The sequence below is a fragment of the Arachis ipaensis genome, chromosome B4 (assembly GCF_059453495.1).
Source record: "Arachis ipaensis isolate K30076 ecotype BB chromosome B4, ASM5945349v1, whole genome shotgun sequence".
Classification (NCBI taxonomy): domain Eukaryota; kingdom Viridiplantae; phylum Streptophyta; class Magnoliopsida; order Fabales; family Fabaceae; genus Arachis; species Arachis ipaensis.
The window spans coordinates 136,455,998-136,528,086 of NC_142439.1; the positions used below are offsets into that span (position 1 = coordinate 136,455,998).

The 72,089-nt window shown below is 36.5% G+C and overlaps 1 long non-coding RNA gene across 3 annotated transcripts; it reads right to left on the reverse strand.

The window, feature by feature from the left end:
* Nucleotides 1–24,631: 24,631 nt before the first annotated feature.
* Nucleotides 24,632–38,228, reverse strand: LOC107635044 (uncharacterized). Of its 3 annotated transcripts, none has more exons than XR_015880899.1 (12): nucleotides 37,711–38,228; nucleotides 37,537–37,638; nucleotides 37,311–37,457; nucleotides 27,679–27,854; nucleotides 27,430–27,586; nucleotides 27,203–27,274; nucleotides 27,063–27,122; nucleotides 26,703–26,770; nucleotides 25,418–25,540; nucleotides 25,279–25,332; nucleotides 25,101–25,174; nucleotides 24,632–24,965 (listed from the first exon to the last, which is right to left on the reverse strand). It is a non-coding gene; the product is annotated as an uncharacterized LOC107635044 (long non-coding RNA). The 3 variants fall into 3 exon arrangements; XR_015880901.1 differs by lacking the exon at nucleotides 27,063–27,122 and adding an exon at nucleotides 35,036–35,151; XR_015880900.1 differs by lacking the exon at nucleotides 27,063–27,122.
* Nucleotides 38,229–72,089: the final 33,861 nt, after the last annotated feature.

Consider the following 72,089-nt stretch of genomic DNA (forward strand, 5'->3'; position numbering starts at 1 on the left):
GCCATCCAATCTCAACCCCCTATTGTGACCTCCCTCTCCAATTGCTCTCCCGCACGACGCTCTTACCTCTCTTTGCAGTTCTGCCCGAAAGTCTTCAAGGTCCATCACTGCTCGCGTGCTGCTGCATTTTCTTTCCAACTCTTCTCTCCGCGGTGCCGCACCCCTCCCCTCCAACCCTGATTGCTGTGATGCTGCGTCTCTCCATGCAACACCTCGTCTCGTGATGCGCACACCTTACCCTACAATTTCTCGTGTCATGATGTGCACCCCTGCAATTTCTCATGCCGCAACACCTTCCATTGCAATTTGCCATCCTACACATTCACTAATCAAGATTCATAAAAAAAAATATCGCTTTAATAATATCTCCATCCCAAATTTGGTTTCTATTTGTAAAAGCATGGCTTCGACGACAAAAAAGAGCGTCACGTTCTGTTCGTGGCATTTTTAGCGCACAACAACATCAACCCAATCCCAGGTTCACCAAAAGGCTCTTAGCAAGAGGCCTCGACATCACACTTGCTACCCGCAAACTTTCTTCTAAGTTTTGGATGATTCTTTTTACAAGTTTTAGATGTTTCTTTCTCCTAGGTTTCGGATGTGTTTTTATATCTATTTTGAATGTTTCTTTTACTTATATTTTAAATATTTTTTCTTTTTAGGTTTTGGATAATTTTTTTTAATAGTTTTAGATGTTTCTTTTCTTAGTTCTCGAATGCTCTTTTTTCAACAATTTTGGATGTCTTGCTTTGTTAGGCTTAGATTTTTTTTAAAATACTTTTGAATATATCTCTTGTTAGATTTTGGATGTTTCTGTATTCAAAACTATTGCGTTCTGTTTTACTATAATTGAAAAACTTTCCGATAATATTTTACAATGATTTTGGATGTTTTTTTTGTTACAGTTTCGGATGTTTTTTTTTGTGGTTGATTTTTTTTTATATTTTGAATGTATTTTTTCTTTTGTTTTAATTTTGATATTTTTCTAGGATTTGAATTTTTTTGAATAGTTTTAGATGTTTCTTTTCTTAGTTTTCAAATATTCTTTTTTCAACAATTTTAGATGTCTCATTTTATTAGGTTTTGGATTTTTTTTAATTATTTTGGATATCTCTTTTGTTAGGTTTTGGATGTTTCTATATCTGAAAAGGATGCGTTCTTCTTTACCATAAGTGAAGGAGTTTTGGATAATCTTTTACAATAATTTTAGATATTTTCTTGTTATGCTTCGGATGTTTATTTTTTTTTTGTGGTTGTTTATTTTATTGTGAATGGGATTGAAAGTGAAATTAAGGTGACTCTAGAATCGGGTTCTATTTTTTTTGTAAATGGACACCTTTTTTCACTAGTTAACTGCACTCCTAGTCAGTTATCTAGCAGAATTGTTTGTAAAATTATTATGATTCATATTGTCTCCTAATTTATGTATTTTTGACATAGTCCTATGAAAAATATTTAGAGATCCATAGCAAATGCAGAAAACAATTGTTTTTCACCATGATGAAAAATTCAAAAATGATGAAAGGAGATCAACAATTTATGGGGTTGAGAAGATACTCTTGATGTCATTGGTAATTGTTAACAGAGAATATTAATCCATTAACGAAAGGAGAAATGCAATTAATTTTAATTTTTTTATGGACTAATTTAATTGAAAAAATTTTGATAATAAATTCAACGAACAAACTATCTTTTTAGTGCTAATTTTACCATTAATTCTATGAATTAAATAGATAGTGTGTCAATTGTAAAAAGTTTGAAATTTATTCACAAAATACACTTGTTACAGACTTATTCGTTCTAGAAACATAGATGAATTACATTACATGTTAAGAGTATATCTTTTTGCCCTAATAATTTGAATTCCATTTTTATATTCAATTTTATTTTAATGTTCAAATCTTTATCCGATCTATATGTAATTTTTTAAATTTTGAAAAAAATAAAAAAATACATCCTTATCAATACAACGTTGTAACATACATTAGATCTCACTTTTCACCTGACTATAATAAAAAAATATGAAATATCATTGTACATACATCAATTAAATCTTATTTGTCAATGTTCAATTGACGAATTGGATCTGGAAGGTTTTCGTAATCAAGAAGCTTCGGTTCGAATCAATAAGATGTACCAAAATTAGATCTCATTTTTTTTCACCTGAGTTCACCATAATATTTAAAAACAACTTAAAATCCTAAAAGTTGTGGTGAAGCTTGCAAGGAAAAATCATCTTCTATAGTATCATCACCAATAATGCAAAGGTTTGTTTTCATTATTGCCACCATGAATTCCCAAATTCGGTTATGATTAAAAACATATAGAAGCAAGAAAAACAAAAATAATCTAATCCTTTGGTACTTTATTGATTAGATATGATGATTAATTTGAAGATCATTAAGGTTGAAGCTTGTATATGTTGGTAGGTCAGTGAATGAGGATAGAAAAAAAAAATTGATAGAAAATGAAAGTGCCGAATGAAAATGGAAAAATCAAATAATACGGAACAAATATTTAACATGGTGATCAATATTTTTTTATATGAACCCTTGATGATCCCCTGGAACGATTTACATTTAGATATGCATTTCGTATCAAACATATTTTGTTTTCATCTAAAACAATTGTGTAGAGATGCATGAATGTATATTGATGGTAAGATTTAAATATTAATGCATTCACATATTAAATTAATAAAATTAGATGTTTTGATATTTTATATATTCTCATAATTATTGAGAAGATTACTAATTTGGAAGCGCTTTAAATATTTGACCATATATATTGACTTTATTTTACATATTATCAATAAAATGGAATATTATTTGAGAAACAATAAAATATCAGTCTAAACGGTCTAAAATTATCTTATTATTTAATATTTTCTTAATTATTACTAGAATATGTAACACCCTAACTATCAAAATGTCATGCTTCCGGCTGCGCCACGCTGATAGTTTGGATATGTAACACCCTAATATTCAAATCCTTATGCTCGAGTCATAAGTCAATGATATTACGGTGGTACGACTCTCAGGTGGATTTTTAATAAATAAATATAGGTAATTTCGAAAGGAGTATTAATCGAGAAGCCTGAAAAGAGTAGAAATAAAATCGCGAAGACGTATCTCTCACGTTTCGACAACAAAAGATAAACCGTGAAGCCGAAAACGATATACGGACAAGGCGTAGAGGAGATTAAGAGATAGATAACAGATAGATATATATAACATAAGTAAATAGCTACTAGTCGCGACCCGCGAAGTTTAGGTCGGCTAGAGTACATTATGAAATTAGTTGACAACAGTATATCCTAATCTCTCCCGAAGGAAACATGAGAGCCTCTATAGGCAAATTCAAAGAGTTCAATACATAATATAAACTTTCCAAAACAAAGGTGGAGAGATTCTAATCAAAACACAAAGTAGAGGAAATAAAGATCTTCGCCGTCTCTCAGACGACCCACAACTCACTTCTGAGCATCTGGACTTGTATCTGAAAAATAAGAGATATATACGGAATGAGAACCCCGGGCCCATGGGTTCCCAGTACGGTAAAAGTGCCAAATAAATTCAATGTACTGCAACAAAAACTCACTAAGCATCCTAAACTTCTTCACCAATTATTCATCCTAGGTTCTCACTAATCCATGAATAGGCAACTGTCATAAGGGAGTGCTAAATTCAATTCATGTTTCACATGTTTCCCAACTCGCTGACTCTTCCACGAATCAGACTCAGAATCATAAGCAAAACCATCACCAGTTGTTCTGCCTCAGCAGTTCTATATCAATACATCATCATGCAATCGCATCATCAATTCATCCCATCAAGAACAGCCCTCACACCCACCGACACCAGCATGAGGGGCCTCTCAGTTGTACAAACACAAGCAATACAGGCAAGTAATACACAAACATGATACAAGTAGAACAAGTAGCATATAGTCAGGTAACATGGCATATATGATGTAGAAATCCAAGACAAATGGCAAACCCAAACAATTCAAACATATGCAAATGATGAATGTCTGCCCTATGGCTGATGATATCATCTGTCGGTTATATAGCCAACCCGACATGTCCTGGTAGCTAACCATTGGACAGAAACACCCCTTGCGGAGCAAGTAGGTTTGAGCTACAACCCCCTTGCTACTGCCCGCTCAACCCAGAGCCAGTGAAATAATCACTACTGCGGCTACTACCCAGGCGGGTGTCTAAAAGCTCAACCTGGAGCGAGTGGATTCACCACTACTGCCGCTACTACCCAGGCGTCGCAATCTCTGACCTGGAGCAAGTGGGACGAACCACAACCCTTGCTACTACCCAGGTATCTCAAGCATTGGCCCGGAGCAAGTGGGACGAACCACAACCCTTGCTACTGCCCAGGCATCTCAAACATATATTCATTCAATCTCAATTCATATTATCAACATTCATTGTTATCAAATCTCAAACATTAACTTGGAGCAAGTGGGACAAACCACAACCCTTGCTACTACCCAAGTATCACAAATAAACATTTATTCATAATCACCCTTCATTATTATCAATCCTCAGACAATGACCCGGAGCAAGCGGGACGAACCACGACCCTTGCTACTACCCAGGTATCACAAATACACATTTATTCAAAACCCCACGATTAAACTCGTTTATCATAATCCTCCTTTCCCGTCTCATACCCGGAGCAAGTGGACAACGCCACTGCCTACTACCCGGGGTCGCACATCACATTTCAATATTTTTTCATTATTATCCATTTAACATATTCATTCGTTAATCATATATGCATTTATACTCAGCCATAAACAATAATGGCTTTGCCGTAACCCGGCAATAACTCAGCCATCCGGATCATGGTCCAATCAAGAATGGGCCATTTATCAATAAATATAGCCCTCCGGCTCATGGCATACACGGTACTTCCACCGTCATCCTCCATATCTCATATAATCATCTTTGATCATCATTGATCATAACTTTTCCCCTTGCTTCACTCGCAAGTTACCACATCCCCTAGCTCATTGCTAGGCATATCAGAATGATTTAATACATAAGAGGTGAGATCGGAGGCTTAGAAGTATGAGATTTGGCTTTTAAAACTCAAAAATCAACTTTGGCATGAAAACAGGGCCACGCGTACGCCTACTCCACGCGCACGCGTGGATGGCCACAAAACTCATCGACGCGCAAGCGTCATACGCGCGGACGCGCGGGTTGAAAAATAGCCAAACGACGCGCAAGCGTCAGCCACGCGTACGCGTGGGTGCTCTTGCGCCCCAGGCACAAAACTGGCACAACTCTCGGGAAAATAGCTGGGCATTTGGTGCAGCGCATCAACGCGCCCACGCACACCACGCGCATGCGTGGATAGTGCCTTCTTGAAGAACGACGCGTACGCGCCAAGTGCGCCTATGCGTGGAGGGTCATTCTGCTAAAAATTTTCTAAGTTAAAAGCTGCAGAATTTACAGATTCAACCCCCAATCTTCCGACGGACATAACTTTCTCATTTTAAATCATTTTTCACCCGTTCTTCAAACGGCATGGACATCTCAGATCCAATTTCATTTCTAAACAGATTTGGCACAAAACAGAGATCCGTAGTCCAAGTTATGTCCCGTCAAAGTATGCCCAAAAACCATATTTTCATACAAAACCACTAGGTGCCATTTTCAAAACAAGCCATTTTCAACTCTTTTCAAAATCAACCAAAACATGCCAATTTCAACCCTTTTTGAAATCAATCAAAATGTACCAAAATCCACATCAAGCCATCCTCAACTCACACATTGACACTTTACCAAAAATTCCCAAAACCACATCTAACCATTTTAACACTTCTCAATCAAATGGCTAAAGGACAAACACAATATCATGTCATACATCCTTCCTCATCCCAATTTCCAATAATACCATTTCCAATCAACCATCATTATACGTAATCAATATCATACTATCACGTGATTTCACCCACAAATCAACCTTAATCATTCCCCAAGCATATATCACAACATACATATCTCTAATGCATCATCATACCATCAAGGCATCAATAATCATAATCACATATATGATCACATAATATATCTCAACCGAACCAAACATACCTCGTCTACATAATTTCACCCAAAATTACCAAATTCCACACTTCAACTTCTCAAACCTTATTCTTCAATAACCAACCTAATCATTCATATATTCATTATCTGAAATTCATCCAATCACTTGTGCCATCATACAATGCACACATCGACTTACCTTTCTTACCTCTTTCTGGCCTCCGGCCCAAAATTCACGGCCTCCGGCCCAATTTTCACAATTTAAATGCATAAACCACAAATCAATACTCATTACCCAGTACATCAAATTCTCAATACACCAAGCATACAAGGTCACACAATTCTCAACCCAATCATTAATTCACATTACATATCAACTATGCATATTAGCACTAACCATTTACACAATCCAAACTTAATCCTAGGGGCATCTAGCCTAGGAATTCTCATCACAATACACGGTACTTAAATGAAACTTAAACCGTACCTCTTGTAGCCAAACCAATTGAGCCTCTTCTTTGGAATTCTTCACCAACCTTAGCTCCAAGCCTTACCAAAGCTCCTCAAGCAATACCAATCTCCCAATTGTGCACCAACATCACCAAATACACTAACATAACCAATGTCACATACATACATCAACCTAGGGCTCATAAAAATGACAAATCACAAGGGTTTGAGCACTTCTTACCTTAGCCCATATGAAGTAGGGATAGAACCCACTTAGAATCCATGTTGGAGTATCCCTAAACACCCAAAATCACAAGATTTCAACACTAACTATCCAAAAACGTGTAACAGTGAGGAATTTCGAAAACTGGGCAGATATGAATGAAATACTCACCACCAAACTTAGATATAATTGTAGAGGATGAGAAGAGCAACGCGTGGCCGCAAACGGCTCGTCAATCGGAGCTTCGTAGCTCAAGTTATGGTGGTTTGAAGATCAAAGAGAGTTAGGTTTTCTCTCTTCTCTTCTCTCTTCTCAAATCAGCGCCCCAACCCTTCTTTTTAGGGTAAAATGAGCTGAAATGCTCACAACTAATGTTTATATATGTTGGGTCTTGGGCCCACTTAGGCCCGGTTCACTTATTTTTGCCCATTGGCCCAATTTTGGGCCAAAACCTTTAAGATTAGCGCTCTAAATCGCACTTTAAATATTTCTACCTTTCCTAATTATAATTCCTCATTTCTTAATCTTATTTACCCATTATCAATTTTCTCAGTTGTAGTACCAGACAGATCTCAGCAGGTACTGCCGATCAAAATTCCACTGCGCACTTTTACGCAGAAAACTATATTTTCCGACTCGGAAAAATTCACTGAATCCAAATATCGTATTTAAATTATCAAATTCCAATTGCCAAATATTCCAACCATATTCGCTCCTATTTAACTTATTATTTACTAAATTTCGGTTAGACCGGGTATTACATTCTACCCCCCTAACACAAATTTTCGCCCTCGAAAATTCTATCCATCACTATCCTCTCCCTCTGCCAAGCCAATTACCACTAATCACAGCTCAACTCCAAGCATAACCTCCAAACTTACTTTCTTATTCTCAAACCTTCGAATTTCTACATGACTTGCTGTTATAAAGTCTCTGACTCATCAATCAAAAACCCCTTTCATTTCTAGAAAGCAAATGAGTTTGAAATAACAATTTAACAAAAATCATGAGAATCCGCCTTCCTTTAATAATCTATAAAAGCATTCGAGACACATCTCTTTCGTTAAAGTTACTCATATAAAAAATTATCCTCAAAACTATAACCAGCACTCTTTCAAATTTTTTGGAGAAAAATTTTCAACAGTACCTCCCCAAAAATTGGAGTTTACCACCCGTCACGGGCTCCCTCAAACCAATCTCAGTACTGCATCTGTATTTCAATTTAGTGGCTTTCACATTCGTCTTTCAAAACCAATCATTATAAATCTCAATCTAATTCCAAGGTCACTATGACCAAACATCATGGTACTCATCTCTCAAACACGACAACTCGCACTCTCTCATCATCTAAATCTAATTATGCATCAATGATAATTTCCTCATCCGTTTCAGAACCATCAAGGCTCACAGCCGCAATTAATTCCAATTACCTAGAATCATTATCTGCATAAGCTCATTAAACTTTTAAGTACTCAAAGCATAAAGCATTTCCAATCATGCTCTACTTTTCCTTATTATTACCATACTATGCTAACGCTTTAGCAAGCTTCCGCTATGCCACCTTGATTTCTCGTCAAGTATTAGTTCCATCACTTATTTCCTCAAGTACTAAACCACCACTTAACTTGACCGACAATTCGAATTAACGTTTCCAAATCCATCATTTAGGACCATCCCTTATCTATTTAAATCAAAGGAACTAAAAGTCACGAGTTCAATCCATTTCACCAAAAATCCAGAAATCAACCAACTACATAACAAACACAACACATCATTCTCAACAGAAAGTCATTTACATCACAGGCATTTATCCATTTGTATTAAGGCAATTATCTCAATCTTACTGTCGCAATCGGCCCGCATCCTGACTCTCTCCTTGTTGGCAATTTCTCGATACATGCCCTGGTAACCCGCACTTGTAACATACACCTAACCCCAATCGGCACGGCCTATTTGGGTGATGAGTTCCACATCTCTGACAGCTTGAAACATCAGAAGCAGTCGCTGCCCGTTTTCCCTTACCATTCCTTTGGGACTCCTTACTCGTCGCAAAGTTATTCTGTCCTAGGGGAAAGTGTTGTACGTATCCTCTCTCCTTAAACTCTCGACCCCTTGGTGTGAATCCTTGGTCGTGCTCTCTATGACTTCCCTTCTCTGCAACCCTCCTTTTCACACACTCTTCAGCAATTCTGCTCTTATTCACTAACTCTGAAAAAGTTCGGATCTCCATTGGTCCCACTGAACTTAAGATGTCGCTCCGGAGCCCTCCTTCATACTTAATGCATTTCCATTCCTCGAAGTCTCCCGGAGCTCCTTGACACATGCGGAAAAACCTGAATAGCTCCTCAAATTTGTCTGTATACTCAGATATGGACATAGCACCTTGCTTTAGCTGCAGTAACTCCAATTCCTTGGCTGTCCTGGCGGAATTCGGAAAGTACTTCTTATAGAATTCCACCTGGAAAGCATCCCAAGTGATATGATCATTCCCCTGTTGCAGGAGACGTCGAGCCCCTTGCCACTAATGCGATGCTTCCCCCGTGAGTAGATAGGTAGCGAATTCAACACACTGCTCTTCAGGCACCAACTGCGCTTGCAGTGCTCGCTCCATGGCCTGAAACCAAGTATCAGCTTCAGTCAGATTGGTGGTTCCCTTGAACTTAGGTGGATTAACCTTTAAGAAGGTTGCCAGTGTCATCGAGCCCTGAGCTTCCCTTCCGCCATTGCCATTATTGTTCATCTGTTGCCCAAGAGCCTCTGTAGTGGCCTGCATAGCAGCAGCCATATTCTCCAATGCCGCCATAAGGTTTACCGGGTTATTCGGGTTGATTTCCGGTTCCTGCGTATTAGTACGATCTCTTTCACATCCCCGACCGGGTCCACGAGGTGCCATCTAGTTCCTATACACACCAAACAATCGATATCAAGTTGATCAGTCTCTATATCGGAAGTATAGTGCTTCAAAGTACCAAAGGTACACTCATGGACTTCATGCTAGATGGATCGATTAGATACCCTAACTAGCACAGGCACAGACTCAGAGTATGCATTGAAGCATAAGCAGTTCCATCCCTCAGGCTCACGAGGACGAACTGCTCTGATACCATAATGTAACACCCTAATATTCAAATCCTTATGCTCGAGTCATAAGTCAATGATATTACGGTGGTACGACTCTCAGGTGGATTTTTAATAAATAAATATAGGTAATTTCGAAAGGAGTATTAATCGAGAAGCCTGAAAAGAGTAGAAATAAAATCGCGAAGACGTATCTCTCACGTTTCGACAACAAAAGATAAACCGTGAAGCCGAAAACGATATACGGACAAGGCGTAGAGGAGATTAAGAGATAGATAACAGATAGATATATATAACATAAGTAAATAGCTACTAGTCGCGACCCGCGAAGTTTAGGTCGGCTAGAGTACATTATGAAATTAGTTGACAACAGTATATCCTAATCTCTCCCGAAGGAAACATGAGAGCCTCTATAGGCAAATTCAAAGAGTTCAATACATAATATAAACTTTCCAAAACAAAGGTGGAGAGATTCTAATCAAAACACAAAGTAGAGGAAATAAAGATCTTCGCCGTCTCTCAGACGACCCACAACTCACTTCTGAGCATCTGGACTTGTATCTGAAAAATAAGAGATATATACGGAATGAGAACCCCGGGCCCATGGGTTCCCAGTACGGTAAAAGTGCCAAATAAATTCAATGTACTACAACAAAAACTCACTAAGCATCCTAAACTTCTTCACCAATTATTCATCCTAGGTTCTCACTAATCCATGAATAGGCAACTGTCATAAGGGAGTGCTAAATTCAATTCATGTTTCACATGTTTCCCAACTCGCTGACTCTTCCACGAATCAGACTCAGAATCATAAGCAAAACCATCACCAGTTGTTCTGCCTCAGCAGTTCTATATCAATACATCATCATGCAATCGCATCATCAATTCATCCCATCAAGAACAGCCCTCACACCCACCGACACCAGCATGAGGGGCCTCTCAGTTGTACAAACACAAGCAATACAGGCAAGTAATACACAAACATGATACAAGTAGAACAAGTAGCATATAGTCAGGTAACATGGCATATATGATGTAGAAATCCAAGACAAATGGCAAACCCAAACAATTCAAACATATGCAAATGATGAATGTCTGCCCTATGGCTGATGATATCATCTGTCGGTTATATAGCCAACCCGACATGTCCTGGTAGCTAACCATTGGACAGAAACACCCCTTGCGGAGCAAGTAGGTTTGAGCTACAACCCCCTTGCTACTGCCCGCTCAACCCAGAGCCAGTGAAATAATCACTACTGCGGCTACTACCCAGGCGGGTGTCTAAAAGCTCAACCTGGAGCGAGTGGATTCACCACTACTGCCGCTACTACCCAGGCGTCGCAATCTCTGACCTGGAGCAAGTGGGACGAACCACAACCCTTGCTACTACCCAGGTATCTCAAGCATTGGCCCGGAGCAAGTGGGACGAACCACAACCCTTGCTACTGCCCAGGCATCTCAAACATATATTCATTCAATCTCAATTCATATTATCAACATTCATTGTTATCAAATCTCAAACATTAACTTGGAGCAAGTGGGACAAACCACAACCCTTGCTACTACCCAAGTATCACAAATAAACATTTATTCATAATCACCCTTCATTATTATCAATCCTCAGACAATGACCCGGAGCAAGCGGGACGAACCACGACCCTTGCTACTACCCAGGTATCACAAATACACATTTATTCAAAACCCCACGATTAAACTCGTTTATCATAATCCTCCTTTCCCGTCTCATACCCGGAGCAAGTGGACAACGCCACTGCCTACTACCCGGGGTCGCACATCACATTTCAATATTTTTTCATTATTATCCATTTAACATATTCATTCGTTAATCATATATGCATTTATACTCAGCCATAAACAATAATGGCTTTGCCGTAACCCGGCAATAACTCAGCCATCCGGATCATGGTCCAATCAAGAATGGGCCATTTATCAATAAATATAGCCCTCCGGCTCATGGCATACACGGTACTTCCACCGTCATCCTCCATATCTCATATAATCATCTTTGATCATCATTGATCATAACTTTTCCCCTTGCTTCACTCGCAAGTTACCACATCCCCTAGCTCATTGCTAGGCATATCAGAATGATTTAATACATAAGAGGTGAGATCGGAGGCTTAGAAGTATGAGATTTGGCTTTTAAAACTCAAAAATCAACTTTGGCATGAAAACAGGGCCACGCGTACGCGTACTCCACGCGCACGCGTGGATGGCCACAAAACTCATCGACGCGCAAGCGTCATACGCGCGGACGCGCGGGTTGAAAAATAGCCAAACGACGCGCAAGCGTCAGCCACGCGTACGCGTGGGTGCTCTTGCGCCCCAGGCACAAAACTGGCACAACTCTCGGGAAAATAGCTGGGCATTTGGTGCAGCGCATCAACGCGCCCACGCACACCACGCGCATGCGTGGATAGTGCCTTCTTGAAGAACGACGCGTACGCGCCAAGTGCGCCTATGCGTGGAGGGTCATTCTGCTAAAAATTTTCTAAGTTAAAAGCTGCAGAATTTACAGATTCAACCCCCAATCTTCCGACGGACATAACTTTCTCATTTTAAATCATTTTTCACCCGTTCTTCAAACGGCATGGACATCTCAGATCCAATTTCATTTCTAAACAGATTTGGCACAAAACAGAGATCCGTAGTCCAAGTTATGTCCCGTCAAAGTATGCCCAAAAACCATAATTTCATACAAAACCACTAGGTGCCATTTTCAAAACAAGCCATTTTCAACTCTTTTCAAAATCAACCAAAACATGCCAATTTCAACCCTTTTTGAAATCAATCAAAATGTACCAAAATCCACATCAAGCCATCCTCAACTCACACATTGACACTTTACCAAAAATTCCCAAAACCACATCTAACCATTTTAACACTTCTCAATCAAATGGCTAAAGGACAAACACAATATCATGTCATACATCCTTCCTCATCCCAATTTCCAATAATACCATTTCCAATCAACCATCATTATACGTAATCAATATCATACTATCACGTGATTTCACCCACAAATCAACCTTAATCATTCCCCAAGCATATATCACAACATACATATCTCTAATGCATCATCATACCATCAAGGCATCAATAATCATAATCACATATATGATCACATAATATATCTCAACCGAACCAAACATACCTCGTCTACATAATTTCACCCAAAATTACCAAATTCCACACTTCAACTTCTCAAACCTTATTCTTCAATAACCAACCTAATCATTCATATATTCATTATCTGAAATTCATCCAATCACTTGTGCCATCATACAATGCACACATCGACTTACCTTTCTTACCTCTTTCTGGCCTCCGGCCCAAAATTCACGGCCTCCGGCCCAATTTTCACAATTTAAATGCATAAACCACAAATCAATACTCATTACCCAGTACATCAAATTCTCAATACACCAAGCATACAAGGTCACACAATTCTCAACCCAATCATTAATTCACATTACATATCAACTATGCATATTAGCACTAACCATTTACACAATCCAAACTTAATCCTAGGGGCATCTAGCCTAGGAATTCTCATCACAATACACGGTACTTAAATGAAACTTAAACCGTACCTCTTGTAGCCAAACCAATTGAGCCTCTTCTTTGGAATTCTTCACCAACCTTAGCTCCAAGCCTTACCAAAGCTCCTCAAGCAATACCAATCTCCCAATTGTGCACCAACATCACCAAATACACTAACATAACCAATGTCACATACATACATCAACCTAGGGCTCATAAAAATGACAAATCACAAGGGTTTGAGCACTTCTTACCTTAGCCCATATGAAGTAGGGATAGAACCCACTTAGAATCCATGTTGGAGTATCCCTAAACACCCAAAATCACAAGATTTCAACACTAACTATCCAAAAACGTGTAACAGTGAGGAATTTCGAAAACTGGGCAGATATGAATGAAATACTCACCACCAAACTTAGATATAATTGTAGAGGATGAGAAGAGCAACGCGTGGCCGCAAACGGCTCGTCAATCGGAGCTTCGTAGCTCAAGTTATGGTGGTTTGAAGATCAAAGAGAGTTAGGTTTTCTCTCTTCTCTTCTCTCTTCTCAAATCAGCGCCCCAACCCTTCTTTTTAGGGTAAAATGAGCTGAAATGCTCACAACTAATGTTTATATATGTTGGGTCTTGGGCCCACTTAGGCCCGGTTCACTTATTTTTGCCCATTGGCCCAATTTTGGGCCAAAACCTTTAAGATTAGCGCTCTAAATCGCACTTTAAATATTTCTACCTTTCCTAATTATAATTCCTCATTTCTTAATCTTATTTACCCATTATCAATTTTCTCAGTTGTAGTACCAGACAGATCTCAGCAGGTACTGCCGATCAAAATTCCACTGCGCACTTTTACGCAGAAAACTATATTTTCCGACTCGGAAAAATTCACTGAATCCAAATATCGTATTTAAATTATCAAATTCCAATTGCCAAATATTCCAACCATATTCGCTCCTATTTAACTTATTATTTACTAAATTTCGGTTAGACCGGGTATTACAGGATATTACGACAACTCTTAAAATATTTAATACTAAAATATGAGCATGTTTAAAACCTAAACTGTATTTTTCAAAAGGCCGTTTAAAACAAAACATAAATCCATACTTACAACCATATACATACATATACATAGTATTAACTTACAAGCATTTCATAAAACAAATCATATCCCTCTTACAAATTGTGAAAGATAAACGCGAGGGAATAATAAATAATAACTTAAGCAATACAAAACATTGCCACAACAACAACTAAGTAAACTCTTCATGACTTCAGCGTCCATATCCTGAAAAGAAAAAATCTGTAAGGGAGTGAGAACATCATACTCGAAAGGGTTCTCAGTAGAGGGTTTTGAGAACTGTTACAAGAAGATATTTTTAACGAAAATTGTTTTAAAGCTCAGTAGTTATCGTTATCTTATGAATCTATTCAAACTTCAACATGTAATTAAATCCGAAATCCCGACACCCATATCTTAATTTCGTAAAAGTTCCATTCTTTATAAATATACATAATATTCAATGTAAATACCAAGGAATCAATCAACCCAAACTCACCCATCACGGCCTCCGCCCCAAAATACAATTAAATATCGGCCTCTGGCCCAACAAAACTCATCACCGCTATCATCAATCCACCACCAATACTTAAAACAGAAATTAGTCACAAGCACAAATAAATACAAGGCAAACACACTTAAAGAACAGTTACAGCAAATATCACAGTTACCAGTTAAGCAGAACTTATCAGATAGGCAAACCAAAACAATTTAAGCACACCCAAACAATGGCAAACAAATGCAATATGATGATGCATGCTTGTCCTACTGACCGTGAGCTCACGTGTCGGTTACTTTGTCAGAACCTGACACATCTGATAGCTAACCCGGATATCATCCTCTTGAAAACCGGTGGGTGGTACACCACCACGAACCCCACCACACCACCACGAACCTCGCAATATCTTCAATTGGAAAACAACACACACATGTAGGCGGTAAACTACCACGAACCCCACACAACATCCTCTTCTAGAAACATGTTGGCAGTACACAACCACGAACCCCACATACATCTCGACACTGGGCAAGCGGTAAACCACCACAAACCTTGCTAGGTCAAAACTCAAAACAATTTCATTTTTATTTGAAAACCAACATCACTCCTTATAATCTTTTCCAAAACCCCCAAAACCACCTTATAAAAAAAACAAGTTCTTCTTTCATACAAAACTCAATTCTTACTTAACCAAGATTTTTTTTTTCCAAACCAACTTCAAGACTATTTCAAATTAAAACCTCTTTCAAAATACTAAAAGAGTCATCTATTAATTAAACCTCACGGCAGGGTCTCAAGACTTTAGGGAGGATGATAACCAATCTCGTTCTTTAAAATTATTAAACTTTTTGAATCATAATTCCTTAAAATGTAGTTCTTTCATCAAACTCAAAATGTAAAAGTTTTCTTAATAAATCAAACTCAAAACATAAAGCCTTTCTTAATAAGTCAAAACTCAAAATATAATCCTTTCTTAATAAATCACATTCAAAACATAAAGTTGTTCTTAATAATTCAAACCCAAACATAAATCTTTTCTTACTAAATCAGATCTAAGGTATAACCCTTTTTATTAATAGTTCAAACTCAACATAAATCTTTTCTCAATAAAGCTCAAAACATCATTCTTTCATTAATAAATCAAACTTAAAGCATAGTTCTTTCTGTAATAAATCGAAATCAAATAATATGATTCTTAAATCAAATTTTCTTTTTAAGTAGTTCTTCATATAAAGTCTTAGAGTTTCATAAAATTTTGACAACACCTCCCCTAAAACTCGGACTTTGCCCACCCTTCAAGGGTCACAACCAAATCAAACCAAACGCCTGTCAATCAATCAAATCACTTTCAAATTCTCAGAATATTTTCCAATAGATCAACAAAACCCATTCCCAATATCTCAAATCATTTCAAACGGCAATTCTTTTTCAACATCAAATTAAACCCCAAACCAAGAAAAATCATTTTACATAGTATTTAATCAAACTAACTTTCTAACTCAATAATCAGAAACAGCCACAGCCCAATCATCATCATAATAACCTTAATCCAAGTATAAAACCCGACTAAACATCTTCAATTAATCAGTAAATCATTCAAACTCACGTTTACATTCATTCAAGGCAACTCAATTCAATTCATAAGACTTACGAAATCATAAAAACATATTTTTCATATTAATATCAACTTAAAACACTTCTCAATAGTAAATTAAGTTTAGAAAATCGCCCCTACCTCGACTCGTCAAAACCATAACCCAACTGCGTTAACGAAACTTTTTCTCTCAACCCGAAACCAACGACAACCGAAACCTTCAGCCTCTGATTACTTTCGCAACAATCACAGCAACTTAAAAGCGACATGCAACACTCAGAACATGAACCTACATTACCAAACCTCAGAGTTTATAACCAAACATAACAGAATACTAACGTAGGGGTTTTCAAAACATAAACACTTACTGTAGTAACAAAACAAAGAAACCGAAACCCCGAATCAACACGGCAGTAGCTCCGGCAATAACCTCAAGCGACAGCGGCGAGCAAGACCCCTGGTGGCGGCGACTATAACAATCACGCAGCGTTAGCAATCCTCCCGGAATCCAAAAGAACAGAAACCAAACTTAAAACCCTTACTGGCAGTGGTCATCGGCGACGGCAGCGGGGTTCTCCGGCGCAAGAGCTTGGCGGTGCACCCCCATTAGCGGCAACGAGGCTCGCGACAGCAGCTAGGCACAGCGGCAGGGACAGCTCCGCGATGGTTCTTCTCCTCCGACGTGGCTCTCTCTCCTTCTCGCGACAATGCAAGCGATGTTGGCGGCGTGCAGACCGGCGACGACTCCTCACGGACGGCGACTGGGTGGCGCAACTCCTTCCCCATCGCGGTTCTCTCTCTCACCTCAGATCTGTTCCACGATGACGATGCCTTCACTGACAACAGCGGTGATGACGGCACAATGGCGACGGCGCAGGGACGGCGGCGCGACTCCCTCTCCTCGTAGCTCTCTCCGCGAAAGCTCGCTCTCTCTCTTGCCTCCTCCTCTCTCCTTCCTTCCCGTTCCCATGGCTCCCCTTTTCTTCCATTTCTTTCTTTCTTTTCTGTTTCAGCTGCTACTGTGTGTGTTGTTGGTGTGCGTGTGTGTGGGGTAGCTAGGGTTAGGGTTAGATCAAATTAGGATTAGGTTTAGATGAAAAATAGGGTTTGATTTGGGGATTTTCAGGTTTAATTACAGTAGGAAAATTTGAATAAAATTGAGGCATAGGATATTAATTTAAACTCTAATAAATTTTTAAAAATTACTTAAAAATATTATTTATTGTACCAAAATACTAATTAATTAAAAATTATATACTTTAATTGAAATTATAAGATAATAAGATTAATTTCTTTTATTTTTAAAACTTAAAATATTGAACTATAAAAATATTAACTATTTAAATTAAATCATATAAAATTTTTATTATTTCATAACTACTAACGTTATAATTTAAATATAAAAAATAAATCAGTAATTATAAAATTGGATAAGAATCTTAATCTATTTCAAATTTAATTAATCAAAACTTGCTTTAAATATTTTTTAATAAAGTAATTTCTGAATTTAAAGTTACAAATAAATAATTGATATTGAAATTAGTTTATAATAAAGTTTTCAAAAATTTTGGGTCTTACAAAATAATTATATAATTTTAGATATAAGAAATTTGTAATTAGAGAATTATTTTTATAAAATTATGAAGGTTATGTTATATAAAATATTTATAATAAATTATAAAAAAATTCTAAACGGTCACTCACAATTATTCTGAAAGACAACGAGACTTCCAATAAAAAAAAAATTTCTTTCCGATTTTTTATCCTTAATTCCGTGAGACTCTTTAGCCCTTCCGTAAATGACCTCTCTTTGGGCTTAACAGAGCATGTCTATGTGACATGATAAACTATTGAACTATCTGTTAAGTACCAGCTTGGATTAATAAATTTTTGGGGGGGAGGGGGGATCTTATTGTCTTTTAGTATAATTATCAGTGACTGTTTAAGATTTTTTATTTTTCATATACATTGATTAAATTTATTGCATAAGAATTGAAAAATATTACTAATTTTTTTATTTTGTTTTTACTTATAAAAATTGAATAGATGTTTTAATCTTTTCACTCTGACTTAGAAAAATTATTAACATATTGTATTATTAGGATTATGTTAAGTCTGAGGTATATTCAATTTAAATTGAACATCATAATTCATATAAAACACATTTATTATTAACTATTGATTGAATTATTAGAACAAGTGCATATTCTATTTTATAACAAATAATAAAAAAATTGACATAAAATTTATCTAAAATTGATACAATAAATAAGAATATTTATATATCATTATTATAATTTAATCCCCAGAACAACTTACCATAAATTATTTATTCAATTTTCATTATTTTTTACAATTCTAATCTAAGCAGAATGATTAGTATTCTGTAACATCCTTACTATTAATTAGAATATCATATTTTTTGCTGCACCACTCTGATAGCAAGGAATATTATCTATACACTTAATAATAAAATATGATTCTTTAACTCCTCTAAAAATCGTATCACTATTTTCTTTGGGAAACCGTAAGATATTTTTCACCTTTTACAAACGCATATATAAACAAAACTTCTTATACAAGAAACATGCAAATATTATATACATACATCATTACAATCATGACTCCTATCCTTATAAGAACATAATGATAAAGCGAGGAAAAACTATAACTAATATATATACAAACAGAAACAGCACGACTAAGGACTCAGTAAAAACTTCATCTGTGAGAGAGAGCGCCAATGGTGACAATAGCTTCAATGCGATAGTGGCAGTCACTTTAAGGACAGAGAGAGCGCCGAAAAAATGGAGATTATGGTGCAATATGTTGCGGAGGCAGGCACAATGTGACTTGTTAGGGTGCGGTTAGGACATTGAAATGACGAGTACCAAGAGCTCTGCGGTGGCAGCTAGATGAAGGTTGTTGATGGAGGTGGTAGGTAGGTGGGGAGGGGAAAAGGGTTTGGGGGAAGGGTTATTTTCAGAAGTGAAGGAGAGAGGACGACAAATTCGATTTAAATAAGGTCATTATCGTTGGTGTTACCATCGAATTTATTCTACAGTAATATGGAACGTTGAAGCGTTTTTAAATTGGGATTTTTGTCGAATAAAAATTAAGACTTGGTGCCAACTTATTAAATTACGCCCATAATGTTTTTGTGGAATTTCCATCTAAATTACATGTCCGATAGTAACTTTTGGCGAAATTCCAAAATTCATCATTTGTGTCGTCTGTGGCGATTCTAAATCTAACAGAAATTTAATTTAGAATTTTTTCCAATAGTAAATCCATTGGTACTAGGTGTGTTTCTAGTAATTAAAGAGTTCTAAAGTACATTTAATTAAGTTTTTTCACAATTAGTTCAGTAAGCAATTAAATTGGTTCTTAAGAAATTTTAGAACAAAATTTATTACTTTAAAAAGTTTCGAGAATGACTACAAGACAAATTATTTGGTTTTTGAAGAGTGATTAATTTGTCTTATCAAGGCATATTTTTTAGAACTTAATTATCTTGTAATAAAATTTATTTAAGAATCTAATTATTCTACACATATTAAAAATTTTAATAAAAGCAAAAGAAAAACCGAAATCTATCTAAGCGAAATAATTCTCATTAACTTTTAAATAGAAATTGTTGGAGATCAAATTATTTAATATAAAATTTACTAAGGATCCATTTAAATTATTATTCTTTAAATAAATTGTTTGATTTTCAATAAGAGAAATAAAAACATACATCATTTGTACACACCAAAGCAAAATAATAAATACAATTATATTATGACTTATATATACACTTGGATAAATCACATAGAACAATCAACCAATTAGCATATATTTTAAATATGTGATTGTTAGATTTTAAATATGTAATATTAAATTCTTGAATAAATAAATTCTTTTTTTGATTAATTATTGACAGAGATTTCTGTTGTCACTCTAACAAAATAATCTAATTACATAGCAAACTCAAGAAGACATTTCCAGATTTACATTCTCAATAAAAAAGAAAATGATAATAGTAAAACCTTGAATGACAACCCAAACCTCATAATAATGAACATTCTCTTGTTCTCATTCTTTTGTGCACTCCCACCAACATATGTATCTGCATGCGCCTTAGATGAATGTGTTCCGATGAAACATTCAAATTATGCACAATTTGATGTCCCTTTCAATGGAGCAATGTAGGTAGTGGCGTTGCCAAAACACTCACAAAAAGTAAATTTAACAAATATTATAATATAATTTTTTAGTATTTTATTAAGTTGATATGTAGATCTACAATGATCTTTTTTAAAGACATAGTACATATATAAAACAAGAAAAATGTATAACGAAGAGAAGGAGGGTCATATGAGTCATGAGACCTTAAACAATATACCAATATGGAATAAATATATCTAGCATGAGTAGTAAAGAATCATGGCCAACACTATCATGATGAAAGAGATATTTTTCTTTAGCTGCTGAAGAAACGTGGAGAAATAAGCTACTAAACACGTGTTATCTTTTTTTCCAAAGGACGACATGTCCTAACTGGAAGAAGCAACTGCAGACTGGGACGCATGAGGGGAAATTATCTTTTTTCATGGGTCACAGCAGCTTCTTCTTCCAGTCAGGACGTGTCGTCCTTCAGAAAACAAGATAACACGTGTTCAGCAGCCTGTGTCTTTACGTCTCTTCAACAGTTAAAAAAAATATTTCTTTCATCACCAGAGCACTACCCAAGAATCATATGGATTTTGCACTGCATAGAAGGATATTTATATATCCAGTGCATCTCAAACAAATTGCATTATACCTAATAAAATTGTAACTAGATACATGAACACATTAATTATAAAGTCAAAAGGGATTCAGATTTTCATTATTATGGAAAAAAAATAAAGGCTAGAATTATAGAAAAAAATATTATTTAAAATTAAGAGTATTTAAGGAAAAAAAATAAAGTCTAGAATGTTGTTCGGAAGAATTATGAAAAAAATTATTGTTGAAAATTGAATTATTTAATTTATTATTCTAATAATATTAATTTAGTTTATAAAAAAATTAGCCATCAAATTAAGTACCAGAATAAATATATTTGTTGTTTAAAAATAACTTTTTTATCGGATTTCGATGTAGGTTATAAAAAGATAGATTCAAACTCAACTAAATTTAATCAAAAAATTTCTTGTCAAACATTTTTTTATGGCACAAATATTTTTTAAACAAAATAGTAACGAGTTTAAGACAAAAATTAGAATTCGTTTGTATTTCATTTGAACGTGCATAATAACTTCACACTTATTTGAGACTTGTTTTGAAAAATGTTAATTCTATTATAAATTTGTGTATAATCAGCCTCAAATTTTTTTGCTATATTAGTTTTAACTACCCTCTAAAATAATCCAAAATATTTCACCCAGATTTATTTGGGACGAAAATAATAATCTATGTAAATTTTGTCTAAATGTGCATCAGTGATTCATACGGATTTTATGTTAAAAATTTTTAACATTTAATGTAGAAAGATGTTTTTCTTTGGTAAAAGAAAAATTATAAGTAACCAAATCTATGTATAACCAACATGAACAACTTTTCAAAAACTTTTAAAAAATTGTATTTTGAAATTCCCAAAAATTTAGGATTAGGTTCAGAAACACGCGCCATCCAATCTCAACCCTCCAATTGCTTTTCCCCTCGACGCTGTTACCTCTCTTTTCAATTCCTTCCGAGAGCTTTCAAGGTCCATTGCTGCTCCCCTCCCCTCTGACCTTGATCGCCGTGACGCTGCGCCTCTCCATGCAACACCTCGTCTCGTGATCCGCACACCTTACCCTACAATTTCACGTGTCGTGATGTGCACCCCCTGCAATTTCTCGTCCTGCTGTAATGCGCTCCCTTGTAATTTGTCATCCTGCATATTCACTAATCAAAATTCATAAAAAAAAACAACGCTCTAATAATATCTCCATCCCTATGTTAGTTTTTGTTTGTGAAACCATGGCTTCGATGACAAAAAAGAGCTTCACGTTCTGTTGGTGGCGTTTTTAGCGCACAACAACATCAACCCAATCCCAGGTTCACCAAAAGACTCTTAGCAAGAGGCCTTGACATCACACTTGCTACCTGCGAACTTTTTTCTAAATTTTGGATGATTCTTTTTACAAGTTTTAGATGTTTCTTTCTCCTAGATTTCGGATGTGTTTATATTATATATTTTTTATGTTTCTTTTTCTTATATTTTGGATGTTTCTTCATTTTAGGTTTTGGATAATTCTTTTTTAATAGTTTTATATGTTTCTTTTCTTAGTTCTCGGATGCTCTTTTTTCAATAATTTTGGATGTCTTGTTTTATTAGGTTTAGAATTTTTTTTAAATACTTTTGGATATCTCACTTTTTTACTGTAGTTGAAAAAGTTTTTGATAATTTTTTACAATGATTTTGGATGTTTCTTTTTTTTTGTGCTTATTTTTTTTGTTATATGTTTTGAATGTAATTTTTCTTTTGTTTTGATTTTGATGTTTTTTTAGGATTTGAATGATTTTTTGAATAGTTTTAGATATTTTTTTCTTAGTTTTCAAATGTTCTTTTTATAATAATTTAAGATGTCTCATTTTATTAGGTTTTGGATTTTTAAAATTATTTTGGATATCTCTTTTGTTAGTTTTTGAATTTTTTAAAATTATTTTGGATATCTCTTTTGTTAGGTTTTGGATGTTTCTATATCCGAAAATGATGCTTCTTCTTTACCATAAGTAAAAGAGTTTTGGATAATCTTTTACAATAATTTTAGGTATTTTTTTTGGTTATATTTCGGATGTTTATTTTTGTTTTTTGTGGTTGCCTATTTTATTGTGAATGGAATTGAAAGTGAAATTAAGGTTGACTCTGGAATTGGGGTACTATTTTTTTCATAAATAGACACCTTTTTTCACTAGTTAACTGCACTTTTAGTTAATTATCTAGCAGAATTGTTTGTAAAATTATTATGATTCATAATGTCTCCTGATTTATGTATTTTTGACATAGTACTATGAAAAATATTTAGAGATCCATAGCAAATACAGAAAACAATTGTTTTTCACTATGATGAAAAATTTAAAAATGATGAAAGGAGATCAACAATTTATGGGGTTGGAGAAGATACTCTTGATGTCATTGGTAATTGTTAACGGAAAATATTAATCCTTTAATGAAAGGAGAAATACGATTAATTTTAAATTTTTATGGATTAATTTAATTGAAAAAATTTTGAGAATAAATTCAACGGACATTATTTTTTAGTGACTAATTTTACTATTAAATCTATGAATTAAATAGATAGCGTGTCAATTGTAACAAGTTTAAATTTATTCACAAAATACACTAGTTACAAACTTATTCGTTCTAGAAACATAGATGATTTACGTTACATGTTAAGAGTATATCTTTTTGCCCTTATCATTTGAATTCCATTTTTATATTCAAATTTCTTTTAATGTTCAAATCTTTGTCCGATCCATGTGTAATCTTTTAAACTTTGAAAGAAAGAAAAAAAATACATCCTTATTAATACTTTGGAATTTTGTACAGTTTAAAGTTTGTTTTGAATAAATCTATTTATTTGTCTAACTTTGGAATAAATACTTGATAGATATACACTACAAGGTTTTTGTTTATTTGTGGCAGTTTTTTTTCTTATTTGTGGAGGTTTTCAAAACCTCCAGAATTTGAGGTGCCACAAAGTCTTTCGTGGGAGTTTTTAAAAACCTCCACAATCTATTTAGTGGGGGGTTTTGTGTATGTTTAGTGGGGGTTTTATATTGAATTTTGTGACAATTTTAAATCACTTTTGTGGCAGTTTAAAACCCGCACAAATTAATTTTTCAATTTAACAAAAATTAATTATTTTGTGAGATTTTCAAACCTCCACAAACCTATAATTATGCATTTATTTTTAATTTCAAATCATTCATTAACCCCATCTCATTTACGTACTCTCATCTCATTAATTAGCTACTTATCAATCACAGGATTTTCTATCAAAATTCAACTCTCATCTCATTAATTAGCTACTTATCAATCACAGGGTTTTCTATCAAAATTCAACACCAACAGTGTGTTTTTCATGTGGGTCAAAATACACATGGATCAATTCCATGGAGCTTCCATTCATAATTTTTTACCCCAATACAACCAAGAGGTATATATTACAAGAACAAACATGAATCTAAAATTAAATTGCACTACATGAGAGTTACAACTTTATCCAGATTGTGAGTGTTCTTCAAAAATTGAGCAAATGAAGCAGGCTTGTTTTCCATTAACTTATAATAATATCCAAAAAAAAAAAGCAGTTTTATACCCAATATGGAAGTTCAATGAAACTACAGAGAATTTTAAAGTAACTAAACCTCAAATGAACTACTTGCATCTGTGGATCCTTACATACTTTTTCCAGCATCCTACAAACCAACACCAAATCAAATTAATCATACAAAAAAAAAAGAATGGCAAAACAACATATCATTTAAGGTCTTTAAACCATATTACAAGAAATTTTAATCAACAGGAAGAATATCATATTGAAGAACACTAACTTTTTGGTTGATGGGAAACTCTAAACTGTCCAGTGGTCTAAGCACTATCAGCGGAAAGAAGATGCCTATTTCACCTTGAAAACAAAAAGAGTGGTGCAGAAACAAATTAGACACATTAAATCAATAGTGGTCTCTGCTAAAAACTTCTATGAGATTTGCAAAAAGATATTACACATACTTTGAGACTCTCTCTGAATCGTAACAACAGCACCAAGAATATTCCAGTTGCATACTGCCAACAAAGAAGAACAAAATAACAAGATTTACAAGTAGATCCTTAAGAATATGCTAAAAAAATGTAACTTAGTTCAACCAACCTGAAATATGACAGGAAATTATGAAACTGAAGCTGAAAATAATGCATATGAAAGATATCCCTTCGCCGAATCAATTAAATGAAAATTCTTTGTAAATGAGTGGCTAACTCCCTCCAACAAACCCTGAGAAAATAAAATAAAAAATAAAAAATTCAATTGTCGTCAATTAAGAACAAAAAAGAATAATTTGAAATATTGAGAAACCAATTCATAGCAATGTGAATGAGTTTTAAAGAATAATAAAAAGACAATAATGTACCGTCCTTCCATAAGGTTTTATTTAAGAAAGAAACCATTAAATACAAATATCAACATCAAAACAAAAGGAAATGTAAGTTTTCTTTACATCATCTTGACATTAATTGTATTTGTAGATCTAATGGACCAAGTATATCACGGAAAATCAAATAGACCTGAAACTTGGTCCAGAGTAAAGCAAAAAAAATGCTTATGCATCATTACAAGGAACACAAGTTTTTATGAATTTTGCTACAACCTATATACTAGCAATTAATAGATGCCAGAATCACTTTATAACCTGCAGAAGTTCAAGAGATAATATCCTTGTCTTGGTTGTAACTTTATCATTATCTTCTTTTATGAAACAAATTAAACACTTTTTATGAAATGCAGAAATTTGCACTTCAAAACAGATTACTTATGTAAGAAATGGTTTCCATTTTTTTTTCCTGAAACAACTATGTAATATACCACCAAATTAAGTTCATGACCAAACATCCTTAACAAACATCATTAAGGCTCATGTTCAAAGGCATAGTACAGCCAAATTTAAAGATAACTTCACTCAAAAGGCAGGTTAACTGTAAAATTATTAATTTTTACCCCATTATTCCTGTGAACAAAATTGATCAAATTGCTAAAATGTACTAATAAATCTTAAGAGATACAACTTCAGCAATACATGATTAGATAAGATGAATAACATATTAGCATCATTTATCACTAAATGCATTTCTAACTTGTTACTTCATGCACAATGCTTTTATCAAGAGTTTACCGAGGATAGCATTTCTAACTGGTAGCTGCATCCATTATCCAGTTCAACATCAAGTGCACCAAAAAAGGCAAACAGAAAAATTGGTAATTCAGAATTCCAAGCACATATACAACCCAAAACATCGGAATAAGTCTGTGTGTACACCATACAGTGATGCAATTTGTCAAATAAAAGAGGGATCATATTGTTGTTGGAGCAGATCATGATAACAAAATGTGTTTTTAGCTATTTTAAAAGTGGACAATTCTATATGTACTTAATACTTACATAACTTTTGGTGATGTACATAGATGAAGCATTTGCCAAAACGTATATTTGATATCCATTTGTTGCCACTACAATGCATGATCAAATCATAGAGAGAAAATAAAGAGTTAACAAAGTAGAAATTAGAACTAAAACATAGTGAACAAAAATTATAAAGATATATAAATTTCCCAGTGTGCTGTTTGGATTTCCTTATTAGAATCATAACACAAAATCCACAACAGCGAAGGGCATACACCTGCTTCATCGGACACAAATGAGCAGTGAATTATGACTATTCAATTCAGAAATTCAAAATCAAATCTACTTAATCGAACTATTTTAGAAATCACAAAAAAAGCAAGAGTATTAGAGCTGAACCTATTCGGTTTCCCTCCTTATATATTATTTGCCTCCTTATATTAGCGAAGTCACTCTTCTCTGATCTCAAAAGTTATTGCAAAATTTATTGTTAACAAAGAATAAATATCATCAAATTAATAGGGAAGAAAAAGAGGTACCAGCGGCAGTTCAAAGGAAAAATTGGAGTGAGAGAAAGCGGCGTGGACGAAGAAGCTTGGGAGTGAACAGATCTAAAAATGGTCCAAATCCACATTAATCAAATTTAATTGTATCCTTGAATACAATATAAGTGAATCTTGTAACAGACATTGGGTTTAAAAAAATAAATAAAAACAATTTATAAAATTAATGCAGTATTTTGCATTCAAATAAAATGGTAAGATACCTTAAGCACTCGATCATGTGTTGTCAACCAACAACGAAACACAAATTGCTGTATAGCAGTATGAATCTCTAACAAATGACCGCCCAAATTTGGACCATCATTTAACAAATATATATTAATACACTCAATAAGCTTGCGTGATATCTTTCCCTCTTCCCTAAAGAAAGAAACCAAGATAGGACATTTTGTATCTGAGCAGAAAATAATAGTAGAGACAGTTAAAATAAAATGGAAGCAACATAAGAGTACCTGATCAACAAATAGATCCTAACAAACCCCTTAACAAGGTCTTCTCTTATACTATTAGGATAGTCCCTAGTAAGAATGAAGTGCCAATATATAGCGGAAGACCTCCTCCTTGGAAGTATAAATATTTTTCACATTGAAGCTTGCTTCAACTTTCTCAATGTACAGAAACACCAACTCTTGCCAAAAAAAAGAAAGAAAACAAAAATCAATGAATATATAAGATTAAAATGATCATGTTTGACGAGATGTAAAGATAATGCATGCCTCAAACAATCTATGATATGATCAGATTTAATTTACAGTGAACAAATAAGATACAGTATCGGTTCATCGAACAAGAATTAATACAACGATTAAGAGAACAAACAATTCATCAAACACTTAGAGTGCTTGCAAATTTGAAACAATGATCATCAATTAAGAGATAATAAAACTCATTGAATGTTATATCATATAGCAAAGCATTCAAAATCTGAAAATGAAAAACAAAGAAAATGAATAAAAAGGAAAAAGAGAAAGAGAACCGAAAATTGAGAAGGAGTGGAACGAAGAAGAGCATGCAGAAGCGAGAGAATGCCGATGGAGAACACAAGAATCATTTGCGGAGGAGAGTTGACAGAAGAGGTGCTTTCTCTTGGTCTCAGAGGCTTTCTGGCAACAGCATAAAGGAGATGAACTTTAGTAGTAACGACGGCAGCAATGGCGGAGGAGGCGGCGACGGCGGCAGAGGCGGCGACGGCGATGGAGATGGCTATCGCAATGCTAGGGTTTCAGTGAGCTCTCATCCTCTGTTCTTTCTCTTCAAGTATTTTCTTCGATTTTGAAAAGAGTTTTAATTATATGGTAATTTAAGTGGTAACAATGAGTTTTATTCTTAGTTATCTTGTGGGAGTTTATCAAAATGCCACAGATAAAATATGTTATGGAGGTTTTTAAAAACTCTCACTAAAAAAGACCCACAAATATATATAAATTTTGTAGTGATAGTTGGATCCGAATATCCGATTATTATCCCCTTTGACATATCCCTATTGGTCCATGTGCTATATTTTAATTATTTTAATGTATTTCTTTAATTGATACCCATCATAAGATGTATGTCTAATTATTCTCCTAGACATTAGATCTTTTTCTTTTTAATAGATTAGACAAGTATGCACATCTTTCCATTTTAGATATTATAACATGCTAAATTTATTCGTATTACACATTTACTTACACAACATTTAAGGATTCTCATTATTCACTATTTGATATTTATAAAAAATAGGGTTGCTACACATTCAAGTATTTTTTTCATCTAAGTTTATTTAAGTAGGTCCAACACCAACAAAAATCAGCAATTCTATATCATTACCTCATATCCTCACCCGAAACAAGTGAAATCACTTCACTGCATCTACCCAAGGAGCTCAAATAATCTCTTTCAATAATCATCAGATTAAAATTAATCATATTATTACTCCATCTCAACAAGAACAGCCCTCAGCATCAACTGACACCAGCATGAGGGACCTCTCAGTTGTACAAACACAAGCAATACATACAAGTTGTAAGACCCATAATTTAAAAAAAATTTGTTACGAGTTAATTATAATTTATTTATTCATTAAAGATTTTATTTTTAGAAATTATTTTATTAAAAGTAATTAAATTAAATTTTGACAATTAAATTAGAAATTTTACTTAATTTTATAATTATTGAATAATTTTCTATATTTAAATTATAGAGCTTAACAGTTGTAAAAGAATAAGAATTTTATACAATTTATTTAAATAATAGAGATTCTAGAATTTAATACTTTAATTTTATAAACAAAGAAAATTAATTATATTATCTTCAATTTTAAATTAAAATATTTGATTAAAAGTCAATTAGTAAACTAATAATCAAATAACATTTTAAAAATAATTTTAATAGATTAAATTAGGTTTTTGATTATTATTATTATTATTGTTGTTGTTGTTGTTGTTGTTGTTGTTGTAGATCATTATTATTATTATTAGTAGATCATCATCATCATCATCATCATCATTATTATTATTATTATTATTATTATTATTATTATTATTATTAGTAATATTAGTATTAGTAGTGCAGGAGTAGAGTACTCCATTCAGTCGCACCCACACGCACCAAATTGAGTTGGGTGTTGCTGTTAGTGCTTGCGATGAAGACGAAGAAAACTTTTATTGTGGAAGGGCTTAGTAGTTGCCTTTGATTATATATTATGAGATCTGAGAGAAAGAGAGCTGAAGAGGGAAGAGAGGGCTTGAGAAAGAGAAAGGGAGAAGAGGAAGGAACAGTGGCGCCGGAGGAAAGGGAGACCGCCACTGCAGCTGCGCGCCGTCACCGCGTCCTGCTGCTCGAGCCACCACCGTCCAGCTCGAGCCACCACCGCACCGTTCATCACCATCGCAAGGAAGCCCAAAACCGAGGGAGAGAGCTGCATGGGGAGAAGGCGGCATCGCCGTCTGTAGAACCCTCGTTGTCACCGTGCAGAGTCGCCGCCATCGTCATCATCGCGGGCTACTGCCGCTGCGCGTGTGATCGTCGCCGCCTCTGAGTCCGTCACCATCGAGGCTGGTCGCGGGTAGAAGAAGAAGAGATCTCCGTCACCGCCGAACCAAACGCATGAGAGAGAAGGAGCCCGCGGGAGAGGAGCTTGTTGCCGCCGCTGCCATGGCTTCCTTGCCATCGCCGTGGTAGGGTAGTCACCAGAGGGAGCCGCCGTTGTCGGCGCCACCGTCGGGGTTACCGCCGCTGCTGCCGCCGGTAAGGTTTTAAGTCGGTTTTCGTTTCCTTTGAATTTCCGGGAGCTTAATCATCGCTGTATGTTTGTTTCAGTCGCCGTTGCCTGAGTTCTGGTCGCCGCTGCCGTTCGAGGTGGCTGCCGGAGCTGCCGCCAAACCGGTTCATCAACCGCCGCTGTTTCATTTTCTTAGTTCGGTAAGTATTTATGTTTCGAAAATCCGTGTTAATATTCTGTTATGTTTGGTTATAAACTCTGAAGCTCTGGTAACGCAGGGTCGTGTTTTGAGCATTACATGTCGCTTTTAAGTTGCTGTGAGTGCTGCGAAAGTGACCAGGGACTGAGTTTGCGGTTGCTGTTGGTTTTGGGTTAAGAGAAATAGTTCCGTTGACGCGTTGAGTTATAATTTCGACGAGACGAGGTAGGGGTTTTCCTTAAAATATATTTACATTACAGAGTTGTGATAAATAGATATTGATGCAAAAAGATATACTTCTGTGATTATATTTGTCTTGTGGATGTGATGGTTTGTTGAACTGGATTATTGGTTGTTTGATTGCTTGAGTAATGTACGATTGTTGATAAGAAAATGGGTTTGAGAAGTTATTTACTTGATTATTATGAGAAGTGGTTTTCTTTGGTTTGAAGTTAGAGCGGTTTGATTTTGAGTCGTTCTGATTTTATAAATGATTTAATACTTGAACTGGTTTGATTTTAAAAAGAGTTTTATTATTGGAATTGGTCTGGTTTGAAAATATTTGATACTAGAATTGGTTGAATTTCGGAAAGTGACTGAGTTTTGGAAATGGTTTGAGAAATGTTTGGATGGGACCCGAAAATGGTGGCAGTATTCGAGTTTTAGAGGAGATGCTGCCGAAATTTTATAAAATTAGAAGTTTCATTGAAAGTAGTTATTTTAAAAAGGTTTTAAGTATTATACGATTTAAAACTATCTCATTTATCAAAGGAAGAGTTATGTTTTGGATTGGGAATTGTTAGTGAACGGAATGGAAAGAAGGATGATTGAGAATTTTCTCTGAAATATGGTTTTTGAATGAATTTGGAAATGAGATTTGGATTAATGAATGATTATGAATGTTGAGAATGTTGAGATATGATCTTTGAATTATTCATATGGCTTATGAATTTGAAATATCTGAGATACGAGGTTCCCTTGATTAAGTGCCGTGGCTTGCCACCACGTGTACCAGGTTGAAAACTCGATACTATGTTGACCCTACGATGTAAGTGTGACCGGGCACTATATAAATTCCTAGGAATGTTTACCCCCATTGAGCAATATTGATTATTTGAGAAAAACTATGCATAGACTCTTGGGGATGCACGTCGGGGGACAGTCTAAGGACAATTCAGACTTGTCGGGTTGGCTGGATAACCGACAGATGAGCCTCATCAGCCATAGGACAGGCATGCATCATATGCATTTGTATGCTTTGCTTGAGTTTGAACTTGTTTTGGTTTGCCTAATTGCTAAACTGTTCTTAACTGCTACTTGAACTATTTGCTGTAACTGCTACCTACTTGTGTTTTCCTTGTCTGTCTTGCCTGTGTTTGTCCTGGCGTGCTACATTTGAGAATTAATCTTGGTGCTGAATTAATGATTGTGTTGTTTGATTGTGTGGTTGGTTTCTGATTGAGATTTTCTTTTAAGAAAGGAAAAGTTTCAGATTTCTGAAAGAATAAACATTGTTTCTTTGAAAAGGTTTTGAACGATTACCTATTGGTTTTTAAAAGATTCATAAGGCAATGATAATCATTGAGCTTGAAAATAGTTTTCTTATAAAATATCTTCTTATGACAACTTTGAAACTCCGTGGTGAGACCGTGTGGTTAGGTTCTCACCCCCTACAGCTTTACCTTTTCAGGAACCGGATGAAGAAACATTAAGAAGAGTTAAAATCCGTTCGGTTTTATATGTTGTTGAATTAATTAGATTATTTTCTTCCCTCGTCTTTGTTATTATAATTTTTGTAAGAGGGATAGGAGTTGTATGATTTATATATATATTATATTATAAGATATTATGAGAAGTCTTGTATATGAATTTATGCCTGCTTGTTTTTTTTTTAAAGATAAAGTATTTATTTCCGGTTTTCAAAGAAATCAGCGATACGGTATTGAGTCACAGGCTCCTATTTTAATATTTAGTACGTAAAGTAGTCGTAATACTTCTTGCTATCAGAGTGGCGCAGCCGGAAGCATGACATTCTGGTAGTGAGGGTGTTACACAAGTAATACATGATAAAGTACAAGTAGAACAAGTAGCACATAATCAGGTAACATATCATATATGATATAGCAATTCAAAACAAATAGGCAAACCCAAACAATTCAAACTTATGCAAATGATGTATGCCTGCCCTATGGCTGATGATATCATCTGTCGGTTATATAGCCAACCTGACACGTCCTAGTAGCTAACCATGGACAGAAACACCCATGCGGAGCAAGTGGGCTTGAGCTACAACCCCTTTGCTACTACCTGATTAACCCAGAGCCAGTGGAACAACCACTACTGCGGCTACTACCCAGGCAGGTGTTTAAAAGCTCAACCTGGAGCGAGTGGAATCACCACTACTGTTGCTACTACCCAGGCGTCACAATCTCTGACCTGGAGTAAGTGGGACGAACCACCACCCTTACTACTGTCCAGGATCTCAAAACATACACTGACCTGGAGCAAGTGGGACAAACCACAACCATTGCTACTGCCCAGGATCTCAAAACATACATTCATTCAGTTTAAAATCAATCATCATTGTTATCAAATCTCAAATATTAACCTGGAGCAAGCGGGATGAACCACAACCCTTGCTACTACTCGGGTTTCACAAATACACAATCATTCATAATCACTCTTCATTATTATCAATTCTCAAATAATGACCTGAAGCAAGCGGGACGAACTACGACCCTTGCTACTACCTAGGTATCACAGACATACATTCATTCAAAACTCCATAATTAAACTCATTTATCATAATTCTACTTTTCCATCTCATACCAGAGCAAGCGGACAATGCCACTGCCATCATTATTCATTTACCACATTCGACATTAATCATATACATATACATATTCAGCCATAATTCAATTCTTATCACAGCCATCCGGCTCATACTATACACAGCACTTCCACCATCATCCTCAGCAACTCATACAATCATCATTACTCATCATTCATCATTGATTCTCACTTTACTTCACTCACAAGTTACCACATGTCCTAGCTTCTTTTCATTACTAGGCATATTATAAAAATTTAGGACTTAAAGGATGAAAATGGAGGCTTAAAAGTCTGAAATTCGGCTTTAAAAACTCAAAAATCACTTTTTGCTGAAAATGGGGTCACGCGTGCACGTTGCCCACGCACATGCGTGGAAGGCGGAAAAATAAAGTGACGCATGAGCGTCGCCTATGCGCATGCATGGGAAGTAGAGAGGTAGGGTGACGCGTGCCCGTCAGCCACGCCTACGCGTGGAGGCGTTTTGTGCTCCTCGCAAAAACCCAACACACTACCATCACAACTCTCTGGAATTTGTACCACGCACCTGCATCAATACAGCGTCGCGTACGCGTCGGCCAGCGCACGCGTGAGAGAGTAAAAATCGTGAGTGATACGTGTGCGTTGGCCATGTGTGCGCATCGGAGTACGTTTTACCAAAAATTTTACTAAGTTTAAAAAGCGGCAGGATTACATTTTCAAACTCCAAACTTCCGACGGGCATAACTTTTTGGTTTCGTATCATTTTCCACCCATTCTTCGAACGGCATAAACATCTCGGATCCAATGTTATTTCTAAACAAGTTTGATACAAATCGGGGATCCGGGGACCAAGTTATACTCCGTCAAAGTAGGCTAAAATCACAATTTTCATAAAAACTAACAAAACCAAATTTTCAACACAAACCAATTTCAAACCTTTTCAAAACCAACCAAAACTTACCAAATCAACCTCAAGCCTCCTCAACTCATATTTTCAACATTCTCATTAAATTCACAATCCACCAATCCACCATTTTGGCCAATCTCAATTAAATAACTCAATTTCAAACAAAATACCATATCATATATTTCATTCCACATCTCAAGTTCCAACAATACCAATTCCATCAACCCCCAATACATATAAATCCATGTTATCATATACAACTCACGTGCATTATCAACAAAGACATCAATTCTTCCTTCAACACCAATAACCACATAATCCATACAATCCCTTGTAACCAAATAACAACAATCACAATTCCCTTCAATCTCATATGACATCACACAATACACACATCACTTACCTTCCTTACCTCTTTCTGGCCTCCGGCCCAAAATTCACGACCTTCGGCCCAAATTCACAATTTAAATGCATATTCTACAAACTAATATTCATTATCCAATTTATCGATTTCTCAACACACCAAACATACAAATTCACACAATTCTCAACCCAATCATTAATTTACATTGCATATCAACTATACATTTTAGTACCAACCATTTACACAATCCAAACTTAATCATAGGGGCATCTAGCCTAGGAATTCTCATTACACCACACGGTACTTAAATGAAACTTAAACCGTACCTCTTGGAGCCAAGCCAATTGAGCCTCTTCTTTGGAAGTCTCCACCAACCCTTAGCTCCAAGCCTCACCAAAGCCCCACAAGCAATATCAATCTTCCAATTGTGCACCAAAATCACCTAATACTCTAACATAATCAATTTTCACACTTAAAATCAACCTAAGGTTCATGAAATTGATAAATCACAAGGGTTAGAGGGTTTTTTAGCTTAACTCACTGTACTTTATGAGGAATATCACTAATGGCTCATACTAGAGAATCCCTAAATAACCAAAATCACAAGATTTCCTCAAAACCCAAACCAAATTCGAATTTAAAGAGAAAAACAAAAACTGGGCAGAGGACAGTAGAATACTCATCACAAAACTTAGATAGAATTGTAGAGGATGAGAAGAGTGACACGTGGTCGCAAACGGCTCATCAATCGGAGTTCCGGATCAAAAGTTATGGTGATTTGAAGTTTGGAAAGCTAGGTTTTCTTTCTCTCTTCTCTCTATCCGCGCCACACCCTTTCTTTAGGGTAAATGAGCTGAAATGCTCATAACTAATGTTTATATGTTGGGTCTTGGGCCCACTTAGTTCGGTTCACTTGGTTTAGTCCGTTGGCCCAATTTTGGGCCAAAACCTTTAAGATTAGAGTTTTAAATCGTATTTTAAATATTTCTAGCTTCCCAAATTATAAATTCTTATTTCATAAAATTATTCACTTCTAATTAATTTTCTCAACCACAGTACTGGACAGATCGCAGCTGGTACTGCCGGTCAAATTTCCAGTGCGCATTTTTATTCAGAAAACTATGTTTTCCGACTCAAAAAAATTCACTGAGTCCAAATATCATATTTAAATTATCACATTACGATTGCTAAATTTTATAACCATATTCGCTCTTATTTTAATTTATTATTTTATTAATTACGGTTTGACGGGTTTTACAAACCTCGCAAGATCTTCAATTGGAAAACAACACACACATGTAGGCGGTAAACTATCATGAACCCCACACAACATCCTCTTTTAGAAATATGTAGGTGGTACACCACCACGAACCCCATATACATCTCGACACTGAGCAAGTGGTAAACCACCACGAACCTTGCCAGGTCAAAGCTCAAAACAATTTCATTTTTATTTGAAAACCAACATCACTCCTTATAATCTTTTCCAAAACCCCCAAAACCACCTTATAAAAAAACCAAGTTCTTCTTTCATACAAAACGCAATTCTTACTTAACCAAGATTTTTTTTCCAAACCAACTTCAAGACTATTTCAGATTAAAACGTCTTTCAAAATGCTAAAAGAATCATCTATTAGTTAAACCTCACGGCAAGGTCTCGAGACTTTAGGGAGGATGATAACCAATCTCGTTCTTTAAAATTATTAAACTCCTTGAATCATAATTCCTTAAAATGTAGTTCTTTCATCAAACTCAAAACGTAAAACTTTTCTTAATAAATCAAACTCAAAACATAAAGCCTTTCTTAATAAGTCAAAACTCAAAATATAATCCTTTCTTAATAAATCACATTCAAAACATAAAGTTGTTCTTAATAATTCAAACCCAAACATAAATCTTTTCTTACTAGATCAAATCTAAGGTATAACCCTTTCTATTAATAGTTCAAACTCAAAACATAAATATTTTCTCAATAAAGCTCAAAACATCATTCTTTCATTAATAAATCAAACTTAAAGCATAGTTCTTTTTGTAATAAATGGAAATCAAATAATATAATTCCAAAATCAAATTTTATTTTTAAGTAGTTCTTTAAACAAAGTCTCTGAGTTTCATAAAATTTTGGCAGCACCTCCCCTAAAACTCAGACTTTCGCCACCCTTCAAGGGTCCTAACCAAACCAAACCAAATGCCTGTCAATCATTCAAATCACTTTTGAATTCTCAGAATCATTTCCAACAGATCAACAAAACCCATTCCCAATATCTCAAATCATTTCAAACGTCAATTCATTTTCACCATCAAATTAAACCCCAAACCAAGAAAAATCATTTTACATAGTATTTAATCAAACCAACTTTCTAATTTAATAATCAGAAATAGCCACAGCCCAATCATCATCATAATAACCTTAATCCAAGTATAAAACCCGACTAAACATCTTCAATTAATCAGTAAATCATTCAAACTCACGTTTACATTCATTCAAGGCAATTCAATTCAATTCATAAGACTTACGAAATCATAAAAACATCATTTTCATATTAATATCAACTTAAAACACTTCTCGATAGTAAATTAAGTTTATAAAATCGCCCCTACCTCGACTCGTCGAAACCATAACCCAACCGCATCAACGGAACTTTTTCTCTCAACCCGAAACCAACGACAACCGAAACCTCAGCCTCTGATTACTTTCGCAACAATCATAGCAACTTAAAAGCGACGTGCAACGCTCAGAACATGAACCTACGTTATCAAACCTCAGAGTTTATAACCAAACATAACAGAATACAAACGCAGGGGTTTTCGAAACATAAACACTTACTGTAGTAACAAAACAACGAAACCGAAACCCCGAATCAACCCGGTAGCAGCTCCGGAAATAACCTCAAGCGATTGCGGTGAGCAAGAACCCTGGTGGCGGCGACTATAACAATCACGCAGCGTCAGCAATCCTCTCGGAATCCAAAAGAACAGAAACCAAACTTAAAACCCTTACCGGCAGTGGTCATTGGCAACGGTAGCAGGGTTCTCCGGCGCAGAAGCTTGGCGGCGCACCCCATCAGTGGCGACGAGGCTCGCAACAGCAGCTAGGCATAGTGGCAGGGACAGCTCCGCGACGGTTCTTTTCCTCCGACGTGGCTCTCTCTCCTTCTCGCGACAACGCCGGCGACGTTGGTAGCGTGCAGACTGGCGATGACTCCTTACGGACGGCAACTGGGTGGCGCGACTCCTTCCTGATCGCGGTTCTCTCTCTCACCTCAGATCTATTCCACGATGACGATGGCTTCACTGACAGCAGCGGCGATGACGGCACAATGGCGACGGCGCAGGGACGGCGGCGTGACTCCCTCTCCTCGTAGCTCTCTTTGCGAACGCTCTCTCTCTTCCCTCCTCCTCTCTCCTTCCTTCCCGTTCCCGCGGCTCCCCTTTTCTTTCTTCTATTTCTTTCTTTCTTTTCTGTTTCAGCTGCTACTGTGTGTGTGTGTTGTTGGTGTGTGTGTGTGTGTGAGCCGTGGGTGAGAAGGGTAGGGTAGCTAGGTTAAGGTTAGATCAAATTAGGATTAGGTTTAGATGAAAAATAGGGTTTGATTTGGGGATTTTCGGGTTTAATTACAGTAGGAAAATTTGAATAAAATTGAGGTATAGGATATTAATTTAAACTCTAATTAATTTTTTAAAAATTACTTAAAAATATTATTTCCTGTACCAAAATACTAATTAATTAAAAATCAAATATTTTAATTGAAATTATAAGATAATAAGATTAATTTCCTTTATTTTAAACTTAAAGTATTGAACTATAAAAATATGAACTATTTAAATTAAATCATATAAAATTCTTATTATTTCATAACTACTAACATTATAATTTAAATATAAAAAAATAAATCAATAATTATAAAATTGGATAAGAATCTTAATCTATTTCAAATTCAATTAATCAAAACTTGCTTTAAATATTCTTTAATAAAGTAATTTCTGAAATTAAAGCTAGAAATAAATAATTGATATTGAAATTAGTTTATAATAAACCTTTTCAAAAGTTTTGGGTCTTACAAAGTAATTATATAATTTTAGATATAATAAATTTGTAATTAGAGAACTATTTTTATAAAATTATGAAGGTTATGTTATATAAAATATTTATAATAAATTATAAAAAAATTCTAAACGGTCTCTCACAGTTATTCTAAAAGACAATGAGACTCCCAACAAAAAAAATTCTTTCCAATTTTTTATCTTTAATTCCGTGAGACTCTTTAGCCTTTCCCTAAACAACCTCTCTTTGGGCTTAACAGAGCATGTCTATGTGACATGATAAACTACTGATCTATCTGTTAAATACCAGCTTGGATTAATAGATCTTTTGAGGGGATCTTATTGTCTTTTAGGATAATTATCAATGATTGTTTAAGATTTTTTATTTTTCAAATACATTGATTAAATTTGTTGCATAAAAATTGAAAAATATTACTAATTTTTTTTATTTTGATTTTACTTATAAAAATTGAATAGAGGATATATCATTTTAATCTTTTCACTCTGACTTAGAAAAATTATTAACATATTGTATTATTAAGATTATGTTAAGTCTTAGGTATATTCAATTTAAATTGAACATCATAATTCATATAAAACTCATTTATTATTAACTATTGATTGAATTATTAGAACAAGTGCATATTCTATTTTATAACAAATAATAAAAAAATTGACATAAAATTATCTAAAATTGATACAATAAATAAGAATATTTATATATTATTATTATAATTTAATCCCCAGAACGACTTACTGTAAATTATTTATTCAATTTTTATTATTTTTTATAATTCTAATGTAAGCAGAATGATTAGTATTCTGTAACATTCTTACTATTAATTAGAATATCACATTTTTGGCTGCACCACTCTGATAGCAAGGAATATTATCTATATACTGAATAATAAAATATGATTCTTTAACTCTCAAAACTGTATCGCTGTTTTCTTTGGGAAACCGTAAGATATTTTTCACCTTTTACAAACATGCATATATAAACAAAACTTCTTATACAAGAAACATACAAATATTATATACATATATCATTACAATCACGACTCCTATCCTTCTTATAAGAACATAATGATAAGGCGAGGAAAAACTATAACTAATATATATACAAACAGAAACAGCACAGCTAAGGACTCAGTAAAAACTTCATTCGTGAGAGAGAGCGCCATTGGTGACAATAGCTTCAATGCGGTAGTGGCAGTCACTTTAAGGACAGAGAAAACGCCGAAAAAATGGAGATTAGGGTGCAGTATGTTGTGGAGGCAGGCACAATGTGACTTGTTAGGGTGCGGTTAGGACATTGAAATGACGAGTACCAAGAGCTCTGCGGTGGCGACTGGATGAAGGTTGTTGATGGAGGTGGTAGCTAGGTGGGGAGGGGAGAAGGTTTTGGGGGAAGGGTTATTTTCAGAAGTGAAGGAGAGAGGACGACAAATTCGATTTAAATAAGGTCATTATAGTTGGTATTACCATCGAATTTATTCTACAGTAATATGGAACGTTGAAGCGTTTTTAAATTGGGATTTTTGTCGAATAAAAATTAAGACTTGGTGCTAACTTATTTAATTACGCCCATAATTTTTTTTGTGGAATTTCCATCCGAATTACTTGTCCGATAGTAACTTTTGGCGAAATACCAAGATTCATCATTTGTGTTGTCTGTGGCAATTTTAAATCTGACAGCAATTTCATTCAGAATTTTTTTCAATAGTAAATCCATCGGTACTAGGTGTGTTTCTAGTAATGAAAGAGTTCTAAACTACATTTAATTAAGTTTTTTCACAATTAGTTCAGTAAGCAATTAAATTGGTTCTCAAGAAATTTTAGAACAAAATTTATTACTTTAAAAAGTTTCGAGAATTACTACAAGACAAAATATTTGGTTTTTGAAGAGTGATTAATTTGTCTTATCATGGCATATTTTTTAGAACTTAATTATCTTGTAATAAAATTTATTTAAGAATCTAATTATTCTACACATATTAAAATTTTTAATAAAAGCCAAAGAAAAACCGAAATCTATCTAAGCGAAATAATTCTCATTAACTTTTAAATAGAAATTGTTGGAGATCAAATTATTTAATATAAAATTTACTAAGGATCCATTTAAATTATTATTCTTTAGATAAAGCGTTTGATTCTCAATAAGAGAAATAAAAACATACATCATTTGTACACACCAAAGCAAAATAATAAATACAATTATATTATGACTTATATATTATACACTTGGATAAATCACAGAGAACAATCAACCAATTATCTTGTATTTTAAATATGTGATTGTTAGATTTTAAATATGTAATATTAAATTCTTGAATTAAGAAATTATTTTTCCGATTAATTATTGACATAGATTTTTGTTGTTCCTCTAATAAATTCTTTTTTTTTTGATTAATTACTGACAGAGATTTCCGTTGTCACTCTAACAAAATAATCTAATTACATAGCAAACTCAAGAAGACATTTCCAGATTTACATTCCCAATAAGAAAAAAAAAATGATAATAGTAAAACCTTGAATGGCAGCCCAAACCTCATAATAATGAACATTCTCTTGTTCTCATTCTTTTGAGCACTCCCACCAACATATGTATGTGCATGCGCCTTAGATGAATGTGTTCCGATGAAACATTCAAATTATGCACAATTTGATGTCCCTTTCAATGAAGCAATGCAGGTAGTCGTGTTGCCCAAAACATTCACAAAAAGTATGTTTAACAAATATTATAATAAAATTTTTTGGTACTTTATTGAGTTGATGTAGATCTACAATGATCTTTTTTAAAGACATATTACATATATAAAACAGGAAAAATGTATAACGAAGAGAAGGAGCACCATATGAGTCATGAGACCTTAAACAATATGGAATAAATATATCTAGCATGAGTATTAAAGAATCATGGCCAATACTATCATGATAAAAGAGATATTTTTCTTCAGCTACTGAAGAAACGTGGAAAAACAAGCTACTAAACACGTGTTATCTTTTTTTCCGAAGGACGACACGTCCTGACTGGAAGAAGCAACTGCAGACTGTGGCGAATGAGGCGAAATATCTTTTTCATGGGTCACAGTCTGCAACTTCTTCTTCCTGTCAGGACGCGCCGTCCTTCAGAAAACAAGATAACACGTATTCATCAGCCTGTGTCTTTACGTCTCTTTAGCAACTAAAGAAAAATATCTCTTTCATCATGATAGTATTGGCCATGATTCTTTACTACTCATGCTAGATATAAAAAAAATATTTCTTTCATCATCGTAGCACTACCCAAGAATCATATGGATTTTGCACCGCATAGAAGGATATTTATACATCCATTGCATCTCAAACAAATTGCATTATACCTAAATAAATTGTAACTAGATACATGAACACATTAATTATAAAGTCAAAAGGGATTCAGATTTTCATTATTATGAAAAAAAATAAAGGCCAGAATTATAGAAAAAAAGTTATTATTTAAAATTAAGAGTATTTAAGGAAAAAAATAAAGTCTAGAATGTTGTTCGGAAGAATCATGAAAAAAATTATTGTTGAAAATTGAATTATTTAATTTATTATTATCTAATCATATTAATTTAGTTTATTAAAAATTAGCCATTAAATTAAGTACCAATTAAATATATTTGTTGTTTAAAAATAACTTTTTTATCGGATTTCGGTGTAGGTTATAAAAAAATAGATTCAAACCCAGCTAAATTTAATCCAAAAATTTCTTGTCAAACATTTTTTTATGGCATAAAATTTTTTTAAACAAAATAGTAATGAGTTTAAGACAAAAATTAGAATTCGTTTGTATTTCATTTGAATGTGCATAATAACTTCACACTTATTTGAGACTCATTTTGAAAAATGTTAATTCTATTATAAATTTGTGTATAATCAGCCTCAAATTTTTTGCTATATTAGTTTTAACTACCCTCTAAAATAATCCAAAATATTTCACCCAGATTTATTTAGGACGAAAATAATAATCTATGTAAATTTCGTCTAAATGCGCGTCAGTGATTCGTAAGGATTTTAGGTTAAAAATTTTTAATATTTAATGTAGAAAGATGTTTTTCTTTGGTAAAAGAAAAATTATAAGTAACCAACTCTATGTATAACCAACATGAACAACTTTTCAAAAATTTTTAAAAAATTGTATTTTGAAATTCCCAAAAATTTAGGATTAGGTTCAGAAACACGCGCCATCCAATCTCAACCCCTATTGTGACCTCCCCCTCCAATTGCTTTTCCCCGCGATGCTATTACCTCTCTTTTCAATTCCTTCCGAGAGCCTTCAAGGTCCATTGCTACTCGTGCACTGCTGCATTCTCTTCTCGACTCTTCTCTCTGTGACACCGCGCCCTTCCCCTCTGACCTTGATCGATGTGACGCTGTGCCTTTCCATGCAACACCTCGTCTCGGGATGCGCACATCTTACCCTACAATTTCTCGTGACGTGATGTGCACCCCTTGCAATTTCTCGTCCTGCTACAACGCCCTCCCTTATAATTTGTCATCTTGCATATTCACTAATCAAAATTCATAAAAAAAAAAAACAATAACGCTCTAATAATATCTCCAACCCTATGTTACTTTCTCTTTGTGAAACCATGGCTTCTGATGGTTATCAGTGGCTAAGAGAAGGGGGGTTGAATCTTAGCCCCCTTTTTTTCCTTATTAACACTTGCTGGCTTTTGAAATAACTTCTGGAGATTTTTTGCTTTTTGTCTCGTACCTAGCCACGAGACCTTTTCTTTTTATCTCGTAACCAGGCAAGAGATATTTTTCAGTTTTATCTCCTATGCAGCAGAAACAGAAATGGAGTAGAAGAGAGAGAGAGAATCACACCACGAAGTATCCTGGTTCAGCTGCCAAGTGCAATGCAGCCTACATCCAGTCTCCATCACAACAATGATGGAATTTCACTATAATCATCATGATTACATACACCAATTCTCCCTAGGAACTACCCTTCCTATTCGGGACAAGTCCAGAATCTAACCCCAATCCTGAACTTGACTTGGTTACCTACCAAGCTTTCAACTGCTAAGTGCTAACCCAACTTGCAAGGGGATTCCCACAGAATCATAAAACACAACACAGATGTACAAAGGACCTCTAGGACATTTATGGCTTTTTCTTTTAATTTTGTATACTCTGCCTTTTTTCTCTCTATGACTTTTTCTTACAAACCTCACTGTTTGCCTTTTTCCATGAGATTCAAGACAGACAAAACTAAACAGAAAAATTAAAAAATAAAAACATTGAAGGAGAAGAACTTCTGTTAGCTTGGGTAGCTATGAGAACTCTGTGCTTTCACTCTTTTCTCCTTGCTTCAAACCCTAGCTATTCTCCCTTATTTATAGAAGGGGAAGCCTCCAAGGTTGAAACTGTTGAACCGAGCCAACTTCTTCTTCTTCACATAAAAACCGGTTCGGCCAAAGAGTAGAGAGAGGAAACCGAATGCTATAACCAATATGCAATTACCTCTGTGTCATCCCTTCTCACCAAGATCCATCAATCCAGGCCTTCCATCTTGACTTGCTCCCCAAGAAGGATTCCTAGCCCTTGATGAGTCCTTGATTGCTTGACAGCTCCTCTTGTTCTTATCTTCTGCCTCATCCTCCACGTAGCTACAGTAGCTACCTCTTGTAGTGGTTGAGCAAAAGTAGAAACGAGCCATGCTTCCAAGGGATCTTCTTCCTTTGGCCGAGATGGATTTCTTCCATTTTTGGGTATGGAAGGCTTGAGACTTCCTCACCACTTCTTACCATAAGTGGTAAAGATCTCAGCCACACCATTCTATAGATTTTCTTTTACTTACCGCCATCATCACAATGGCTTCATGCTTGAGCCTAGCTTCTTCTACCTGCTTCTGATAGCTTGTGCTTTCTTCCATTTTTCTTGTGACGTGACCAAAACTGATGAGAGAAGAAAGAGAAGAGAGAGAATGCTTTCAAGGAAAATAAAGAAGGAAATAAAATCAATTATACTTAATTAAAACCCACTTCCCTCTTTCATAGTAACGTGTTAAGCAATAATAGCAATCACATTAATTTCAAACTTTCTCTCTCATGTTATCAATGTCTGCATTAACTTCATTTAATCAAATTTTGAATTCCATCAAATGAAGGGTGTGGTAACCGTGGAAGCATACAACATTTGCTTTCTCTCTTCAAATTTTCGGACCAAAAATTAATTTGGGCTTTGTTCAACAACATCTGGCCCAATTATGCATAACAATGATTTAGCCAATGTATTAAGCATTTTTGTATAGGACTGAATTTTAACTTTCCATTGGGCTTGTTATTTTTCGGTCCAAAGCACAATCTGCATAACAAAATTATTAATTAACACATGTTAATTAAAATTCAAATTAATAATTTTATAATTAATTATTTTAATAATGTTTGATCATCATCAAATTAAATTAGAGTTTTCCAAACTCATCAATCTCCCCCTTGATAACAAACATTATTAAATTAAAATGAAAAGAGTAAGGATTAAGAGTACTCCCTTTGAAGATTTGGAATCCTCCCCCTTTCCAATTGTTACATAGCTCCCCCTTAATACATGCCATTTTATCAAGGGAAGCAATACCTGTAACATTTAAAATCAAGCTAATAGCCACCATGTATTCAACATATGGAATTTTAAAATGTTGAACAGCTTGATTTATGAGCAGAAGTGAAGTGATAAGCAAAACTGATTTGTTATCATATAAATGATTTTCTGCTCAATAACAAACAAAATGCTTGAGTACAGAGTACATAGCTATCAAAAACACATTTGATAATTCCAAAATTTTTTTGCCAAATCATTTGATCAAATTGACAAAATTTTCAGCAATCATATCAGAGAAAAAATATTAGATTTCAGCAACATTCAACATAGCAAAAATTGTCAATCAAACTAAATTATCCAGCATTTATTCAACATATCAGAGCTCAAGGGAATTATCAAAACATAAATAAGTTCCAATGCAGCAATCAGTTCAACATATTAGATCATAGATCATAAAGCATGACCATTGGAACATAGAACATGGATCTTATGTACATAGGGGTGATCATGAATCAAAATAATTTTAGCCCCTATTTTTTTCAATTTTTTCTTTTCCTCCCCGTTTTGTCATCAATGGGAGAACATGCAAAACAGACAAAAATATACCAAAATGCATTATATTTTAATCTAAACATAAGGTTAAAAGTATCCAAGAACATACAAAATACCAAAATATCAGAACAGAAATAGAGTTCAAAAACAAATGACAACTAGATCAATCATCAGAGAGGTTAAACTCAGAGCCATATTCATCCTTTTCCTCTGCATCCCTTTCTTTTTCAAAACTCTGCAGCAGCAGGTTAACTCTTTCCTGGCACTTAATCCAAGCTTTCTCATTTTCATATGCTTGCTTGCGAGCTGTTTTATAGGATTACACCATCAGATTGGACATATTTGAGAACTTGGTGAATACATCCTTAATTGAATCCTCAATCTTTGTTAGCTCATGTGGGCGGCTCTCAAGATCACTTTCAGAGAGTTCAGAGGGCATGGAGCGTTTACCTTTGGTGCCTTTCATAGAACCCGAGACTCCTCCTCCCTTGATTGTGGAAACTTTATTTTCTACATCTTCATTAGTTAAATCAACATTAAAATATTCAAAGATGGATGTAAGGAAGATTCCATAAGGAAGATTAGCCTTTTGTCACTTCTAACACACTCCCACATGTGTCTCACCATTAGATATGCAAAAGAGATAGGAGAGGAAGTAATAATTGCAAAGAGTACTAAAGTATTAGAAACAGTTACTCCGTGATATGAACCACTCTGAGGCATTAGAATGTGATTTATGATTCTATGCAGAAGTGCTCTTTCAGGACCAAGAGCCTTGTGGGTCAGAATCGTGCCATCCAAACCAGAGAAATTTACGCAATTCTGATTCAAAGCAATCTGGTATGAGATCCCAACCTGCGAATCCCATTTTCCCGTCATATAAGCAGCGGCTCCTTCATCAACATATCCCAAAGCAACACTGATTGTTTCTCTTTTTAGGGACATATGAACCCACTTGACATATGAATGGATTGCACTATCAATAAACCTCATGTTCGCATAGAACTTGCAAACCAAGGCTGGATACACAGGTTTCTGAATATTGAACACAGGAGTCCATTTCAGATTTTCAAAGAGAGAGACAAAGTTGATGCCTTTAGCAGTAAGAGATTCCAAGTGCACTATGTGGGATGCACATAAGTGACGCTTCTTCAGAATTTCATTCTGAAACTCATATGAAGCACATGAGTTAAATTTGGCTGGATCAAAGTGTGAGTGACCTTTTTTGTACTTATTTTTGAAATCAAGTGATTCCAAATTCGGTGGTTCTCTGGTGTTACGAAGCATGTAACTTTTTGTGCGCTGTGAACTGCGGCCAGAAGCATGTGGAGTTGATTTCTTTGGAGGTGAGTGAGGTAGAGAAGATTGAGACTCCTCTTCTTCTTCTTCCACAACCGATTCTTTATCCTTCCCAATATTCTTTCTGGATGAAGTTTTCTAAGCAATGACCTTTCTTCTCATAGTTTCGGTTTGCTTGGAGGAAGGTGAAGGGGATGAGGAAGATGTAGAGTGTATGTGAATGTGAGTATGTGTTTGAGGAGTTAAAGAAAATGGAGGATTTTTGGGCAGAGGGGTTCGGCTACTTCTCTTGGGTGATACCTTCTTTTTCATGTTATGAAGATGAAGCGAGGAGAGGGAAGATGAGAGAGTGACCAAAGAGGTTGGAGAGAGGAGGGAGGTTATGGGAGCATTAAATGCTGAGTGGAGAGAGAGGGTTATGTGGTTAATGACCATTAAGTGGTGCGGTTATCAACACGGAAGGAAGTTTAAAAATAAAAAGAGAAGTTAGCTCCTAGAATCAAGGGAATATGTGGGAGAAAAAATTATGATTTGACAACCTCCCAAAAAAATATGATTAACAATTGGGGAACTCAAAACGGGCCAGGGTTATGAATGAAGTCAAAGAAGATTAGGTGGGGCCCATGATCATTAATATCCGAATCAGTCTCCCCCTGTATCATGGCCAGTTCATCACGTCCTCAAATTTGTCTCCTGTTTACGTACGAGACAAAATCAACAGATTCATCAAAATTCACAAATTATCAACAGAATTCAAATTCAACATACCCAAGCTATTCCTTAACGAACAGAATCTATCCTCACACAAAGGTTTAGTGAATATATCAGCAAGTTGTTCTTCAGATTTCACAAATTGAATATCAATAGTACCTTTTTGCACATGTTCTCTAATAAAATGATATCTAATTTCAATGTGCTTAGTTCTAGAGTGCAACACAGGATTTTTAGAGATGTTTATAGCACTCATATTATCATAAAACAAAGGAATACTATTGATTTTCAATTTATAATCCTCCAACTGAGTTTTTAACCAAATTAATTATGAACAACAAGCAGAGGCAGATATATATTCAACTTCGGCTGTGGATAGAGCTACTGTGGCTTGTTTCTTGCTTGACCACATATTTAGTGAGCTTCCAAGGAAGCAACACATTCTGGAGGTGCTCCTTCTATCCACCCGATCTCCCACATAATCTGCATCACAAAACCCTACTGCACAAAAGTCATCAGATTTTGGATACCATAAGCCATAATCGCACGTTTCCTTAATGTATCTAATGATTCTTTTGATGGCTGAAAGGTGGGATTCTTTTGGGTGAGATTGAAATCTTGAACATACACCTACACTTTGAACAATGTCCGGTCTAGAGGAAGTAAGATACATGAGTGAACCTATTATTCCTCTATACCGTGTTTGATCCACATCTTTGCCATCATCATCCTTTTCAAGCTTAGTCTAGATTTGTTTTCATTATTGCAGTTATGAATTCCCGGAATCGGTTATTATTAAAAACATATAATAGCAAAAAAACAAAAATAATATAATCCTTTGATACTTTATTGACTTGATATGGTGATCAATTTGAAGATCATTATAGTTGAAAGTTGTATATGTAGGTAGGGCAGTGAATGACGATAGGAACAAACATCTAACATAGTGATCAATATTTTTTCATATAAAACCCTTGATGATGACCCCCCTAAAACGGTTTGTATTTATATATGCATTTCGTATTAAATATATTGTATTTTGTAAGACCCAGGATTTTCAAATAAATCTTATTATGAGTTAATTTTAATTTATTTATTCATGAGAAATTTTATTTTCAGAAATTATTTTTATTAAAGCTAATTAAATCAGATTTCGATAATTAATTAGAATTTTACCTAATTTTATAATTATTAAATTATTTTCTATATTTAAATTACAAAATTAGCAGTTATGGAATGACAAGAATTTTTATGTGATTTAATTCAAATAATTGATATTTCTATGATTTAATACTTCAAGTTTTAGGAATAAAGAAAATTAATCTTATTATCTTATAAATTCAATTAAAGAATTTGATTTCAAACAAATTAGTATTTTAAATAGAACAAATGATATATTTTAAAATAATTTTCAAGATTAAATTAGATTTCAAATTAACACTTTATACCCTAATTTGATTAAAATTAACCAAATCCAAAGTAAACCCAAAACCCCCAATTTTATACATAAACCCTAATTTACTACCCTAACCCACCCTCACTCTTCTCTCAGCACAGCAGCCCTTTCCCCAAAACATTAACCCTAACCTTTTCCCTAAAACATTTACCCTAACCTTTACCAGCTTCAGACAAAAAGAAAGGAAAGAAAGAAAAAAAAAGAAGAAAAGAAAGGGAAGAGAGAAGGGCCGAGGGGGAACTTGTAATACCCGGTCTAACCGAAATTTAGTAAATAATAAGTTAAATAGGAGCGAATATGGTTGGAAGATTTGGCAATTGGAATTTGATAATTTAAATATGATATTTGGATTCAGTGAATTTTTCCGAGTCAGAAAATATAGTTTTCTGCGTAAAAGTGCACAGTGGAATTTTGACCGGCAGTACCGGCTGAGATCTGTCTGGTACTACAACTGAGAAAATTGATTATGGGTAAATAAGATTAAGAAATGAGGAGTTATAATTAGGGAAGGTAGAAATATTTAAAGTGCGATTTAGAGCGCTAATCTTAAAGGTTTTGGCCCAAAATTAGGCCAATGGGCAAAAATAAGTGAACCGGGCCTAAGTGGGCCCAAGACCCAACATATATAAACATTAGTTGTGAGCATTTCAGCTCATTTTACCCTAAAAAGAAGGGTTGGGGCGCTGATTTGAGAAGAGAGAAGAGAAGAGAGAAAACCTAACTCTCTTTGATCTTCAAACCACCATAACTTGAGCTACGGAGCTCCGATTGACGAGCCGTTTGCAGCCACGCGTTGCTCTTCTCATCCTCTACAATTCTATCTAAGTTTGGTGGTGAGTATTTCATTCATCTCTGCCCAGTTTTCGAAATTCCCTACTGTTACACGTTTTTGGGTAGTTAGTGTTGAAATCTTGTGATTTTGGGTGTTTAGGGATACTCCAACATGGATTCTAAGTGGGTTCTATCCCTACTTCATACGGGCTGAGGTAAGAAGTGCTCAAACCCTTGTGATTTGTCATTTTTATGAGCCCTAGGTTGATGTATGTATGTGACATTGGTTATGTTAGTGTATTTGGTGATGTTGGTGCACAATTGGGAGATTGGTATTGCTTGAGGAGCTTTGGTAAGGCTTGGAGCTAAGGTTGGTGAAGAATTCCAAAGAAGAGGCTCAATTGGTTTGGCTACAAGAGGTACGGTTTAAGTTTCATTTAAGTACCGTGTGTTGTGATGAGAATTCCTAGGCTAGATGCCCCTAGGATTAAGTTTGGATTGTATAAATGGTTGGTGCTAATATGCATAGTTGATATGTAATGTGAATTAATGATTGGGTTGAGAATTGTGTGACCTTGTATGCTTGGTGTATTTGAGAATTTGATGTACTAGGTAATGAGTATTGATTTGTGGTTTATGCATTTAAATTGTGAAAATTGGGCCGGAGGCCGTGAATTTTGGGCCGGAGGCCGAAAAGAGGTAAGAAAGGTAAGTCGATGTGTGCATTGTATGATGGCACAAGTGATTGGATGAATTTCAGATAATGAATATATGAATGATTAGGTTGGTTATTGAATAATAAGGTTTGAGAAGTTGAAGTGTGGAATTTGGTAATTTTGGGTAAAATTATGTAGACGAGGTATGTTTGGTTCGGTTGAGATATATTATGTGATCATATATGTGATTATGATTATTGATGCCTTGATGGTATGATGATGCATTAGAGATATGTATGTTGTGATATATGCTTGGAGAATGATTAAGGTTGATTTGTGGGTGAAATCACGTGATAGTGAGTATGATATTGATTACGTATAATGATGGTTGATTGGAGATGGTATTATTGGAAATTGGGATGAGGAAGGATGTATGACATGATATTGTGTTTGTCCTTTAGCCATTTGATTGAGAAGTGTTAAAATGGTTAGATGTGGTTTTGGGAATTTTTGGTAAAGTGTCAATGTGTGAGTTGAGGATGGCTTGATGTGGATTTTGGTACATTTTGATTGATTTCAAAAAGGGTTGAAATTGGCATGTTTTGGTTGATTTTGAAAAGAGTTGAAAATGGCTTGTTTTGAAAATGGCACCTAGTGGTTTTGTATGAAAACATGGTTTTTGGGCATACTTTGACGGGACATAACTTGGACTACGGATCTCTATTTTGTGCCAAATCTGTTTAGAAATGAAATTGGATCCGGGATGTCCATGCCGTTTGAAGAACGGGTGAAAAATGATTTAAAATGAGAAAGTTATGTCCGTCGGAAGATTGGGGGTTGAATCTGTAAATTCTGCAGCTTTTAACTTAGAAAATCTTTAGCAGAATGACCCTCCACGCGTAGGCGCACTTGGCGCGTACGCGTCGTTCTTCAAGAAGGCACTATCCACGCGTGCGCGTGGTGTGCGCTGGCGCGTCGATGCGCTGCACCAAATGCCCAGCTATTTTCCCGAGAGTTGTGCCAGAGTTGTGCCAGTTTTGTGCCTGGGGCGCAAGAGCACCCACGCGTACGCGTGGCTGACGCTTGCGCGTCGTTTGGCTATTTTTCAACCTGCACGTCCGCGCGTATGACGCTTGCGCGTCGATGAGTTTTGTGGCCATCCACGCGTGCGCATGGAGTGCGCGTACGCGTGGTCCTGTTTTCATGCCAAAGTTGATTTTTGAGTTTTTAAAGCCAAATCTCGTACTTCTAAGCCTCCGACCTCACCCCTTATGTATTAAATCATTATGATATGCCTAGCAATGAGAAAGGAGCTAGGGGATGTGGTAACTTGTGAGTGAAGCAAGGGGAAAAGTTATGATCAATGATGATCAAAGATGATTATATGAGATATGGAGGATGACGGTGGAAGTACCGTGTATGCCATGAGCCGGAGGGCTATATTTATTGATAAATGGCCCGTTCTTGATTGGACCATGAGCCGGATGGCTGAGTTATTGCCGGGTTACGGCAAAGCCATTATTGTTTATGGCTGAGTATAAATGCATATATGATTAATGAATGAATATGTTAAATGGATAATAATGAAAAAATATTGAAATGTGATGTGCGACCCCGGGTAGTAGGCAGTGGCGTTGTCCACTTGCTCCGGGTATGAGACGGGAAAGGAGGATTATGATAAACGAGTTTAATCGTGGGGTTTTGAATAAATGTGTATTTGAGATACCTGGGTAGTAGCAAGGGTCGTGGTTCGTCCCGCTTGCTCCGGGTCATTGTCTGAGGATTGATAATAATGAAGGGTGATTATGAATAAATGTTTATTTGTGATACTTGGGTAGTAGCAAGGGTTGTGGTTCGTCCCACTTGCTCCAAGTTAATGTTTGAGATTTGGTAACAATGAATGTTGATAATATGAATTGAGATTGAATGAATATATGTTTGAGATGCCTGGGCAGTAGCAATGGTTGTGGTTCGTCCCACTTGCTCCGGGCCAATGCTTGAGATACCTGGGTAGTAGCAAGGGTTGTGGTTCATCCCACTTGCTCCAGGTCAGAGATTGCGACGCCTGGGTAGTAGCGGCAGTAGTGGTGAATCCACTCGCTCCAGGTTGAGCTTTTAGACACCCGCCTGGGTAGTAGCCGCAGTAGTGATTATTTCACTGGCTCTGGGTTGAGCGGGCAGTAGCAAGGGGGTTGTAGCTCAAACCTACTTGCTCCGCAATGGGTGTTTCTGTCCAATGGTTAGCTACCAGGACGTGTCGGGTTGGCTATATAACCGACAGATGATATCATCAGCCATAGGGCAGGCATTCATCATTTGCATATGTTTGAATTGTTTGGGTTTGCCATTTGTTTTGGATTTCTACATCATATATGCCATGTTACCTGACTATATGCTACTTGTTCTACTTGTACCATATTTGTGTATTACTTGCTTGTATTGCTTGTGTTTGTACAACTGAGAGGCCCCTCATGCTGGTGTCGGTGGGTGTGAGGGCTGTTCTTGATGGGATGAATTGATGATGCGATTGCATGATGATGTATTGATATAGAACTGCTGAGGCAGAACAACTGATGATGGTTTTGCTTATGATTCTGAGTCTGATTCGTGGAAGAGTCAGCGAGTTGGGAAACATGTGAAACATGAATTAAATTTAGCACTCCCTTATGACAGTTGCCTATTCATGGATTAGCGAGAACCTAGGATGAATAATTGGTGAAGAAGTTTAGGATGCTTAGTGAGTTTTTATTGCAGTACATTGAATTTATTTGGCACTTTTACCGTACTGGGAACCCATGGGCCCGGGGTTCTCATTCCGTATATATCTCTTATTTTTCAGATACAGGTCCAGGTGCTCAGAAGTGAGTTGTGGGTCGTTTGAGAGACGGCGAAGATCTTTATTTCCTCTACTTTGTGTTTTGATTAGAATCTCTCCACCTTTGTTTTGGAAAGTTTATATTATGTATTGAACTCTTTGAATTTGCCTATAGAGGCTCTCATGTTTCCTTCGGGAGAGATTAGGATATACTGTTGTCAACTAATTTCATAATGTACTCTAGCCGACCTAAACTTCGCGGGTCGCGACTAGTAGCTATTTACTTATGTTATATATATCTATCTGTTATCTATCTCTTAATCTCCTCTACGCCTTGTCCGTATATTGTTTTCGGCTTCACGGTTTATCTTTTGTTGTCGAAACGTGAGAGATACGTCTTCGCGATTTTATTTCTACTCTTTTCAGGCTTCTCGATTAATACTCCTTTCGAAATTACCTATATTTATTTATTAAAAATCCACCTGAGAGTCGTACCACCGTAATATCATTGACTTATGACTCGAGCATAAAGATTTGAATATTAGGGTGTTACATTATGGTATCAGAGCAGTTCGTCCTCGTGAGCCTGAGGGATGGAACTGCTTATGCTTCAATGCATACTCTGAATCTGTGCCTGTGCTAGTTAGGGTATCTAACCGATACATCTAGCATGAAGTCCATGAGTGTACCTTTGGTACTTTGAAGCACTAGATATCGATTGTTTGGTGTGTATAGGAACCAGATGGCATCTCGTGGACCCGGTCGGGGACGTGGAAGAGATCGTATTAATACGCAGGAACCAGAAATCAACCCGAATAACCCGGTAAACCTTATGGCGGCGTTGGAGAATATGGCTGCTGCTATGCAGGCCACTACGGAGGCTCTTGGGCAACAGATGAACAATAATGGCAATGGCGGAAGGGAAGCTCAGGGCCCGATGACACTGGCAACCTTCTTAAAGGTTAATCCACCTAAGTTCAAGGGAACCACCAATCCGACCGAAGCTGATACTTGGTTTCAGGCCATGGAGCGAGCACTGCAAGCGCAGTTGGTGCCTGAAGAGCAGCGTGTTGAATTCGCTACCTATCTACTCACGGGGGAAGCATCGCATTGGTGGCAAGGGGCTCGACGTCTCCTGCAATAGGGGAATGATCATATCACTTGGGATGCCTTCCAGGTGGAATTCTATAAGAAGTACTTTCCGAATTCCGCCAGGACAGCCAAGGAATTGGAGTTACTGCAACTAAAGCAAGGTGCTATGTCCATATCTAAGTATACAGACAAATTTGAGGAGCTATTCAAGTTTTCCCGCATGTGTCAAGGAGCTCCGGGAGACTTCGAGGAATGGAAATGCATTAAGTATGAAGGAGGGCTCCGGAGCGACATCTTAAGTTCAGTGGGACCAATGGAGATCCGAACTTTTTCAGAGTTAGTGAATAAGAGCAGAATTGCTGAAGAGTGTGTGAAAAGGAGGGTTGCAGAGAAGGTGTAACACCCTAATATTCAAATCCTTATGCTCGAGTCATAAGTCAATGATATTACGGTGGTACGACTCTCAGGTGGATTTTTCATATATAAATATAGGTAATTTTCGAAAGTAGTATTAATCGAGAAGCCTGAAAAGAGTAGAAATAAAATCGCGAAGACGTATCTCTCACGTTTCGACAAAAAAAGATAAACCGTGAAGCCGAAAACGATATACGGACAAGGCGTAGAGGAGATTAAGAGATGGATGACAGATATATATATATATATATATAACATAAGTAAATAGCCACTAGTCGCGACCCGCGAAGTTTAGGCCGGCTAGGGTACAGTATGAAAATAGTTGACAACAGTATGTCCTAATCTCTCCCGAAGGAATCATGAGAGCCTCTATAGGCAAATTCAAAAAAAAGTTCAATACATAATATAATCTTTCCAAAACAAAGGTGGAGAGATTCTAATCAAAACACAAAGTAGAGGAAATAAAGATCTTCGCCGTCTCTCAGACGACCCACAACTCACTTCTGAGCACCTGGACCTGTATCTGAAAAACAAGAGATATATATGGAATGAGAACCCCGGGCCCATGGGTTCCCAGTACGGTAAAAGTGCCAAATAAATTCTATGTACTGCAATAAAAACTCACTAAGCATCCTAAACTTCTTCACCAATTATTCATCCTAGGTTCTCGCTAATCCATGAATAGGCAACTGTCATAAGGGAGTGCTAAATTCAATTCATGTTTCACATGTTTCCCAACTCGCTGACTCTTCCACGAATCAGACTCAGAATCAATAGCAAAACCCTCATCAGTTGTTCTGCCTCAGCAGTTCTATATCAATACATCATCATGCAATCGCATTATCAATTCATCCCATCAAGAACAGCCCTCACACCCACCAACACCAGCATGAGGGGCCTCTCAGTTGTACAAACACAAGCAATACAGGCAAGTAATACACAAACATGATACAAGTAGAACAAGTAGCATATAGTCAGGTAACATGGCATATATGATGTAGAAATCCAAGACAAATGGCAAACCCAAACAATTCAAACATATGCAAATGATGAATGCCTGCCCTATGGCTGATGATATCATCTGTCGGTTATATAGCCAACCCGACACGTCCTGGTAGCTAACCATGGACAGAAACACCCATTGCGGAGCAAGTAGGTTTGAGCTACAACCCCCTTGCTACTACCCGCTCAACCCAGAGCCAGTGGAATAACCACTACTGCGGCTACTACCCAGGCGGGTGTTTAAAAGCTCAACCTGGAGCGAGTGGATTCACCACTACTGCCGCTACTACCCAGGCGTCACAATCTCTGACCTGGAGCAAGTGGGACGAACCACAACCCTTGCTACTACCCAGGGTCTCAATCTCTGTCCTAGAGCAAGTGGGACGAACCACAACCCTTGCTACTACCCAGGATCTCAAAACATACATTCGTTCAGTTTAGAAGCAATCATCACTGTTATCAAATCTCAAACATTAACCTGGAGCAAGCGGGACGAACCACCACCTTACTACTACCCAGGTATCATAAATACACATATATTCAAAACTCCATAATTAAACTCATTTATCATAAACATCCTTTCCCGTCTCATACCCGGAGCAAGTGGACAACGCCACTGCCTACTACCCGGGGTCACACATCACATTTTAACCTTTTTCATTGTTATCCATGTAACACATTCATTCATTAATCATATATGCATTTATACTCAGCCATAAACAATAATGGCTTTGCCGTAACCCGGCAATAACTCAGCCATCCGGCCCATGGTTCAATCAAGAACCGGCCATTTATCAACAAATATAGCCCTTCGGCTCATGGCATACACGGTACTCTCACCGTCATCCTCCATATCTCATATAATCATCTTTGATCATCATTGATCATAACTTTTCCCCTTGCTTCACTCGCAAGTTACCACATCCCCTAGCTCCTATCTCATTGCTAGGCATATCATAATGATTTAATACATAAGGGATGAGATCGGAGGCTTAGAAGTACGAGATTTGGCTTTAAAAACTCAAAAACCATCTTTGGCATGAAAACAGGGCCACGCGTACGCGCACTCCACGCGCACGCGCGGATGGCCAAAAACTCATCGACGCGCAAGCGTCATACACGCGAACGCGCGGGTTGAAAAATATCCAAATGCTGCGCAAGCGTCAACCACGCGTATGCGTGGGTGCTCTTGCGCCCAGGCACAAAACTGGCACAACTCTCTGGAAAATGGCTGGGCATATGGTGCAGCGCATCGACGCGCCCGCGCACACCACGCGCACGCGTGGATGGTGCTTTCTAGAAGAACGGCGCGCACGCGCCAAGTGCGCCTACGCGCATAGGGTCGTTCTGCTAAAAATTTTCTAAGTTAAAAGCTGCAGAATTTACAGATTCAACCCCCAATCTTCCGACGGTCATAACTCTCTCATTTTAAATCATTTTTCACCCGTTCTTTGAACGGCATGGACATCCCGGATCCAGTTTCATTTCTAAACAGATTTGGCAGAAAACAGAGGTCCGTAGTCCAGGTTATGTCCCGTCAAAATATGCCCAAAAACCATGTTTTCATACAAAACCACAAAGTGCCATTTTCAAAACAAGCCATTTTCAACTCTTTTCAAATTCAATCAAAACATGCCAATTTCAACCCTTTCTTTGAAATCAATCAAAATATACAAAAATCAACATCAAGCCTCCTCAACTCACACATTGACACTTTCTCAAACTCAAACACATTTACATATCATATACTCTTCCTCAGGCCAAAGTTTAACAAGACTATTTCCAATCAACCATTATTATACATAATCAATATCATACTCACTATCACGTAGTTTCACCCACAAATCAATCTTAATCATTCCTCAAGCATATATTACAACATACATATCTCTAATGCATCATTATACCATCAAGGCATCAATAGTCATAATCACATATATGACCACATAATATGTCTCAACCAAAACCAAACATACCTCATCTATATAATTTCATCCAATTCACCAAATTCCATACTTCAACTCCTCAAACCTTATTATTTAATAACCAACCCAATCATTCATATATTCATTATTGGAAATTCATCCAATCACTTGTGTCATCATACAATGCACACATTACTTACCTTTCTTACCTTCTTCCGGCCTCCGGCCCAAAATTCACGGCCTCCGGCCCAATTTCACAATTTAAATGCATAAACCACAAATCAATACTCATTACCCAGTACATCAAATTCTCAATACACCAAACATACAAGGCTACACAATTCTCAACCCAATCATTAATTCACATTACATACCAACTATGCATATTAGCACCAACCATTTACACAATCCAAACTTAATCCTAGGGGCATCTAGCCTAGGAATTCTCATCACAACACATGGTACTTAAATGAAACTTAAACTGTACCTCTTGTAGCCAAACCAATTGAGCCTCTTCTTTGGAAGTCTTCACCAACCTTAGCTCCAAGCCTCACCAAAGCTCCTCAAGCAATACCAATCTCCCAATTGTGCACCAACATCACCAAATACACTAACATAACCAATATCACATACATACATCAACCTAGGGCTCATAAAAATGACAAATTACAAGGGTTTGAACACATCTTACCTCAGCCCATATGAAGTAGGGATAGAACTCACTTAGAATCCATGTTGGAGTATCCCTAAATACCCAAAATCACAAGATTTCAACACTAACTACCCAAAAACGTGTAACAGTGGAGAATTTCGAAAACTGGGCAGAGATGAATAGGATACTCACCACAAAACTTAGATAAAATTGTAGAGGATGAGAAGAGTGACGCGTGACCGCAAACGGCTCGTCAATCGGAGCTCCGTAGCTCAAGTTATGGTGGTTTGAAGATCAAATAGAGTTAGGTTTTCTCTCTTCTCTTCTCTCTTCTCAATTCAGCGCCCAACACTCCTTCTTTAGGGCAAAATAAGCTGAAATGCTCATAACTAATGTTTATATATGTTGGGTCTTGGGCCCACTTAGGCCCGGTTCACTTATTTTTGTCCGTTGACCCAATTTTGGGCCAAAACCTATAAGATTAGCGCTCTAAATTGCACTTTAAATATTTCTACCTTCCCTAATTATAATTCCTCATTTCTTAATCTCATTTACTCATAATCAATTTTCTCAGCTATAGTACCAGACAGGTCTCAGCCGGTACTGCCGGTCAAAATTCCACTGCGCGCTTTTACGCAGAAAACTATGTTTTCCGACTCGGAAAAATTCACTGAATCTAAATATCATATTTAGATGATCAAATTCCAATTGCCAAATCTTCCAACCATATCCGCTCCTATTTAACTTATTATTTAATTAATTTCGGTTAGACCGGGTATTACAGAAGGGAAGTCATAGAGAGCACAACCAAGGATTCGCACCAAGGGGTCGAGAGTTTAAGGAAAGAGGATACGTACAACACTTTCCCCAAGGACAGAATAACTTTGCGACGAGTAAGGAGTCCCAAAGGAATGGTAAGGGAAAACAGGCAGCGGCTGCTTCTGATGTTTCAAGTTGTCAGAGATGTGGAAGTCATCACCCAAATAGGCCGTGCCGATTGGGGTTAGGTGTATGTTACAAGTGCGGGTTACCAGGGCATGTATCAAGAAATTGCCAACAAGGAGAGAGTCAGGATGCGGGCCGATTGCGACAGTAAGATTGAGGTAATTGCCTTAATACAAATGGATAAATGCCTGTGATGTAAATGACTTTCTGTTGAGAATAATGTGTTGTGTTTGTTATGTAGTTGGTTGATTTCTGGATTTTTGGTGAAATGGATTGAACTCGTGACTTTTAGTTCCTTTGATTTAAATAGATAAGGGATGGTCCTAAATGATGGATTTGGAAACGTTAATTCGAATTTTTGGTCAAGTTAAGTGGTGGTTTAGTACTTGAGGAAATAAGTGATGGAACTAATACTTGACGAGAAATCAAGGTGGCATAGCGGAAGCTTGCTAAAGCGTTAGCATAGTATGGTAATAATAAGGAAAAGTAGAGCATGATTGGAAATGCTTTATGCTTTGAGTACTTAAAAGTTTAGTGAGCTTATGCAGATAATGATTCTAGGTAATTGGAATTAATTGCGGCTGTGAGCCTTGATGGTTCTGAAACGGATGAGGAAATTATCATTGATGCATAATTGGATTTAGATGATGAGAGAGTGCGAGTTGTCGTGTTTGAGGGATGAGTACCATGATGTTTGGTCATAGTGACCTTGGAATTAGATTGAGATTTATAATGATTGGTTTTGAAAGACGAATGTGAAAGCCACTAAATTGAAATACAGATGCAGTACTGAGATTGGTTTGAGGGAGCCCGTGACGGGTGGTAAACTCCAATTTTTGGGGAGGTACTGTTGAAAATTTTTCTCCAAAAAATTTGAAAGAGTGCTGGTTATGGTTTTGAGGATAATTTTTTTTATATGAGTAACTTTAACGAAAGAGATGTGTCTCGAATGCTTTTATAGATTATTAAAAGAAAGCGGATTCTTATGATTTTTGTTAAATTGTTATTTCAAACTCATTTGCTTTCTAGAAATGAAAGGAATTTTTGATTGATGAGTCAGAGACTTTATAACAGCAAGTCATGTAGAAATTCGAAGGTTTGAGAATAAGAAAGTAAGTTTGGAGGTTATACTTGGAGTTGAGCTGTGATTAGTGGTAATTGGCTTGGCAGAGGGAGATGATAGTGATGGATGGAATTTTCGAGGGCAAAAATTTCTGTTAGGGGGGTAGAATGTAATACCCGGTCTAACCGAAATTTAGTAAATAATAAGTTAAATAGGAGCGAATATGGTTGGAAGATTTGGCAATTGGAATTTGATAATTTAAATATGATATTTGGATTCAGTGAATTTTTCCGAGTCAGAAAATATAGTTTTCTGCGTAAAAGTGCACAGTGGAATTTTGACCGGCAGTACCGGCTGAGATCTGTCTGGTACTACAACTGAGAAAATTGATTATGGGTAAATAAGATTAAGAAATGAGGAATTATAATTAGGGAAGGTAGAAATATTTAAAGTGCGATTTAGAGCGCTAATCTTAAAGGTTTTGGCCCAAAATTAGGCCAATGGGCAAAAATAAGTGAACCAGGCCTAAGTGGGCCCAAGACCCAACATATATAAACATTAGTTGTGAGCATTTCAGTTCATTTTACCCTAAAAAGAAGGGTTGGGGCGCTGATTTGAGAAGAGAGAAGAGAAGAGAGAAAACCTAACTCTCTTTGATCTTCAAACCACCATAACTTGAGCTACGGAGCTCCGATTGACGAGCCGTTTGCAGCCATGCGTTGCTCTTCTCATCCTCTACAATTCTATCTAAGTTTGGTGGTGAGTATTTCATTCATCTCTGCCCAGTTTTCGAAATTCCCCACTGTTACACGTTTTTGGGTAGTTAGTGTTGAAATCTTGTGATTTTGGGTGTTTAGGGATACTCCAACATGGATTCTAAGTGGGTTCTATCCCTACTTCATATGGGCTGAGGTAAGAAGTGCTCAAACCCTTGTGATTTGTCATTTTTATGAGCCCTAGGTTGATGTATGTATGTGACATTGGTTATGTTAGTGTATTTGGTGATGTTGGTGCACAATTGGGAGATTGGTATTGCTTGAGGAGCTTTGGTAAGGCTTGGAGCTAAGGTTGGTGAAGAATTCCAAAGAAGAGGCTCAATTGGTTTGGCTACAAGAGGTACGGTTTAAGTTTCATTTAAGTACCGTGTGTTGTGATGAGAATTCCTAGGCTAGATGCCCCTAGGATTAAGTTTGGATTGTATAAATGGTTGGTGCTAATATGCATAGTTGATATGTAATGTGAATTAATGATTGGGTTGAGAATTGTGTGACCTTGTATGCTTGGTGTATTTGAGAATTTGATGTACTAGGTAATGAGTATTGATTTGTGGTTTATGCATTTAAATTGTGAAAATTGGGCCGGAGGCCGTGAATTTTGGGCCGGAGGCCGAAAAGAGGTAAGAAAGGTAAGTCGATGTGTGCATTGTATGATGGCACAAGTGATTGGATGAATTTCAGATAATGAATATATGAATGATTAGGTTGGTTATTGAATAATAAGGTTTGAGAAGTTGAAGTGTGGAATTTGGTAATTTTGGGTAAAATTATGTAGACGAGGTATGTTTGGTTCGGTTGAGATATATTATGTGATCATATATGTGATTATGATTATTGATGCCTTGATGGTATGATGATGCATTAGAGATATGTATGTTGTGATATATGCTTGGAGAATGATTAAGGTTGATTTGTGGGTGAAATCACGTGATAGTGAGTATGATATTGATTACGTATAATGATGGTTGATTGGAGATGGTATTATTGGAAATTGGGATGAGGAAGAATGTATGACATGATATTGTGTTTGTCCTTTAGCCATTTGATTGAGAAGTGTTAAAATGGTTAGATGTGGTTTTGGGAATTTTTGGTAAAGTGTCAATGTGTGAGTTGAGGATGGCTTGATGTGGATTTTGGTACATTTTGATTGATTTCAAAAAGGGTTGAAATTGGCATGTTTTGGTTGATTTTGAAAAGAGTTGAAAATGGCTTGTTTTGAAAATGGCACCTAGTGGTTTTGTATGAAAACATGGTTTTTGGGCATACTTTGACGGGACATAACTTGGACTACGGATCTTTGTTTTGTGCCAAATCTGTTTAGAAATGAAATTGGATCTGGGATGTCCATGCCGTTTGAAGAACGGGTGAAAAATGATTTAAAATGAGAAAGTTATGTCCGTCGGAAGATTGGGGGTTGAATCTGTAAATTCTGCAGCTTTTAACTTAGAAAATTTTTAGCAGAATGACCCTCCACGCGTAGGCGCACTTGGCGCGTACGCGTCATTCTTCAAGAAGGCACTATCCACGCGTGCGCGTGGTGTGCGCTGGCGCGTCAATGCGCTGCACCAAATGCCCAGCTATTTTCCCGAGAGTTGTGCCAGTTTTGTGCCTGGGGCGCAAGAGCACCCACGCGTACGCGTGGCTGACGCTTGCGCGTCGTTTGGCTATTTTTCAACCTGCGCGTCCGCGCGTATGACGCTTGCGCGTCGATGAGTTTTGTGGCCATCCACGCGTGCGCATGGAGTGCGCGTACGCGTGGTCCTGTTTTCATGCCAAAGTTGATTTTTGAGTTTTTAAAGCCAAATCTCGTACTTCTAAGCCTCCGATCTCACCCCTTATGTATTAAATCATTATGATATGCCTAGCAATGAGAAAGGAGCTAGGGGATGTGGTAACTTGCGAGTGAAGCAAGGGGAAAAGTTATGATCAATGATGATCAAAGATGATTATATGAGATATGGAGGATGACGGTGGAAGTACCGTGTATGCCATGAGCCGGAGGGCTATATTTATTGATAAATGGCCCGTTCTTGATTGGACCATGAGCCGGATGGCTGAGTTATTGCCGGGTTACGACAAAGCCATTATTGTTTATGGCTGAGTATAAATGCATATATGATTAATGAATGAATATGTTAAATGGATAATAATGAAAAAATATTGAAATGTGATGTGCGACCCCGGGTAGTAGGCAGTGGCGTTGTCCACTTGCTCCGGGTATGAGACGGGAAAGGAGGATTATGATAAACGAGTTTAATCATGGGGTTTTGAATAAATGTGTATTTGAGATACCTGGGTAGTAGCAAGGGTCGTGGTTCGTCCCGCTTGCTCCGGGTCATTGTCTGAGGATTGATAATAATGAAGGGTGATTATGAATAAATGTTTATTTGTGATACTTGGGTAGTAGCAAGGGTTGTGGTTCGTCCCACTTGCTCCAAGTTAATGTTTGAGATTTGGTAACAATGAATGTTGATAATATGAATTGAGATTGAATGAATATATGTTTGAGATGCCTGGGCAGTAGCAATGGTTGTGGTTCGTCCCACTTGCTCCGGGCCAATGCTTGAGATACCTGGGTAGTAGCAAGGGTTGTGGTTCATCCCACTTGCTCCAGGTCAGAGATTGCGATGCCTGGGTAGTAGCGGCAGTAGTGGTGAATCCACTCGCTCCAGGTTGAGCTTTTAGACACCCGCCTGGGTAGTAGCCGCAGTAGTGATTATTTCACTGGCTCTGGGTTGAGCGGGCAGTAGCAAGAGGGTTGTAGCTCAAACCTACTTGCTCCGCAATGGGTGTTTCTGTCCAATGGTTAGCTACCAGGACATGTCGGGTTGGCTATATAACCGACAGATGATATCATCAGCCATAGGGCAGGCATTCATCATTTGCATATGTTTGAATTGTTTGGGTTTGCCATTTGTTTTGGATTTCTACATCATATATGCCATGTTACCTGACTATATGCTACTTGTTCTACTTGTACCATATTTGTGTATTACTTGCCTATATTGCTTGTGTTTGTACAACTGAGAGGCCCCTCATGCTGGTGTCGGTGGGTGTGAGGGCTGTTCTTGATGGGATGAATTGATGATGCGATTGCATGATGATGTATTGATATAGAACTGCTGAGGCAGAACAACTGATGATGGTTTTGCTTATGATTCTGAGTCTGATTCGTGGAAGAGTCAGCGAGTTGGGAAACATGTGAAACATGAATTAAATTTAGCACTCCCTTATGACAGTTGCCTATTCATGGATTAGCGAGAACCTAGGATGAATAATTGGTGAAGAAGTTTAGGATGCTTAGTGAGTTTTTATTGCAGTACATTGAATTTATTTGGCACTTTTACCGTACTGGGAACCCATGGGCCCAGGGTTCTCATTCCGTATATATCTCTTATTTTTCAGATACAGGTCCAGGTGCTCAGAAGTGAGTTGTGGGTCGTTTGAGAGACGGCGAAGATCTTTATTTCCTCTACTTTGTGTTTTGATTAGAATCTCTCCACCTTTGTTTTGGAAAGTTTATATTATGTATTGAACTCTTTGAATTTGCCTATAGAGGCTCTCATGTTTCCTTCGGGAGAGATTAGGATATACTGTTGTCAACTAATTTCATAATGTACTCTAGCCGACCTAAACTTCGCGGGTCGCGACTAGTAGCTATTTACTTATGTTATATATATCTATCTGTTATCTATCTCTTAATCTCCTCTACGCCTTGTCCGTATATTGTTTTCGGCTTCACGGTTTATCTTTTGTTGTCGAAACGTGAGAGATACGTCTTCACGATTTTATTTCTACTCTTTTCAGGCTTCTCGATTAATACTCCTTTCGAAATTACCTATATTTATTTATTAAAAATCCACCTGAGAGTCGTACCACCGTAATATCATTGACTTATGACTCGAGCATAAAGATTTGAATATTAGGGTGTTACAGAACTGATCAGGGAAGAGGGGAAGAGAGAGTGAGACTCGAGGGAGAGCTGAACGGGAAGAGAGGGAAGGAGACTGCGCTGCTGCCGCTGCCCAACCGTGCCGCTACCGTCCCGTGGAGCTGTTGTCGAACTGTCACGTGCGAGGAACCTGTGCTCTTGCCGCTATCGCCGTCGTGAAGGAAGGAGCTCAGAGGAGAGAAAGACAGTGTGACACTGTGGAAGGAGGATGCGGGCCGGTGTCGCGAGGAGGAGCGCGACCCTGATGAGCGGATATTTTATACGCTTTTTGGAGATAATTTCATATAGTTTTGAGTATGTTTTAGTTAGTTTTTAGTCTATTTTCATTAGTTTTTAGGAAAAATTCATATTTCTGGACTTTACTATGAGTTGTGTATTTTTCTGTAATTTCAGGTATTTTTCTGGCTGAAATTGAAGGAGCTGAGCAAAAATCTGATTTAGGCTGAAAAAGGACTGCTGATGCTGTTGGATTCTGACCTCCCTGCACTCAAAGTGGATTTTCTGGAGCTACAGAACTCAAAATGGCATGCCTCCAATTGCGTTGGAAAGTAGACATCCAGGGCTTTCCAGCAATATATAATAGTCTATACTTTGCACAAGGATAGATGACGTAAACTGGCGTTCAACGCCAGTTCTCTGCCCAATTCTGGCGTCTAGCGCCAGAAAAGGATCAAAAGCTGGAGTTGAACGCCCAAACTGGCAAAAAAACTGGCGTTCAACTCCACAAATGGCCTCTGCACGTGAATTGCTTAAGTCTCAGCCCAGCACACACCAAGTGGGCCCCAGAAGTGGATCTCTGCATCATCCATCATAGTTTACTCATATTTTGTAACCCTAGGCTACTAGTTTAGTATTTAAACAACTTTTAGAGACTTATTTTGCATCTCATGACATTTTAGATAAAACCCTTGTATTCTCTGACGGCATGAGTCTCTAAACCCCATTGTTGGGGGTAAGGAGCTCTGCTGTGTCTCGATGAATTAATGCAAGTATTTCTGTTTTCCATTCAAACACGCTTGTTCCTATCTAAGATATTCATTCGCGCTTAACTGTGATGAAGGTGATGATCCGTGACATTCATCACCTTCCTCAAACTATGAACGTGTGCCTGACAACCACCTCCGTTCTATATCTGATTGAATGAGTATCTCTTAGATTCCTAAATCAGAATCTCCGTGGTATAAGCTAGAACTGATGGCGGCGTTCATGAGAATCCGGAAAGTCTAAACCTTGTCTGTGGTATTCCGAGTAGGATTCAAGGATTGAATGACTGTGGCGAGCTTCAAACTCCTGAAGGCTGGGCGTTAGTGACAGACGCAAAAGGATAGTAAATCCTATTCCAACCGGATCGAGAACCAACCGGTGATTAGCCGTGCTGTGACAGAGCGCGTGAGCGTAGTTTTCACTGGAAGGATGGAAGGTAGCCATTGACAACGGTGATCCACCAACACACAGCTTGCCATAGGAGGACGTGCGTGCGTGAACAAGAAGACAGAGGAAAGCAGAGATTCAGAAGACAAAGCATCTCCAAAACTCCAACATATTCTCCATTACTGCATAACAAGTAACCTTTGATCCATGCTCTATTGCCTATTCGTAATTCAACTGATAAACATAATTGACTTCCTGACTAAGATTTACAAGATAACCATAGATTGCTTCAACCCAACAATCTCCGTGGGATTCGACCCTTACTCACGTAAGGTATTACTTGGACGACCTAGTGCACTTGCTGGTTAGTGGTACGAGTTGTGAAAAGTGTGATTCATAATTCGTGCACCAGACCCACTGCACGAAACTGCGCTGCCATGTGCTGCTGCCATCGCCGAGCTCCCATGGCTGCCGCTAGCAAGATTCGAAGAGAGAGAAGCTCGAGGAGAGAGAGAGATTGATGGAAGGGGTTCTGTTCGCGCGGCTGTGCCTCCACTGCCTTTCACCGCTGCAAATCCACCATCATCCGCCACGCCACACCATGCCATGTCGCCGCCAAAAACTGTCACTGAAGTCCCTTTTCCCTTTGGTAAGCGTTATCGTCTCATAGAAACTCTTTTTCTCACAGCCCGAAATCCGCGGCAGCCGCAATTATGGCAACTCTAATCACGGCATATAAGGACCGAAACTCAAACCTAAAGCATTAATGTTGCAAGGACTTAGAAACATATAATAGAGAAGTGACTGAGAGAATTTGGAATAGGAAACAGCTTACCGAACTTAAGAATAGCCGAGAAAAATGAGCGGCGGTGACTCCGTTGGCGACGCGGCAGCTCGATGTTGCGTGCACGACTACTAAACTCAGCATGCGAGAACCACAACTTGGCCTTATGTTACCATCATCACAGTTACTATAACAGGCTATGATGAAAAACTGATTTCAAAGGTTTCAGAGACGATAACGCTTACCCAAGGAAAAAGGGACTTCATCGACAGTTTCTGGCGGCGACTTGGCGTGGTGGGCACGGCGGATGATGGCGGATTTGCAGCGGTGAAAGGCAGTGGAGGCACAGCCGTGTGAACAGAACCCCCTCCATCAATCTCTCTCTCCTCGAGCTTCTCTCTCTTCGAATCTTGCCGGCGGCAACCACGGGAGCTCGGTGACGGCAGCAGCACACGGCGGTGCAATTTCGCGCAGCGGGTCGCGCTCCTCCTCGTGGCACCGACCCGCGTCCTCCTTCCTCAGCGTCGCACGGGCTTTCTCTCCTCTGAGCTCCTTCCTTTGCGACGGCGATGGCGGCAACAGCACAGATTTCTCGCGCGCGATAGTACGGCGACAACTCCACGGGACGACAGCAACACGGTTGGGCAGTGGTAGCGGTGCAGTCTCCTTCCGTCTCTTCCCGTTCAGCTCTCTCTCAGGTCTTACTCTCTCTTCCCCGATCAGTCCCCCCTTCTCTCTTCCCTTTCTTTTCTTCTTTTTTTTCTTTCTTTCCTTTCTTTTTGTTTGAAGCTGCTAAAGGTTAGGGTAAATGTTTTGGGGAAAAGGTTAGGGTAAATGTTTTGGGGAAAAGGCTGCTGTGCTGAGAGAAGAGTGAAGGTGGGTTAGGGTAGTAAATTAGGGTTTGTGTATAAAATTGGGGGTTTTTGGGTTTAATTTGGATTTGGTTAATTTTAATCAAATTAGGGTATAAAGTGTTAATTTGAAATCTAATTTAATCTTGAAAATTATTTTGAAATATATCATTTGTTGTATTTAAAATACTAATTAGCTTGAAATCAAATTCTTTAATTGAATTTATAAGATAATAAAATTAATTTTCTTTATTCCTAAAACTTGAAGTATTAAATCATAGAAATATCAATTATTTGAATTAAATCACATAAAAATTCTTGTCATTCTATAACTACTAATTTTGTAATTTAAATATAGAAAATAATTTAATAATTATAAAATTAGGTAAAATTCTAATTAATTATCAAAATCTGATTTAATTAGCTTTAATAAAAATAATTTCTGAAAATAAAATTTCTCATGAATAAATAAATTAAAATTAACTCATAATAAGATTTATTTGAAAATCCTGGGTCTTACATACTACCCACCTTATAAAAATTTTCGTCCTCAAAAATTGATACAAAATGAAAGAGACTTCAGACTACTTTATTTTCAATCACATTTAAAGAAAAACAAAAGATTGCAGCATATATATACATACAGTTTCATATACCAAGATTTTTATATGGCATGAGGATATAAGGATATAAATGTGATGCGAAACAGAAGCTATAAAACAGGCTTGGTGCAAAAGATCACAAAGCAGACTGGTATTGAAACAACGTGGCTAACGTTCTTAATACTGATCTCGCACCAACCTCAGGGATTCAACTTCCTAAACTTCAACATGATGTAACTTCACTATTCCCAACTACACTTTATCAAACAGATCCCTCGGGAATTCTCCACCTTATCTATCACTCCGCAAACTCGCTACCGGTCACAAATCCAACATTGACTAAACCCTTTTGCGTAAAACACAACTCCATAACATCTTGTAGCATCGCACACTTACAAGCTTCATCTTCCGCATTCACTAACCGTGCTCTAAGATTTAATGTATTACTTGTCGTATCTAAGATCGCAGGTGGCATTAAAACAAATCTCGAATTTACTCAGAAGGACACAAGATTTTTTTTTGAAGGAAATGACAAGCGACAAAGACAGTAATCATAAAAATTTGAAAGAATTAATGAAGTTACAGGTAAACATGGATGCACAAGCAATGAGGAGTGTTGGAAAGGAGTCAATTGGTAACTACAAGGATAACTCTTGAATTAGAAAAATTTCAATAGGATCAATAAGGAGAAAAATAGCGTATTAGTTTGAAACAAATTCAAACTAAGTAAAAAAAAATGAGATCTACAGAAGAAGAATATCCAAAACCAAAGATAAAGCTTATAGAACTCAATAGTATGGTTTAAAAATACTTTCGAATACATTGTTCGTAAAGAATGGAAAACTTAAGAGAAAATCATTTCATGTTCTGTAAGAGAAAATGAGTAACAAACATCCTTCAAAAGATTAATAAGAGTGTAAATATGGCATTATTTCAATATAAATTCAAGTGGAAATAGATTACACAAAGTTTGTAAATGGAAAGATTAATTTGGCTAAGAGTAAAATTGTATTTTCTTTTCTTTTTCAAGCATGCATAAAAACTGCGATCTTGTTGGAAATGAACTTAAGATAAAGTTTTGCTCATAAAAGAAAAGAGGTTACATTACAGTCGAACAAGTTTAAATCACATACAAAAATTTTAGAGTATAAGGTAAAGAAGTGTAGGCTGAATTGAAAGTGATTTTATTAAAACTTCAATCGACGGTTATATCGCATCAAAACAAGTTCAAATCACATCAAAGAGAGGCACTGCTCAAGTAAAGGAATGCAAAGTCAAGGACAACTTTGCATAATAATAAACCAAAACTTGTTTAAAATGGTTTAAAACAAAACTCCAACAATATACTTGAAATCACATCCTTATAAGGATGTTCAATAATATTAAGATGCGCTAAGAAGGAAACCAACTCATTTCAAGAAAGAAACTTAAATTTAAGGATTTCAATTAGGATTCATAAAGCATGTCACTCATAGAAATGAAAAGCTTAAGAAGGAACTTAACAATTAAAAAGTTGATTCAAAACTTAAATTTCTTCAAAAGAATTCAAAACCTTTTAAAAAATGGATCAAAACAAAATTCTAAAAATAAACTTGGAATAACCACCTCGCAAGAATCATTTAAGAAGATTACGATGCGCTTGAAAAGAAATCAGTCCATGGAAGAAAGGATCTTTAAATTAAGGGAATTCAAACAAGAACTCACTAGGCATGGATTATTAAACGGGTTTCCAATTGGTCCAAAGGAATATAAAACGCACCAGGAAGACAACTCAATCAACAGAAAATTCTCAAGAAAGAACCTTTGACTAAAGAAGACAAATAAAAAGACAAATGGTGCTTTAGATGGAAATGAATTCAAGTTGACTCGGATGAGTATGAGATTCACAAGAAATGGAAAACTAAGACTACTGGTGACGTTCAAAAACAAAAAGTAAAAGAGTAATTAAAAATAGAATCAAATATGACATCCACAGAAATGAAAAGCTTAAGAAAGAAATTGGTCCATTCATAAGAATAAAGACATGAGTCCAACATTTTTTTTGTAAGAACAACAATTGCATAAATAATGTGGTATGCTAAACCAAATTCAAATTAAAAATAAATTAGGTGAAGCTTACCAAACAAAAACCAACTGGAAAGAGACAAAAACCTTTCTTTGAAGAATATCTAAATATATAATCAAATAAAGATATTCGTAAAAACTGTAATAAAATTGTTAAAAAATCAAGTTGTATTTAAAGTGAATATATTTCCATAAATCAGTGAGAGAACAAGTGAGGTATTGGAAATAATTAGTTTTAAAATGTATAAGGAACTTTCAAAGTTTATATAAAAAAGTGCATATTAAATCAAAAGAGATTTTGTTAATATTTGAAGAATGGCTGTAATTATCGTCAAATAAGAGGAAAACTAAATCACAATTTATTTACAAAGAACTCGGAATAAGAACTTAAAAAGGTATACTGTGTCAAAACAGGTTCAAATGTATATCGAAGAATACATGACTCAAGAGGGAGTGTCTAAATAAAGAAGGTAAATACACCAAGGGTTTTAAGCAGACATATGCAATTACGATCAAACAAGAGCACACGTGAACAAGAGGGCAGGATTGGAAGATAATCTGGTCACATTCCAAGAAAAGAATCGCAAACAAGAACCTTAGAGCATGCCAAGCAGGAACAAAATACATGATATTCGCAAAGTTCAAGACACTTAACCGAGTAACTTTGAGAAATAATTTCTAACGTTCCCAAAACCCGCGACTCACATTATCTATGACTCGCATATCATCTATGATAGCCCATTGGTGCTTCCATATACATAATTCACTAGTGTTAAGCTGGCCAAACTTAATACCAGGAATTATGCAATGCAAGACTAATGGCATTAATCAATAGACCATCATGTGTATTAAACTCTAATTATCGTTATCTGAACAAGACCTATTACATGACAGACGCTCAGAGTATGCAATTGAAGCATAGTCGGTCCATTCCTCAAGCTCTACAGGAAGGACCGCTCTGATACCATAATATAACACCCTCACTACCAGAATGTCACGCTTCCAGCTGT